The 72,089-nt window shown below is 41.4% G+C and overlaps 1 protein-coding gene, 1 non-coding gene and 1 pseudogene across 3 annotated transcripts; all 3 read right to left on the bottom strand.

Moving 5' to 3' along the window:
* Positions 1–8,732: 8,732 nt before the first annotated feature.
* TRNAL-UAA (transfer RNA leucine (anticodon UAA)) lies at positions 8,733–8,815 on the bottom strand. Its single transcript has one exon. It is a non-coding gene; the product is annotated as a tRNA-Leu (tRNA).
* An 18,892-nt stretch (positions 8,816–27,707) lies between these two features.
* Positions 27,708–60,679, bottom strand: STX11 (syntaxin 11). Of its 2 annotated transcripts, none has more exons than XM_054568968.1 (2): positions 60,546–60,679; positions 27,708–29,288 (listed from the first exon to the last, which is right to left on the bottom strand). In XM_054568968.1, exon 2 carries the CDS (start codon positions 29,281–29,283, stop codon positions 28,420–28,422), a length of 864 nt encoding a protein of 287 aa, XP_054424943.1. In that variant the 5' UTR covers positions 29,284–29,288; positions 60,546–60,679; the 3' UTR covers positions 27,708–28,419. The 2 variants fall into 2 exon arrangements, with proteins under 2 accessions (XP_054424943.1, XP_054424944.1); XM_054568969.1 differs by lacking the exon at positions 60,546–60,679 and adding an exon at positions 42,582–42,630.
* LOC129067241 (nibrin-like) lies at positions 42,306–43,438 on the bottom strand (annotated as a pseudogene).
* Positions 60,680–72,089: the final 11,410 nt, after the last annotated feature.

Genomic DNA, 72,089 nt, shown 5'->3' with positions numbered 1-72,089 from the left:
TTGTGGAGGGGAAAAAAAAAGATATTTGTATGGATAAAATTGATAAACTCATAGGATTCTTTTCAAAGGTGCTCATGCTTGCTCAGCTTCAGGAACAACACAGTAAGAGTGGTCCTCCTGTGCACACAAAAACTCAGGGGCCCACAAACCATTTTCCAGAGAGGTGGTGGGCAGGCGGCTCTTACCCAGAAGTTCTGAGGACCATAAGCAGCCAAATCAGGGTGGGTGGACTTGTCTGAGCTCCTGCCAGCATGGGATTGTTTCCCTACAGAAGTGCCTCTGTTAGCCTGTGCAGTTCATCTCTAAGTATTCCAAGGACGACTCCCACCACTTCTCTCAAGTTTACAGACTCCTCCTTGGGGATTTTTCTCCCCACCAGTCAACTTAAATCTCCCTTTGTTCAGAATCTTTCCTCTTCCTCTGTTTTTACCCCTTCAATGTGACCACAACCTCAAGAATTTGATCTTGGCACACAGAATTCTACCAAATCCAGCAGAACAGTCTCAGTGGACTACTCCTAGTACTTAAGGAGATTTCTGGTTGTTTCTTCTTCTTTATTTACGTCTAGCAAAGCCATCTTCATAGCTTCCATAGCTTTTGTGGTATTTCTAAGCTATAGTGAACCTTAGATAAAAATTGTTAAAAAAGGGGAAAAAAATCAACAATTCATAACTTTCCTAGAACTAAAAAGCTGCATATAAATTTTAAGTTATTAACTTAAAACATTGATATTCTGAGATAAAATAATGTTGGGTAAATATTTCACATGTATAAATTATTTAATTTCATTATTGTGTTTTAGAAATGCTTTGCTTTTAATTAAAGAGAATTTTCTAAGATAGGTTTCAATCTACACATCAAATGAGCCATTCAGTGATACATCCTGGGAATGGGTTCAAGAAACTGTAAAGAACGGCTACCTGTGTACACCCAGGGACCTGAGGCAATGGTAACTCCTGGGCCCTACCAGGTTAACCTTTGGCTTGCACTTGGGTACACCTATATGCCAGAACTTGAACTCTGACAATATCTCATTAAAATAGCACAATGTAAAAGCAGAAAGTTGAAGTCCTTTCCCTGTCTCCACATAAACTGATGGAGGTGTTGTGAAAGAGCAAGACATTAGAGATATACAGGCCTAGGTTCAAATTCCACTACTGCACTTAGTAGTAATACTTTGAGCAAGTTACTTAACCCCTGTGATAAGAAAGCAATGAAGAGTAGAAGCCAGCACGGAGGTCAAACTAACATCATTTTATTATATATTTTATAAGGTCACTTTACTGTGCACAGACAGAATGCATTTTAATTTTGGCACATTATTAGAAAACACATCTCAAGGTATCTTGTGGTAGCAATGAATAAATGCAAACTAGGTAGCCCTTAAAAGTAGGTTTGGAACTGGTTGAACGATGACATATAAAAGGTGTATATTAATCTATCGATTCCACCTATAAAGAACATCTCTAACAACAGGAAGATCTCCCCCATGTTATGTTCAAGATTTTGTCAATAATTTGAATAAAAATGTATGAAATGTTGGGTAGATCAAAAATAGGAGGGACCGTGAATGCATTTGGATGACAAAATCAAAATTCAAAGTGATCTGAATAACTTAAAAGAATAGCTGACATGAAGGCTATTAAAACAGCTAGCTCAGCTTCATCATTTAGATTCATAACTATTTGGGGTATGGATGTGACCCAGAGTTAGGGTTGGCGCTGGGCCAGAGCAAGAGGGTTGGGCCTACGTGGCTGGCACGTATGAAGAGAGTTAGGAAGAGGTGACTCACTTGAAAGGGCTCCCATTGGCCAAGTCCAGGAAAATCTGAACAGCCAAATTTTAGTTAGTAATTATTTGGATTGTAACTAACTGAATAAAATATGAATCCATGAGCCCATACTGATATAATTAAATGAATTAATAAGTGCAGGGGAGATAAAAATCCCTCCTACAGTAGAATACCAACTAAGAATTGTAGAAAAATGGTGCTCATAGAAAAAAATACCATTTGGCAAAAATTATAGTAATAAAATTATTTCAGACAGAATTCATCAATGGAGGCTAATATTATTAGTTGGTGGAAGTACAAAATACTTAGTAATTAACAGTGGAGAAACCTATCTAATATCACCTTTTCTAATTTGTAAAAGTCAACATTACTGGAATAGGATAAGTGATATTACATGCCTCTTGATATGATGTGCTATGAGGAACATGACATCACATTTGTGACATTCCTACCAAAATTTAATAACCTGGATCTAATAATGAGGAAATAGAAGACAAATGTAAATTGAAGGGCATTCTATTAACATAACACATCTGTACCTTCAAAAGGGTCAAGGTCACAAAGGTAAAGAAAAGACTGAGAGACGATTGAAGAGCCTAGACTGGAGGCATGGACCCAAAAGGGAGAGGACACTACTGAAGCTAAGGGATTGGGTGGTAATATTATATTAATATTGATGTCCTAATTTTGATGATTATACCATAGTAATGTAGGAGAATATCCTTGTGTGTTAGGAAACATGGGGGAATAATGGGGCATCATATTTATAACTGACTCTCCAATGATTTAGAAAATTAGAGAGACAACAGGTAAAGAGAGATTAAACAATTGTAGTAAATCTTAACAATTTGGGGATCAGAGTAAAGGATGTACTATTTATCTGCCTTTCAGAAAGTTTTCAATTATTTCAAACACAAGTTTTTAAAAAAAAAAAACAATTACATAAGTTCAAATGGGATACATGAATCATCAGAGTGTTAGAGGAGAAATATAACCCAGAGGGTAGCTCAGGATTCCGCCTACTTCGCTCTCAGCCCTTGAGGAGCTGGTGCAGTGAGAACACCAGCTCAAAGGCCATCTTCTGCGCTGGGGTCGCTCCATCCCAAGAACAAGCAGCGGAGCACTCAGCCAGGCTCCCTGAAGTCTGGAACTTGAATTAGGAAACCCACTGGGGACCAAAACAGCTGCTCACTAGTGTCTTTTTCTCTTTTGGGCCGCATGGCCACTCATCTTTGTTTTTATCCATGTACTTGCTTCACCCTTTTCTCTCTCTGCACATCAGGTTGCCTTGCTTCTCTGTGCCCATAGCAGAAAATGACCTTATGTGTCCTTGCAGTAAGTCTATAATCCAGATTGTTGGGTGAGAGCGTAATTGGCCCTGTTGATTCAGGTGCCCATTACCTAGTTGACGGTGATGCACCTAGTTGACGGTGGCGACTAGGTTGACGGTGGCAAGGAGGCTGGGCGATGTGACCCTGCCCACTTGGCCCCAGCAGGATTTGGGAAGCAGACGTTCCAAGAAGGGGCATGAGCAGGCAGGCTGTGCCTATCTCAGCAGAGGAGCAAGTGAGTCAGTGTTGGGCTGACGGCCTACCTGATGAGTGAGGAGGCTGTGGGTTTCTGGTTCTGCCTCGTATCTCGGTCTGTAAGTGCTTCAGCACAACTATAGAAGACAGAGCCCAGCGAATCATCAGGACGACAACAGCGACAAATACATGCGGAAGCAGGTGTATTGAACCAGCGACTCCAATACCACCAGTGCTTTCAGTGCAAGTGATGTAAGTTTCCCAACCTGTAAACTAACCCGGTGAAATTCTGAATAAAACAAAATACAATTTTCCCTTGATTTACATGGTAGTTGTGTACTTGGAAAATGTACTGCACATTGAAAGCTGGCAAAAACATTTTGTGTTTATATGAAAAAGGAAGTTAGGGTGTGGGTTCAGAGAAACAGGCTTTTAACCTCCAGGAGCAGATTATTCCTACTCCTAAATCTTTCAGGATGAAGGATGACTATTATGTGGGACTCTCATATACTGCAGCATGCCCAGCCTGCCCTCCCTAATGGCGCTAGACCCCACAAATTATTATGGCAAGCTGTAAGTGCCCCACATTTACCCAGAATGCCCCCAGGTCCCAGGCCATCACAACTAAGGACCCCAATTTACTTCTGCCAGGAGTGGTCAGTGGGTTATTTCTGCCTTATCGGAAGCTGTATCTAAGCAAATCCCTCCCAACTCCAACATTTGACAAGCCATGATTAAATCTCATGGTCATTACCTGTTTCCTTCTGAAACATTACAATTGTTTTCTCCATTGATATTCAAGAAGATACTCAACTTTAGGCCAATACTTAAAAGCCACGTTAGCCAGGACACCTGTAGCTTCAAATAACAAGAAGTCAACACAAACTTGTGTCCTTTCACACACAATAGAGGAATTCACTGTCTCAACTTGGGAACACAAGTGCGGCACGGATTCCAAAACAACTGGATGCAAGAATTTGTCAGGTTTTGAAGTCCCCCTCTCAGTCCCTTCCTTTCTTTCTACCTTCCTTCTCTCTTTCTTTCTCTTTTCCCTCCCTCTCTCCCTCTTTCTCTCTTTCTCGGTGCGATGAGTTCAGGCTCTCTCCTGGTGACTGGCAGATGGCTACTGACTGTCCTCCATTCACATCCAACCCACTCTGTGAAAGCTCTCTGCGTCTCCTGGCCTCCCTGAACTGTGCCTGCAGTTGTAGGAGGAAACTACAGCTATGAAAAATGATTAGTTGTTTAACCCCTGTATTCCCTAATAACATGTAAGATCTATGAAGAGGGCACCTTGTCTTTCCTACACATTACTATATCCCAGCAACCAGCATAGCATTGCCCTTTTTGGTCACTTAAAAAAATACTCACTGCATGAATAAATTGCTCAGTTGGAACTAACAGTTGCCCAGCTTTCAGTACTGGTATTCCTCTACAAGACTGTCTTAGACATTTTGAAAAGATGGGCAAAAGGCAGCCATGGCTGTGTATTCTACAAGCAGACATTAGGCTGCCTTATGGTACTGAGATATGGAAGCAGAACAGAGAGATCCAGTGGGAGAATCCTCTCACTCCAGATTCACCCAGGGTCTTCTCCACCTGGAATCACACAAGTTCATTCTCATCTCACTTTAGCCTGAGCACCACTCTTAGAAGACTAAAGTCAGCATTAAAGAACTGGACTCATGGATTCAATTTCAATTCATTCAGGTCATTTCAATTCATTAGGCCACTTTAAAATTTCATTGTGGTTCCATGCACACTTTCACATGTTGTTCTTTGTAATGCCCTAATAGAATGAGGCATCACATTGAATCACAGTTAAAGAGCTCTGCTGCGTAACAGACTTCGATGCCAGTCAATGCTCTATGAACCTCCTTGTCACACTTAAAAGCAGTATAAACCATTTTGCACATCTTCCAAGTGATAGGGGTTTCTTGTTTTTCTTGTGTGTAATAAAAACAATTTAAGTCTGATTGTACCTAAAATTGAAGCTGAACTGGGTGGATCAGAATTGCTAGTGTTTAAAAAATGTGAACAACATCCTTAATATAGTTACTTGGGACTAACCCAGTGGGTGTGGCACTCAAGGGAAAACAGCCAGTTCACTCACCATGAGTTGGACAAGCTAGACTTTAGAACTCTGTGCTATTTTTTAACATAAAAATTATTCAAGGAATTACCCAGAATTTTAAGAAGAGATTTTTTTTCCTGTAATGGAAAATTAGGCATTTAAAGACTTAAGCGTAAGAAAAGTTTAATGGACAAATCAGAAGAATGCAATCTATGCCTCTCTCCCAAATGTCATGTCTTTAAAAGTCTGTACCTTTTGCCAACAATCTCACTTTGTTGCAATTACTATGGTAAGTACAATGTATACCCAACAGTAGAATAAAGGCTCTATTCATTTTACCTTTGTAGCAAATCTGGCCTCATAGTTATACTCCATAGGTATACTTTGTAAGAATCACTAAAGTATGACAAATAGATTAACCTATTGATCATTCTATATACCAGGCACTTTGTAAGCACTTCATCAACATCACACTTAATTCTCACAAGAAACTGTTTGATAGGCATTTTTATCACACCCATTTTAGAGTTGAAAACACAAAGATTTGGAGAAGCTAAGTATCCAGTCCAAAGTCACATAGCTAATAAGGGTTGGAGATGGGATTCAAATTTGTGCTGGCTGACTTCTAATCACAGTTCTGTGCTGCCTCTTAGACCTGTCCTGTGTGTTTCACAGTATATAAAGGAGATTGTAGAGCTGGGACAAATAATTCAACCCTCTTCTTAATAATCCATCTTTTCAATACAATTAAAAAGTTACCCTATTCATTGAGCGCTAACCTCACCACTATAGCAATGAATAAAATGGCTGAAAATACAACCCGAACCCAAAGATAAATTCAAGATGTAATGCATAACCTACCCAGATAGAAATGACCCAGAAACTACTTACATGTTTGCTTCTTTGGGCTTCTGAATCTTGATTCTCCTAATTGGATAAGGTCCAACCTACTTAAGAAAGAGAAGAAGGAGAAGAAAAAGAAGTGTGAGAATGCCTACGTTAACCGTATTTTCTCATTTACCATATTCTTGCTGCTCTGACATCTGGGTCCTTGCTGACTGAGGAGGGACTGCCCGTCCCAGGCTTAGCTAATCTCTAGAGATACCAGACAACTCAGGTACAGTTTCCTTTTTACTTCATCAAGGACCCAGTGCAATTATTGCTTCTCTGCCAGGCACTCTGTGAAGTGGTTCAGGGACATCAAAATCTATTAGATGAAAATGGAACCAGGTGGTTCCCTATGAACCAGCTGGTATACAATAGCCCTCTATCCAGCACTAGAGTAGATATGAGGAACCTGGAATCATGCTCCCTGACTCATACATGGCGTTTTTGCAACTGAACAGACTCATTAAAACTTGGGGCAATATCATTTATCTCATTTGAATAATTAGCAAATGTGTGACGGGTGTTAAGTTGTTCATTAATTAGCTGCAATTGTATCTAAAAGCAAAATGTAAAACAAAGGGAATAATTAAGATTTCCCAATTCTAACTTGTTATTAAGGACAAAAGAAAGCTTCTAGGTCAGGATTTCTCAAATTGTACATGACTTCCATGTTTTAAAGCTGATGGCTAATCCAAATCTCTATTCTTCTTCAATTTAATAGTCAGTTTTGGAATTTGAAAAAATATATTGAAACGAACAAAGATAATGGATATAAAATGAAAGTTTATACAGTTAAAATAACAGCTCATGAAAGTTGTATCAGCGATTTGGGATTCTTTTCAATGGAAGGTTTATCATTAATGATTGGAAAAGAACAAAAGTCAATTTACTGGCTGGATTTAACATAGCCTTAATGTGGTCTTAAACACAGTAACTGTGAAACATTTCCTCTGGATTTTTATACTCAGAATAAGGCAGACAGAATTTAACAAATAATTTGCCTAACACCAACCAGTAGATGTCACTGTTGAAATGTACTGGCAACACTCTTCCTAGAGTTTCAAGAAGTCTAGTAGAAAATTATCAAACAAGTTTGAATAACTTACAACTAATTCTAACCCTCAATAATAATGCTTATAAATTCACCTTCTTAATTTATAATTCAAAGTAGTCACTTAATTTCTTATTGTTAAAATAATCACTGCAAAATCATTGTAGGCTTAGTGGTGGTATACCTAAGATATTCAAATTTAAATACAAAATATTTAAAGAATTTTGAAAAATATAGAGTCTAATATATTAAGTCTCCTTTTCAGGGAAAAGTAAAGATTATATTTTTAATATATCAGTTTTTAAAAATGAATACCTTCTAACTCTATATATGTAATTTTAAGTGAGAAAAAAATATTACTTTTAAAAGTTACTAAGGAAAGTTATGTCTAATTGTACCCACAACCTAGATATAATTGGTATGGGTGCACACTCTCATCTGCCAAGGAGATTGTGATGTAAGTGTTTTGTAAACTGCAAATTGGTCCACAGAAGGTAAGATTTTTTTTTCTACATGCACAGTTTTCTTCTACTTTCCACAAAGAATGCCTCCAAAAAAGGGAAGGAAACTCAGTCAAGAGACACCTACTTTTGTGAGAAGCGTGTTACAGCCTTGTAAACACTCTGTGGGGGTAAATACTGTTTTCCTAATTGCAGAAGACCGGTAACATGGGAAAGCTGGTAAATCTGACCCCAAAGCCTGAGTTCTTTATTCTGAGTCACGTTGTAATTTAAATGATTTAAACTTTTATAAACTGAATAATATTGTTATATGTTGCTACATTTAATTAAATTCATTTAGCGAATCCTGTTAACCAGAGAAAACTGATGAGAACACACTTTGTAGAGAAGGATATAATAAAAGATCTCATCTAAACTAGCTAAAGATTGTAGATAAGTAGGCCCTAAAAGTATTAGCCAAATGCACGTTAGAGTCCATTTTAGAACTATGATGCACACTCTCTTGGCCTTCGAGTTCGTAGAATTGTGTGCATACAATTAATTTTGGAGGGAAAAAAAAAAAAGATGAAAGAAAAGAAAAAGGCTACGCCGCCATATCACAGGCGCCCTCCCCTCCCGGGCCGAGGCTCCAGTCCTGCAGCGAAAGAGGGGAGCCCGGCTGCGTGGGCCGCCGCCCGAGTCCCCGCCACGCCCGGGCCCGTGAGCACCCTAGGCCCGGTGAGTCACCGGACGGGAGCCCGGGCGGCCGCAGGCGCGGCACGCCCAGCCCGCTCGGTGCGCGGCGTAGGGCCCGGAGGAAGCGTAGCCATGCGTTACGAGGGTTCCGCCTCTCCCAGCCTGAAGACGGAGTTCCTCAGTCTGAAGAGTGCTGTGCTGGGTGGAATCTATGTTAAAAAAATAAAATAAAATAAAGCACTTAAAAACAAAAGTTAAGCTCTTCTACCAGGAGTGGGGTTCGAACCCACGCGGACATATGTCCATTGGATCTTAAGTCCAACGCCTTAACCACTCGGCCATCCTGGTGCAGACGAACAGTGTCGCCTTCGCTCTTCCTACAAGCTTTATTCCACGGTCCTCCTCGCTCCCTCCCGCAGGAATGTTTCGCCGCCACTTTTTCGGCTCTCCTAGCCCGAGTTGGGACGGCCTTCCCGCCAGAGCCAGGCTCCCCGCCGCGGCTCGCTGTTGCCCCCGGCCCGCCGCGGCGGCGAGGGCAACCGCAGCCGAACAGGCGCGCTCCTGCCGGTGGCGGCGCTGGGCGTCTCGTTCTGGGCCCAACCGCTGTGCTTCCGGTTTCGAGGTGCGCGGGGGCGGGAAACACCCACTCTAGTAAACTTCTGCATTCCTAGGAGCTCGTTCTGGAAGTGCCCGGGACCTGTGGTTCAGGGACCGAGCCCGCAGAGTGGTGCTTGGTTGGTTTTACTCGAAATAGGACAAACTTCAAGAAACGAGTTGCATGGGCACCAGGAGAGTTCTTGGACCTCTAGGTCGCTTTTCTTCTTCGCGTGTGTCACAAGTCACGCGGGAAGAAAGCTTTTGCAGAAATTTGCGCCACGGCAACTGCAGAATGTTGTGGCCCCATTGGTCCCCTGCTGGCTGCAGCCACCACACCCACTGCACCGCCTCGGGAGCCGTGCGGTGGCCTCCTCTCCGTTCCCACGACCCAGCCGAGCAGAGATGTTTGTTATCTTAACTGTTCTTCCGTGCTCTCCTTCCTCTCTCTGCACAGGAGTCTCAGCTTGCTCTGGCGACTCCTTCTCCAGGGTTTCCAGTCCATTCCTCACCACCGGAGTCTCCAGTCTACCCCGGAGCCAGGGATTCTGTGTTCTGGAGCATCACGGAGCTTGGAGGCTGAGCCGGGATCTGGCAGCCACATCCTCGCCTGTACAGTGCGGGCTCTGTCTTTGACCAAGGCCTTCTATCGTCCTGGATACTGGACACATTCACCTCACTCTGCTGGGACCTCACCACCTGGCTCCGCACCCACTGGGTCACACTGTAATAAAGTCATTGGCCTGCCACTACCTGGAAGTCCTGTGATCCCTGGGAATACTGCCACGACCTGTGGAGGCTGTCACACAGCCTGCTGTCCTGGTTTTCTGAGTTCCAACCAAGAACATTGATTGCCCTCAGGGTAATAACTGATGAAATTGCCCCGACCCACTTTGCCATGTAACATTTTGAGGCATCAGTGGCTTGTGCCTGTGTCTTATCCTCAACAGTAATCTCTCATACTGAGTGGCTTGCCCTGGCACTCCAGAGCACACAGAGAAGCAGATAGAGCAGTTCCTTTAACCTTGTCCTTCCCTGGTGAGAGCAAAAGGGGAACTTGGGCTCTGCTAGGATCTAGAGACATCCATGGGGTGAACAACACCAGGATCGCCATCCACCACCCGGCATCTCCATCTTATTGCACCAAATTGTCAGAGGCCTCAGATTTCACAGAATTGAGCTTCCAAGGTACTTATAATGGTAATAATAAAAATCTGTATTGAGTACTCACTACGTGACTATCATTGCTCTAAGCTCTACATGTACTATCTAATTTAATGTTCTTAATAATCCTATAGTATAAGTTCATATCCCCATTTCGAAGTTTAGGCAGCAAAAGCCCAGTTGCAAACTCACTCAAATACAAGAAGCAGCCTCCTAGATGTGTGCTGCCCACCTGGGGGGCATTATAGAGCCTGACCATCGATCCACCTGTTGAATCTCCATGATCTTCTGGAGCATGGAAATATAATATTTGAGTGATATTTTTATTTATTCTCAGACTTAGCCTCCAACAATCCCCTGGTATATGACCATTCTCAACAACACAACCGCATCATAGGGCACCTCTTAGTAGTGACTCTACTGAAGCCCCAAAATTGTATTAAGCTTCTCTGGCTGCTGTTAAGGATGGGCCTGTAATACAAGTCAGTCTAATCAGAGTAACAGGTGATTCCGAACTAGTGGAGAAAAGAAAATGTCAATCTGCTCTGTGGCAGATTGTATTTTCCCAAAGAGGAGGCCATTACAGTACCTCTCATCCCAATCGCACTTCTTCCACTGTGACTTTGAAACCTCTACCATCAAAAGGTTGTGGAGGGAGGATGTCTGTGTTCTCACTCATTGATATCACAAGGCTTGTCTCTGTGGCAAAATAATGCTATGTGACTTCCAAGTCTAGGTCATAAAAGGTGCTATACTTTACCTTGTTCTCTGGGGATGCTTGATCTGGGAACCCAACCACCATACTGTGAGGAAGCCCAAGTAGCTGTATGTACTTGTTCAAGCTGGCAGCTCCAGCCAACAATCAGTACTGACTGCTACAAGTATAAGCTAATGAGCCTTCAGCTGATTTTGGTTCCTAGACATCAAGTGACACCCCCAAAAGACTCCAATTAAGTCTTTCCAGCTAAGTACCCAGATATCATGGAGCTAGGAACAAGCTGTCCCCACTGTATATTCTTCTAATTCCTAACTCACAGAATCTATGGGCAGAATAAAAATGTTATTGTTTTGTACTGCTAAGTTTTTTTTTAATCAGTAAGTGAAATTTCCGACACTGATAAACTGGGATACAATAATGGATCCCTGGGAGTACTACATAGAGACTGTCTACCTGGGAATAAAGACAAAATGGGGAAAACAGAGTCCTGTGAATAAGAGTCCAATGTCTGGTTCATCAGTGATTGGAGTCTTGTCCTCCAGTTTTACTGGATTCTGGGTCATGCTACTATTTTCCAAATTCGCATCTTACATAGGACTGTCTAACTGAAAGAGTACAAGTTTTAGGTCCTAGCTGAAAGGGAGGCTAGGAAGCAAGCCTCAAAATGGAGGAAATTTCCCAAATATAGGAAGGGTGTTCAAAAGGTGGTGGCAACTGCAAGGCATGACAAATATCCACTCAAGTGTTAGAGCCAAACATGAAAAGTCCTGCACAATGACATTTGTTATAACTGACAATATTAGAGAGAAAATAACAATATTAAGACAGATGTTGTAACACTGGAACAGCTTCATGTTTAGAAATTGCATTTAACATACTTCTTACAAAAAATGTGTCACTCCATCTAAAATATTCTTCACTCTGTATGTGTTTGTTTTAAGCCATGATATTCTTTATTCTGTAGTGGTTTAAAAAATATGTCCATAAATGCTTTGATATTCCTCCCTTAAGAGATGGAGACTAATTCCCTTCCTTTCCACGTGGGTTGGACCTAGTGACTCATTTCTAATGAGTAGTATAAAATGAGAGAGATGGTATGCAACCTTGGAGTCTAGGTCATCAAAAGGCGCTGGTGTTATAACCTGGGAGCCCTCTTTCTTAGATCATGTCCTCTGGAGGAAACCAACTATCATGTCATGAGCAGCTATTTAAGAGGCCCTTGTGGTAAAGGACATCCAGCAAGGAACCACGGTCCCACATGAGTGAGCTTGGGAACAGATCCTCCAGCCCAGTCAAGCCTTCAGATGAGTGTAGCCCTAGCCAACACCTTGAACTCCTTGACTACAACCTCATGAGAGACCCTGAACCAGATCAACCACTGCACCCTGATTTCCTGATGTAAGAAACTATGTGAGATGATAAATACTTGTTTTAAGCTGCTAAGTTTTGTGTTAACTTCATGCAGCAACAGATAACTAATACACATACTGGCCAAAGTTAATTTCTCTAGTTTTGATGATATAGCCACAGGCATATATTTTGTTTCTACACATATATTTTAAAAGAATAATTTTGCTGACGCTTTTGCTAATTTTCCTTGTTTGATTTGCTTTCAAACTCCTCAACGGATCGCTCATACTTTCCCAATCCATTCACTTTAAGTTTTCCCAAGAACTTCTGACATAGGGCTTCTGTACTTAATTTTCCTCTTCTTCATCTTTTCAGAATGAAAATGTCTTTACTAAAAGAGGTTCGAGTTTAAAACTTGTATAAAATTCAAACACTTTAGAAATGAATAAAGTAGAATGTGTAACCCCATAAATTGAGACCCTTTGTCCCTTGAGGATGCTAAGCCATTTTCTGTCCCTCTCCTGCCTTTTCCGTACTGTTTTTCTCTACTGAACTCTCCCCGAAAGCCCAGTATAAAGCCTACCTTCCCACCACACATATAATTGTAAAGTGAAATGAGTGTAAGTTACGCTGACCTGCAGATACGAATATGAGTGTACAAAACTCAGGAAGTGCCCTTCTTACTCTGCATACTCTCATTTATTATGATAAAAATTAAGGTATGTGATATTAAGAATATATTATTCCTGGTGACAGAATTTTCTGTTTAAGTACTTACACAATTTAATTTTTGTATCAGGTCTCATGAACTATAGAACACACATATCCTTTGTAGTAAGCAGAAAACAAATTAGTCTTTTTGTTCTTAATTAAGGGTTGCCATTATGATAGCAACAACTTTTCTAAACTATAGATACAACAAGGGGCAGGAGGACATCAAAGCGTAAAGCTACAGGCATACCTCCTTTTCTTGTGCTTCCTTTATTGCCCTTTACAGATGCTGCATTTTTTTGCAAATTGAAGGCAAGACTCTCCCCCAGCAAAAAGATTAGGACTCGCTTTATAGCTGTGGTCTGGAATGGAAACCGTACATACTCCCTACCTCGGAGGTACGCCTGTATTATTTAGATTGTAGAGTCAATAGACCTAGTTCAAATTCTAATTTTTTCCTAGCTATGTAGGCAATGTGCTCCTCAAGTCTGAGTTTGCTCATCCCTAAAGTGGCAATAATAATACCTACTTCAGAGAAATGTTGTGAGAAGTAAATAAGAGTTGTAAAATATCTAGGAGGATGCCTGGCTCAAGGTAAGTTCTTGTGGTCACCAATATTTGTTGTTCTTCCAACAGCCATTCCCAATTTGATTTCAGGAAAAGTAGTTTCCTCTCCTTTACACAGAGGATTAATTATTATTGGTCTAAACCAATAATTTTCATGCCATCTATTTTGCTAATGATTGGTCTAAGCTGGGGATAAGAAGGAGAGTGGGTGGGGTGTGACCCAGTTCTGGCCAATGAAAGAAAAGCTGAGGTTGGCAGAGGGTTCTGGGAACATTTTTCTTTCTGAATTAAAAAACAGAGACTTGGGAAGTGAAAGCTTGTGCTATTCCTCCCCTCTTTCTTCTTGCGTTCAGTGAGATGGTGTGAAATGCAATTTTCAGAGCTGTTAGCCATCCTGTGACCATGAGGGAACAAGCCTACGGATAAGGAGCTAATCCCCAAAGATGTCAGAATAGTAAACTAGAGACTCTGCCCTTAGTCACCTCAGTGAAGACTTCAGCGAGCCTGACTGAGCTGACCAGAAGTCACCTACCTCTAATGTGCTTATTTTATGAGATAATTAACATGCCTTTAAATATGCACTGGTGATCTAAAAGCATCAGGATCCCCTGGAACTTGAAAATGCAAATCCTTGAGCCCAATTCCAACTTCTTGAATCCTCTCCTCAGAGCCTGTGATTCTGAGGCATACTCAATATTAGAGTCCCTGTAATCACAGTGGGCTTTCTGCATTCCTTATCGAGTGCTCATGCAGTGTGTGTAGAAGGGAAAAAAGGTCCCACAGTATTCCCTAGAAGTTGCTTCCCCAACTCCCTAGGATCTGCTCAGGATGGAGGCTCAGACTAAATTAGCTCAATGTTAAAGGGACAGGGGAACTTAGAAAATGTCCAACAAAGGTACACTTAGATTGTATATCATATATGTTGGATGACCATATACATAATTTATCAGCCATAATTTATCCCCATTATTGGCTTGATTTCTTGCCATTTACCTTTTGTCCTAAATAAGCCTGTCTTCTGAGGTGCACTTGCTCTTTCCATTATGAATAGATACATGAACTATTGTGTGAGACCCCGAAGCTGCCTTCTCCTCAGGCATGACTTGACCTGATAGAATCTTCACTTTCTCTTTACCAGAAATCTCTCACTTCCTAGAATCATTCTAACACCCTTTCATTTCATCGTCAAGCAAGAGTTTCAACCTCCTGACTGTGCTGTTCTGGATTACAAAGGACAGAGCTGGTTGCTGAGGTCAATCAAGCCTGACTTCCTGCTGAAATCTGTGGTGAGGCTCTTTGGGATAGCCCTGAGTCATGGATACCGTAAAGGGATCCAGGGTTGCTGGGGACATGGGACAAGGAGCAGGGGAACAAGGGACAAGGTTTGCATGGCCCTGTGCCTCTTCTTTCCCAGCGATCCAGACCTCATCTATAGAGAAGTGTAAGTGGCAATTTTGCCAAGGACTCTTAGACTGTTTTCAGCTGGGCTCTTAACTCCTCCTCTATTTTTCCCCTCATCCTTTGTTTTCCAACTTTATTTAAGACATATTTTGTTTCATGAAGCAGTGTTTCAGTATCACTTTACATGTGTTACCTCATTTAATGCATTTAATCTAATTATCCCCATTTCTATTTTAGTCGGTTTTTAGTGTTCTGCCTCTATTTTGTTTTCCTTTGTAGCCAGTAAAGAGGCCACATGCTGAAACTGACAGGGTCAGGGGAGGTCTGCATGGTGGCCTTACACACTCAGAAACCTAGGGAACCCGCACAGAGTGGTCTGAAGTTACACCTTCCTCACTGAAAGCTGGTCGTGGCGGGTACTCAGGGCAGGCAGTGATGTCCTGGGTAGGCATCTTCGGGACAGAGGTCAGTCTTTGCCTTAACTGAGCCTGTCCGTTGTCTTTTTGCATCTACAATAGCACACTTTTGGAATGTCAGAGTAATTTCCTTTTTTCTGGACCCGTCACTGCGCAGAACAGACACTAAAAAACGCCTCATTGTTTTGTTACCATGTTAATTGTTAACCGTTAACTCTCCTGTATCCACGAATGTAAAAGAAGCACTTGTCTATTCATTTTACTTTTTATCCAATCCCAGAGAGTTCCCTGCTTTGCTTTCTTCTGCCTCCCTAATCTATCATCAAAGAATTTCATGTAACCCCCTTACGTCTTCCGCTTTGATCCAGTGTATAAAATAAGTGGTAAAACTGCCATTATCCAGAGCATTTTCTCAATCCATGGAGATTTTGCTTCCTAGCAATTGTCATCAGTTTGGCTCAAATAAACTCACACAAATTTTTACAGGTATGGACATCTCTTATGTTGACAACTTACTTTGTCTTCATTTGTATTTTTAAAAATATGATTACTCTTACATCTTATTAAAGTTATATTTATTCTTAGTTTAACTTAGAATTTTTCTTAATCTGTGTTCATGTTTTAATTTTTACATGTTATAGCTTTTTATTTTATAATTAAGTATAATTATATTACCTTGTAATAGTTTACTTTTCGTTACATTTCTATTTTAACCCTATTTTTATTTCAACATTTTAGTTTGTCTTACCTTTCTCTCTTCCTTGTGTTATTTTACTTTAAGTTTTCCCTTTTTTCTCAGGAACATTTATCTTTACTTTGTGTTTTTGGTGAGTAAGAAATACAGCCTCCAGAAGTATCAAAGAAAGAAAGGCCACATCCTCTGTCCCCACAGGCTTCATACCGAGGAGAGAGAGGGACAGCGTGACAGAAGGCAGGGTTTTCCTGGAGCCGCTCAGACTAAATTAGCTCAATGTTAAAGGAACAGGGGAACTTAGAAATGTCAAACAAAGGTACACTTAGATTGTATATCATGTATGTTGGATGACCATATACATAATTTATCAGCCAAACCCAGAATCTTGTGAAAGAAGGAGCTTGCTGTGCTGGGACAACAAGCTGCAAGACTCTGGTCCCAGGCCATTTACATATGTAAAAGAGGTGAGTATGCAAGTTCAGACTAAAATTAATCATCAGTTCTGCACATAACAGACATTTATTGAATGAACAGCCATATTAAACATTAAATAAACTTCAATAGAAATCAAAATACAATCCCTGATGTTTGAAACACTCCCTTAATGGGTGAATTAGGAAAATGGTAGCTGCCTTCACAGCTCAAGTATCTGGTGTGCGTTTTGGATGACAGTAACCACACATTAGTTCACAAGTATTCTTCTATTTTTTTTTTTAAGTATTAGCAGCAATGCTTTCATTTCCTTTGGTGGTACACAGAAAGTATAGGATGCAATGAAGGTCATTCTGATGTTTTGCCTCCAGATCTGGCAGGATAACCACACCCTTAACCAAAGCAGGTCCACAGGAAGAACAGAATCTGCATTTGAGGAAACGGTGGGACGTTCTCAAAGAGAGGTCAAGTAGACAGAATAGAAAAATCTGGAGCTCGAGAGACAAACCCAAGCTAAGAAATAAATGATGGAGTGAGTGACTTGGGCAAATTTCCCAGCTGTCATACCCTGCAGGCCAGAACCACAGGCGAGGGGCCGCCCCAGCCTGATACCTGTGTGATCTCTTGCCATCCCATGGTGTGCGCGGGCAGGACCCAGCTGGGGACAGTATGACCTGATACCCACTACTCAAAAACAATGTTTCCCAAAGGTGAGAATAAGAGCAGGCTGGCAAGCAGAAGGACGAGAGTCCAGCGTGGGTGCCAGCCACTCGGGGAGGTTGTCCGTTCACACCCTTGGCGCCTGAGTGCCTTGGGTAACGTTGAGGTTGTGTGTTTACTTCCTGTCAGGCAAACTAAAGAGAGCTGCTGGGGTCATCCCCCGTCAGTCCTCTCTCCACAAAGGTTTGGAAGCGAAGCCATGGGATGGATGAGACCATCTGCACAGAATGTACGGAAAAGGAAGTGTCAAGGGAAGAGTCTTTGGCCATTTCACATGGCAGTATGTGGCTAAGTTATTTGACCCAATAACCTGAAAAATATATTAGGTAACTTTGTGTTTTTATGCTACCAAGCACTGCAAAGCAGTCATTTTTCTGCTTTTCCTCTACCATATTTTGCCATATATAATGTGCACTTTTTGCTCAAATATCTGAGGGAAAAATAAGGATGCACATTATACCTGGGTATAATAATGGGTACAATAATCCCATGTATAATGAGCACAAAATGTGGGGACACATTATACATGGCAAAATACGGTAAGTTGTTTTAACCACACCTGGTGATTTTTTTTTTATAGCTATGTGTGCAGGTGCAGCTATGGAGAAGGCAAATACTGTCAACCAAGCCCATACCAGGTATGTGGTCTTTGGCAAATTACAGCCTCTTTCTCCTGTCAAATAAATTAGAGGAGATGGTGAAATAAATTATGAATATTTCCTTTCATTTTGTTTTATTTTGTTTTTGCAATATACTTTAAGGAGGTAATTCAGTTGTCCAGTTGCAAGATGCTGTGCCAATAATTCCAGGAGTTTTTATTTGTGGTGTAAACTGTAGCATGTACTATTTTTAAGATGCTGTGAAAATTTTGCATTTTATATATACTTGAATACATATCTTCTGAATAAGAAAGCAGACCAAGCAAAGAAACAGCAGACCAAGAGAAATTAAGAACATCATGCTCTCCATTTTATTTATTGTTGAAAAATAATGCAATAGTAGGATGAAGAGAGAAGTAGAAATCATATTCTATCAAACTGTAAGAACAGGAAGATTTTTGTCATTTTTAGACAAAAAATAAAAGGAAAATAAATTAATATGCAAGTGAATTTAAAGGCTTTGAGTTACCAGAAATCTATAAAGGTCTTTAAGTGTTAGAAGAAACCTCCAAGATTTCCATCCTACTTACCACATTAAGCCCAAACAAAATTATGCCATACAATACTATAATACACAATGTTACCAAATTATACCCAGAGGGCATACACAGAAGGGAAGGGGGAGAGGAAACCTACCACTTGATCTACTTTTAGTATTTGCAGCTTCTGCTTTCTAAGTTTTGGTCCACTTCAGTCAGCTCCCCTAATCTTACTCTGTTCTTCTGGGTGTCCAGGTTTATCTGTTTTCTAACCTATCTCATATCCTTTTTTTTTCACTTTATTTTATTTTTTATTCAACTTATTGGGGTGATATTAGTTAATAGGATCATCTAGGTTTGAAGTGTACATTTCTATGACACATGATCTATATATATTGCATGGTGTGCCCACCACCCCATCAAATAATCTCCTGTCGCCGTATATGTGGTCTTCTTTACCCCTTACCACTCTCCACCCGCTTCCCTCTAGGAAGCACCGTACTGTTGTCTGTGTCTATGACTTTCAGTTTTATATCCCACATATGAGTAAAATCATATGGTTCTTAGAATTTGCTCAGAATGATATTCTCAAGATCCATACATGTTGCAAATAGCAGTGTTTCATCTTTCTTATAGCTGAGTAGTATTCCATTGCTGACATGTACCACATCTCCTTTATCAAATCCTCTATCAAAGGACACTTTGGTTGTCTCCATGTCTTGGCCACCGTGAATAATACTGTAATGAACAAAGGGGTGTCTATATCTTTGCAAATATGTGTTTTCAAGTTTGGGGGGTAGATGCCCAGAAAAGAGATTGCTGGGTCATGTGGTAACTCTATTCTTAATTTTTGAGATCACTCCCAGGACATAGTCTTTCTTTTTATTTCCAGTCTCCATTTCATTCCCACCACTGGGTTATTCCTTTCAAAAATATTAATGTTAAGGCTGTCTCTTATCAAGAAGGAAACCATTTCTCTTCATCATTTTTATGTGCCCTAGTGTGTTCTGCCAGTCTGTTTTCAATGCAGCACTGAAACTCTTTGTGGGAAGAAATGCAACTTTTGCTATTAAAACTGTGGCTTCCTTTCGAAAATGAGGACTTGGTGCAAAGTTATTCAAACATTGAAAATGGTCAATGCACAGTGCCACACCCAAGAAGCTACGCCGGTGGTGAGTTACAGCATTGAGAGAGCAGGCGCCCTCTTTCATTTCCTAGTTTTACTTTCTCCTGGGTAAGTGCATGTCTTAACATCTTGCCACCTAGGAACATTTCTTGTTTGACAGGTTTCTTCCATGAACCAGATTATCAACACAGATTAAGATTACGAAGAGAGCCCACGTTACCTCATCCATGCCCTTTTAAGGGAGCATTAGAACAGGGTAAACCACAGGACAGGGCAAAAGAATAAACTAATTAAACATTCCAAGTCGCAAGAGAAATTCCTGTCTTTGTCACATGGAGTTTAAATAATTTCACTTTATCTAGGGGTAACATTCCTTGTACATCCTCTCTACTCCCTGCAGATTCCCTTCTTGATTTTGCCCACATCCTGTTTTGAAAGAGCTGGAGCACCAGTTCAGCTGCTGGCAGCTGGGAGACACCTGGGGCCAAGCAGCAGGAGATCCACCAAGTCAGCTTCAGCAGGGAGAGAGCCTTGCAGCCCAGCTGAGCTCACAGCTCAATGGAAGGGCAGCCTCAGGTCCCCCAGTCTCTCCCTGGTTTTCAACTCCTGCAGGGGAAGGAATGGTCTTGCAGTTATTTCTCTACACAATACACATGCAACTGAACATATTTGTATTGAATCAGCACGGCAGTCCCTACGGAGTCTGTCTGTATGTGTGTGGGGGGGCGGGGGTGGGGGGGTGGAGGCGTACCCTGGCATACTTAGGAGAATGGACTGAGGCATCTCAGGGCATCCTCATATATAGAGACCTTGGTGACTGAGAATAGTTTAGGACTGATGCCCAAAGCCACCACCCCAAAACACAGTCTTTTATAACTAGGAGCAGGGAGCTAAGAACTTCACACAAATGGCTCTACTAGATGTCATGTTCTAGATAGGTAGATAGATAGATAGATAGATAGATAGATAGATAGATAGATAGATAGATAGATATAGAGATATAGATATCTGAAACCAAAGCCAATACATTTTGTCAAAAAAATAACTTAAAATGATCTTTGCTTTACATAGCTAGAATAAAAAACGTATTCCAGATGAAACTTAGTTTTACAACTTTGTTTGCATCTGCCCTGAGCCTATATCTTTAATAAGGCACAAAGTAGCCATGGCTGGTGTGCCTCAGTTGGTCGGGTGTTGTCCTGCAAATGGAAAGGTTGTGGATTTGATCCGTGGTCAAGGCACATACAAGAATCAACCAATGAATGCATAAAGAAGTGGAACAAAGATCAGTATTTCTCTTTCTCCCTTCATCTCTCTCTCTAAAATCAATAAATAAAAATTGTAAAAAATCAAAAAGGAACATGAAAACAACCGAATGCCCTTAGATATAGGACTGGATAAAAATATGTGGTACATATACACTATGGAAAACTACACAGCCGTAAAAAGATAAAATACTGCCATTTGCAACAATATGGATGGATCTGGAGACTATCATGCAAAGCAAAATAAGTCAAACAGAAAAAGTTAAGAATCATATGATTTCACTCATATGTGGGATATAAAACTGAAATCAACCAATGAACAAACAAGATAAACAAAAACTCATAGACACAGACAGCAGTATGCTGGCTACCAGAGGCAAGAAGGGTGGGGGATAGTAAAAGGGGAAAGGAGATTTAACTTTGGGGTGGTGGGCACACAACGTAATATAAAGATCATGCATGATAGAACTGTACACTTGGAACCCATATAATTTTATTAACCAATGTCACCCTAATAAATCTAATTAAAAATAAATCAAAAAGCAACACAGCCGAGGAAGTGCACATTGCTTAGTGAATAGAGGGATGATGCTGGCCAGGACCATGCACCGCAGTGCTGAGGGGTGGGTGCTGCTCTCGGAGATCCGTCCATTTCCACTGAGGCCACGCCTCCCACAGGCCAGTGACCAGAGCTGCAGGGACACTGAGGCAGCCCTGACCCTGGGAGACGCGAGAGCCTCTGAAGGCCGACTTGCCACACAGTCTTCCTGATGGCTTTGTGAAACCCTTTTAGATTGCACGACGGTCTTCCATCCTTCCTTCTCACTGACCTTCCCAGATGCAACCGCTCTCAGCCTAAGCTGGCTCCCTCCCCGTTTCCTTTCACGAGCTTTACCCCAGTGAAATCTTTGCACTGTTTAATCTCTTCCTGGAGTCAGCTTCTCAGAGGACCCAGCCAAACAAAGGGGACAAGTCCTGGGAAGTGGTCCAGGTAGAGAAAGAGCCTGCAGAGTGGCCAGAACTGAACAAGAACTGAGTATGCAGGAAAGAGGGGGAGGGATGAGGCTGAAGAAGCAGGTGGGGCCTGAATCCCACAGGGCCTTAGAACGACTCACTTAGGAGCTGGGATTAAAAATCAAAGGGTGTTCAGCAACCTTCAAAGGGTGTTCAGCAGATTAATGACATGAATAGATAAATGGATAAACAAAGTGTGGTGTATACATAGACAATGGAGCAGTATTCATCCTTAAAAAAAGATGGCAGTGCTGTCACCAGCCTCAGCATGGATGAACCATGAGGACATTATGCTGAGGGAAATAAGCCAGGCACGAAAAGACAGATACTATACAGGGGTGGGCAAAAGTAGGTTTACAGTTATAATACAAATAAGTAATACAAGAATTAATACATAATAATATAAGAATAAGCTCTGTTTCGTGTACTCACTTTTGTCCACCCCTGTATGATTCCACTTATATGAGGTAGGTAGAGTGGTCAGACTCAGAGAGATGGAAGGTGTGATGGTTGCCAGGGGCTGCAGAGGGGGAGGAATGGGGAGAGTTTTAATTTTGCACCCTGAATGGAGCTCTGGAGATGGGTTGCACATCAATGTGAATATACTTAGCACAGTTGAACTACATGTGTTAAAATGACTAACATGGTAACTTATGTTATGTATACTTACCACAACTTAAACAAATTGTAGTGACAAAATGAAAAGAAAGAAAAAGGACTATGACTGTAGCATAGAGATTGGATTCAAGGGGACGAGACGAGAGGCAAGAGACCAGTTAGAAGAAGCTGTTGAAGTCACGGAGGCAAGAAAGGGGGACTATCTGAGCTGGGAGGTGGCATCAGGGGCAAGAGAGATGCACACATTCAGGAGAGGGGAGGTGGAAGGGAGGCAGGGATCTGCAGCGAGGGAGCTGGTCGGGGCAGGCGGGTAGAGAGCGGGGGATGATGCCATTTGCAAGGTAGGTAAACGGGACTTGTGAGTGGGTGAAGGTGGCGGGTTCTGTGGCATTGAAAGCGCTGGGGGGACATCTAATTGCAGATGTTTGACAGGCAGTGGGAGGTATAGACCCAGCTCTCAGCTGAGAAGTCCAGGCTGGGGATTACAGATCAGGAGACCATCAGCATTTAGGATGGTGGTATTTGAAACTCGGAGTGAGAGAAATAGCATGGGGAGATTCGGTAAACTACGAGAAAAAGGCCATGAATGCAAAATGAGCAATGATGACTGGGAAGAAGGAGAGAAGCCTGCAAAAAAGACTGAGGAGGAGGGACCGAAAGCAGGGGGGAAATGTGGAGTCAGACAGCCAAGGGAAGACCATGTTTCATTAATGTTACAGAGATTAGTCAACGAAAATACACATTCTCTCTCTTTTCATGTGATTCATGCTTCTAGATTGATATTGATGTGAACGTTCCTAGAGAGAAAGCTTAGTAATATGAGAGTAAGAAATAGACACATGGAAGCATATAATTATTGTTAAATATTAAAGGACTGAATTCTTAGTTTCTACCTCTTATAAAAAAGTGAGATGGCAATATTATGTCACAGGATTTTCATGGAAAAAAAATGAGATCAAAGCACTCTGTAAACTGAGAAGTGTTATACGAGTGGGTACTATGTTAGTTGAATGACATGTCTATCTGCTGTGGGATGGGACAACTATTGAGCAAAGTGTGGTCAGACCCAGATCAGTGACCAAAGTGTACACAGGTTGAAGGTTAGGGGGAAAGACAGCCGTGAAAACTTGCAGAGGTACAGCAGTCAGCATGCAGGGTCAGAGTGAGCAGCTGACCAGAAACTAGACAAACAGGAACATGCATATAGTGAAAAGTCCACACACAAAGCAAGCAAAACAAAGAAATCAAGGGGGTGGGGAATGAGTATAGAATAGATATGAGATATCATCCATGTCCAGGTAAATTTAGAAAGCAGAGGCACTGCTCAGCTTCAGCCAGTGGGTGTGGTATGTGCGGATACTTAGGCCTTCTTTTCTTCTTTCCCTACCTTGTTCCATAATAAATTTATGGTGGCTTAGAACAAACCCCCAAGAGTGGGTGACCTAGGATCTGCAGTATGTATCAGGCTAAAGGGGCACATAACTGGAGGCCACATTGATAAAAAAATATATAAAGATCCTGGCATAGAAACATTGAAACACATGTATTAAATGTATGTTCCTATCATACAGTCTCAAGAGTATTCTGTTTGGGATAGCTAGACTGGACCTAGGCAAATAGCTGGGCCTATTTGCAAACAGAAACAAGAACACACACACACACACACACACACACACACACTGCTCTGTTATTTTTACTCACTGTAAAATATTATGGGATCCTGGGATATAGATGAAGAAATATGCCTAAAGAGTTGGCTGTAGGACCATGAAAATGTAGATATATACAGATTCCATTCAGCAGAAATAGCACCCCTTTTATTACTAAATCTTTTATTACAAAATCATAAGCAAGTAATTCGGTAACATAACAATATCACAGTCAAGCTGATCATATGACAGTGTAGATGAACTGTTCAAATTAAAACTATAAATTATTACACCCATATTATTACCCTACAAACCACACTAAAGCAGGCATTACTTCTGCTGAACCCTGTATATTAGGAAAAATGGAAGAGGTCCAACTAGCTAAGGATGCTTGTGATTAAAATAGAGTATAAAGAATACTTTTTAAATAAACACCAAAAGTTAAACAGTGATAGTGATGGGACTCGTCTCTCACTCCTCATTTGTCAGGATATCACTGATTTTAAAGCTTCCTATGAAGTATTACACAGATCGTCAGTTCAGAAAGCCCTCTTTCTTACAAGTAAATAAATAATCTTTACAACAAAAACTTCCAGTATATCAGGATACCTTGTCTATTCTTTATAACACATGTTGATAGTAAAGATGCTCACTAGTTTTTTGATGGTGAAGTTACATTCCAGAGTCTATTCATTTTCCATTTCTAATGGCCCCATTTTATTAATTGCCATGATTTTCAATTCTGCTATCAGAAACAAGTCAGCTGTTACTCTGATTACAACTGGCTGTTTCAAACTATCATCTTGATTACAATGAGTGAATAGCATGCTGCAGATAGAAATACTTGGCATATTTCAAAGAGAGGGGTGGAAATTATTTCTGATGGTAGAAAATAGAATGATAGGATTTATACATAAAATCTAAGACTCCAGTTATCCTATTTATTATTTTTAAGCTATACACAATCTTCAGGAGTTTCCTCTCCAGGTAGGAACTTTATAGTGCAGAGCCTAAAAAATTTTGCATATGACATTGAACTATAAAACATTGGGACGGTTTTTAAATAAAGTATTGGTACAAGAAGACTATTCTCTTTCCAAGTCATTATCTTGAAAGGACATAAACTTCCTCTCGTGATGTCACAGTTCAAACATGTTTAAATTATTGATCAGCTTTTAAAAAGCTGGAATTGAGATTATGCTGGGTCCTAATGCCTCCTAGCTGAGCCTCTTTCCTGTTTCTGATATTCCTGGAGTTGTCACTACCTATAATCCTTTGGTTGTGGCTGTAAGGTGTGGCATTTGGCTAGCTGGAAGTAGTCACCACCTATGTTAAAATAGCTTTAAAAGATTTCCACATTCAGCCTCTGAAGGCTGTATTGTTCTTTGTGGTGGGTTCTTTCATTTCATACACAAAACGACATTAGTGTATGAATTTTGAAGATTGATCATGAAGTCTTCGTTTTGCCCAAAGTCACTCTTCAGAGTTTGCCAAGTTCAAAGCATCACAGGATTAGGTAAACCAATACTACAGCATCTCTTGGTGGCGCTGGAGCACTCTTTCCTATGGAAAAGAACAGCATTTTACCCACTGCTCAGAGTGGCAGTCAGAGCCAAGCACAGCTCGGTGGTGGTGGGTTGGCGGGGGGACAGGGCAGGATATGGGAAAGGCCACCTGATCCCTTCCCTTCAGTCTATTGTGCCCTGGCCTCCACAGCTGAACTCCTTCTGGGGCTTTGTGATCCACAGCTTGGGAAGAATCAGGGGAAAGCACTTGCCAAATTGTGCAGAACAGCTGCTTCCTGTTTAACTTTTTGAATGGAACATTTAATTTCTTTTTCAGAACATGTTGGGATGTAAGAAGGAATAGAAATGCCACCGTGAAAAATAGTTTTTTCATTATGGGAAAAAAAGCCTACATATTCAAAGGAGATAGGGTCTTGGTTTCTTATTCTATGTTATCTAAGATCATTAACAAAAGAATAAGTATTTTTTTCCGCAGAAGTTAATAACTATTCATTGACAAGTCAATAGCAGCTCTCTCAGTCTACGAGAAAGTTACTTAATAACAATAATGAACATAGTAGCACTTAGTATATGTCACACACTTCTTGCTTTTACATATTTAGTCACTTCTTAACTTTATGAGGTAGGTCCTATTATATCCATTTAACAGAAGAGAAAACTGAGGCACAGAGAGGTTAAGAAGCGTGCCAAGCCATACAGCTAGCATGAGGAAGAGACAGGATTTAAACCAAGAAAGTGGGGTCTGAAATCTGTGCTCCTAACCACCCTGTTGCACCCAGATGGTTGCTAAAAAGCAGGAAGAAAAATCCTTGCCTTTTCCTAGGTAAGAGTTCACTAATCTTTTAGTACAGTAAAGTGCAATTTTTACCTAATTCTTCAATATGAAGTGTGAGGAATTCAAAAATATGAAGAGCCTACAAACTCATTTACTTTTATGAATGGTTCTAAGCAAGCAAAATGCTTTATGGTTTTAAACAAGTCAAATGCATGAATTATCCTCTCTTGTGAAAACTCACATGTCATCTGTATTTACAATATCTCTTCTCTTCCATGACAGACAACACTGGAGCTAAATGAAGATTTTTTCTTTTAGGGAAAGGGAATTAGGTCAAATTAGGTCAAAGGTGAAATAACACTGGAGTTAGCTGAGAAAGAAATCAGGAGAAATCTGAGAAGAGCCCACTGGGACTTGGTTTCCACAATTCTCATATTTAACCATGAAATTAAAATTAGATGCAGGGCTGGATTTTCATGGTCGTAAGCAGTTCAGTCAGTGAGTTGCAGAGTTTACACTCTTCTTTCTATTCCTTTCCAAATTTCATTGTCTGAAGGACCTGAGAATTATGACCACTGAATGAATTCTCTCATTTTTATTAAAAATGAGTAGAAAGAGTTCAGAATTGACTCAGGAGAAAGACAGGAAACATGGTAAATGCAGGTAAGGGCACTCCAGAGTTTGCAAATGAAACCAAATCTCTAAAACATGATGATTTTGCTAAACTATTGTAGGTGACTCTGGAGAGAAAAAAAGACACCCCCATGTGAATTCTTTTTTATTTTTTTCTTCTCTAGTCAGAGTTCCATCCAGATGTTTCAGCTTTAAGCAGCCAGAAGAATTTTTAACATAGTAATTGAAACAGTAAACTAAGGCACTAACACATAAAAGGGATATTTATAATGTGATGTTTATTCAACTAACTTAAAATAATTATTTTAATTTAAATCATGAAAGGAATGGTCCACAGTAAAACAACGGTAATATTTCCAAGAATGTATTTTATTATCTCTAGTTCTGTATGCATTTTCAGCTGTTGACATCTGTTTTTATCACTATAACCACACAGAGTTGTTCAAAATAAAAGTTTTGACGCAACTAGACTGCATATGCCGATGAGAGTGAGATAAACTCAAAACAAGAAAACCAACACCAACAACCAGTAAAAGTGTTTTCCTTGATATTTATAGTCTATGTTTACAAAAGTAAAGTGAAAACCAATTAGTCACTATGTACATGTATTAATGAATATTAGTACTTCACATTTACATAAGTATGTGCATTTGTAATAATCAAATGAAAAAGATAAATTTTAAATTATTTTTATTTATGAAAAAATATAAAACTGATAACACTCATCAATTTGAGTGCTTGTTCAAAACCCAGTGCTTAAAAATGTTTGGGGGGGATCCCAAACTATAGCCTCATGAAAGATAATAAAAGTGAAGAGATAAGAAAATAGTGAGTGTTAAAATGTGATTTTTGTAAGTACGGAGGTGAGCCCTGGCTGGTGCGGCTTGAGTTCTGGCCTTCGAATGAGTACGGAGGTGAGCAGAAAGAAGATACACTTGTAGGCCCGAGTCACACGGCATTAATCAGATAAAGAATCTGAAACGAAAGGCGTGAAAACTGAACAGAACCAAGGTCCTTTCCAGACAGGGTACATGAAATTTATTTTGATAAGTTTGTACTGTTAGCCAATGTGGAATTGACTTCCTCCTAGAGTTTCGTTAGAACGTGTGTCTGGGACAACGACCCTACAATACGCTACAACGTCAGTTCTTTATTTGGCTTCAGTGACGAGGGCAAGGGTGCAATTTGCCATATAATGACTTCGCACAACTTCAGTGGGTATCTCTGTACTTACTGAAGAAACATCGGACGGCATCAACCATCGTCCCAGGCATGGGCTGGGTTGGAATTTTTAGATCTCGAGTTTCTTCTTTCTCTGAAGACTGAGGTCCCACAAGGGTTGAGACAACTCACCCCCCTAAAGGGAGCCCCCAGATCTTTCCCAGTGCTCATTCCCAGCCCATTCGTGTTGGGATGGGGCGCGGTGTTGCAAGCCAGCCTGCTAGTTGAGGCAGGGGCAGCAGAAGCAGCAGATGGTCCGGCAGGGGTTCTTCTTCTTGTACTGCACGGCCTTGCGCACCTGCGCCTTGGCCTGGCCGGTATAGTCGACGGTCTTCTTCACGTTGAGCTCAATGACGTTGAGGGTGTCGGCCTGCTCCTCCACCAGCACCGCCATCTGCAGGAAGAGCTCATGCACATCACGGATGCGGCTCTCCAGCCTCAGCAGCTCGCGGTGGCGGCTCTCGATCTCATTGAGGGCCGCCCGCGCGCCCTTCACGTCGGCCAGCAGGTTCTCGGAGAACACGTCCCACTTGCCCTGCTCGAACATGTCCTCGATCTGCTCACCCGAGACGTCCTTGCCCATGATCTCCAGCTGGCGCTGGATGCGGATCTTGCAGTTGTCGCGCTGCTTCATCTCGGCCTGGTTGTACTCGTACATGGCGCGCTGGAAGTTGCGGGTGAGCGCGCTGTACTGCGCGTGCGAGATGCGCGCCACGGCCGAGTTGGGTCCGTGCTGGGCCTCGGCCTCCTCGCTCAGCGCTTTCATGGCGCGCAGCTTGCGGTGAATGTTTTCGCCCCGGGTCTTGATGTCCTTGGCAATGGAGTTGGTGTCGCGCTTGATGCTGCTGAGACGCCGCATGGACGTCAGGAAGCGGGCATTTTGCTTTCCCAGCCGCTTCACGTCCGCCGAGAGCTGCTGGTTTTCACTCTGAAGGTCCTGGATATCTCGGTACAAGGACTCCAGGATGTGGTCCGTCTCGAACACGATGTCCTCGTGGAGCGAATCAAATTCATCATCTCCGTCTGGGAACTGCTGGTCATACTGCTTGGTTAACTCCAGAAGTTCTGATAGCCGGTCCTTCATTTTGCCTAAAAGTAGAGATATCGGGGTTAAGTTCTTCTAGTGAGAGTCAAATATTTGCAGTAAGGGAAGCTTAAAATAAAGAAACATTCTGCTCAGCACTCCCAATTCTTTATTCCTGGGTGTAATAAAGGCACTGAATGGAGCCAAATGTTCTATGACATTTTGCTTACAAGTAAAGGACAAATGTGACTTAAAGTCATGACCATGGTTGCATTTTATAGCCTGTAGGCCTCTGCAGTTCAGTATTACAGTATTCAATCAGCAATTTAAAAATTTAGGTTTCATTGGGAACAAATCTTTTTCTTGCTTTTAAGTTCTCCAATAATCACAAATCAAAACAGACAAAGGAAAAATAGGAAGAAAATACTTGCAAAAATCATTATTTTTTAATAAAAAGAGTCCATTTCCAAGGCTTTGGGGTCAAGTCTAAATGTCTATTTTGTGTTCATTTCAGCAGTGGTGAGCATCTCAGTCCTGTACATCGTAACAGTTCTTCAAATAGTGACCATATAAATCACGGTTTAATTTTTTTTTTCTTTTATAAATGTTGTGACCTGGCCAGGTGGCTCAGCTGGTTGGAGCATTGTCCCGTACCCCAAAGGGTTGCAGGTTCAACCCCTGGTTGGGGGGTGTACAGGAGGCAATCGATACATGCCTCTCTCCCCCCCCCACCCCGTCCTTTGCTCCCTCTCTAAAAATCAATAAACATATCCTTGGGTGAGGTTTTAAAAAAATGTTATAAAAGTAAAACATGCTTAAAGTAAAACAGCAAACTACTCAAAGACAAAAATCTAATAAGGAAGTATAAAATTTGGAAGTTGAAATTTCCTTGTTCATCTGCCCAATATATTTCAGTTTGAGTGCTTGTTCAATACTCAGTGCTTATAAATGTTTGGGGAGTGGGGGGAACAAGATATATTCTAATGGAAGATACTAAAAGTAAAGGATATATGGAAATAGTTAAGTGTTTAACGTGATTTTAATAAGTAGGAGAGGTGAGCAGAAATAAGGTATACATTTACGCAAGAATCACACAGCACAAGCCAGATTAAGGATCACTACTGAAAGATGAAAGGCATACAGTGTTTCCCAGGGTCTGTAGTGGTAAGCATCAGTAACAAAGCCGCTTTAAAAAAATTTTTTTTTACATGGAAAATTTCAATCATGCACAAGCTTAGTAGCAATACTAAAACACACTCCCATTTATCCATCACACAGCAGCAATATTTGCCTACTTTTAATGGCTTTTTGAAACAAGTTGGCAGCTCAAGGAGAATTTCCATGTTTTTATAAGGGTGGTTGTGATCATTTCCCTCCTTAGCAAGGCAAAATGCTGTTCTCTATATCCATATATTTTCCATAAGAGTAGCTAATATGTACCGGGTGCTTACATAGTGCCAGTAACCAATTTCTAGGCATTTTGCACATGATACCCTCTTTAATCTTTATACAGACTCCATGAAGGAGGCTTTATCATTATCAGAGTTGGCAAGTTGAACATCGGAAGATTAAAGAATTTAGCCAAGGCCACCAGTAAGTGAACGTTTAGGCTCCAGAGTACCCCACTTAACCACCATACTCAATTATCTTCAGCAAATGTACACCAGTGAGGCATGAAAACTATACCAGTAGACAAGGAAATGTCAGATCTGGAGCCTACTGGGAGGCGCCCCACTGCAGGCTGAAGCTGGTGCCCCTTGGGCTGGGCTTGGAGCCACCTGGTGGGAGCTATGAAGCCGGCTGAGGCCAGCCGCTGCATGTGCCAGGCGTGTGGCCACTTGGGAAAGGCCAGGTTTCGCGCTGAGACTGGCCACCCCTTGTGCCGGCCTTGGGGCTGCTACCACGCAGCTCCAATGTGAGCCCAGGCTGATTGCCACTTGTGCTAGCTCAGGAGGGCCTGGGAAAGACTGCGCTGTGTGCCCAGGCTGGCCTCCCCCCATTTGGAGGGTCAGGAGCAGGTTTGGGATTAACTCCAGCCAGGGCAAGGAGGCCGAGCAATGCTGCACCGGGGTGAAGGCCTTAGCCAGGTTCACCGAGAGGGACAGATCTGGTGCCTGCCTGCACTGGGGAAGCCAGGTGGAAGGAGAGCGCAACGATGGAACAATGGCATATGCCAACACTTCCATCCCCAGAGAGAGTTACCTCCATCCCTTCCCTCCAGCCCTCACCCGAACATTAGTCAGTTAAGTTCCTCCCTGTACAACCCAGGAGCTTCTCCGACTGCGGCCTCTGCCCTGGAGCGCGGAGTGAGTGAGTTTGTGGGTGAGTCCCCTAAGAATAGCATCCTGGTCTTCCACGGCCCTCCATTTGTCTCTGAGGTAATCCTCACTGGTTTTTAAAGCCAGGTGATATGGGGACCCCTCTTCCTGGCACAGGTACCCTGACTGGGGAGCCTCATGTGGGGCTCATATGCATCACAACCAGATTACCCTCTTATGTGTCCTGGGGAAAGTACTCAGTTAGCTACTATGGAGTTGAGCTGTATCCTCCTGATTTAGTATCCAATTTATTCTACTGTGCAAGAGTTAGATGGGAGAGAAAATGGATGCATTTTGATGAACAAGGCAAGAATAGGTGACACATGAGTTCCCTGCATCTTGGCCAAGACTCAGGAGGTACTACAATGGAAGGAAAGGGGTGGTTAAGGGACAGTGCCACACACCAGAACCTTAGGGATCTGCCTGTTGATCTCCCACCAGCCTGGACAGTTCCCATGCTCTCTACTGTTCTCCTAGTCATGCATCATCTCATTCATAATGTGAAGAGCAAAGCACACTTCAATCATACAGAAAATGGCCTTGGATGCATTCAGAGATGGTCATTCTTTCTCAAGCCCTAACAACAATAAAGTCATTGGTCCTAAATTAGGTGAGGACCTAGGCTTATTTGAAGGCTTATACCATAATCTGGTTAGCAGCATGTGGAATGAAGGATTCTCTATGGAAGGAGACCAGAAGGTGGCTTTCACCTTGCCTTCCAGCCCACCTTTCCTGGCGCAGTCTAGCCCCGCATGAGTTGGTCCCATTGAACTAGAAAGTCTCCTGGTTGCCAGAGAGCAAGCATTAGAAAAACTACAACAGAAAGTCAACCAAAAAGGCTGCTATTTCAAAGAATGTCTCCCAAGAGTTTCAGTTATATTCCCTCCTGCAGTTATATCAAAATACAGAAGTAGGCACAGAAAGAACATCAAACTGAGCCACACACCCAGAAGCCTGATTCTGAACTGTGATGTTCTAAAAAGGGAACTATGGTGAATTAGAAAGAATAATCAATTATATTGACCTTCCTGTCTGTGATAAAGAATATAATAAACTTTAGTAAATTGTATTCATAAAATTGCTAACATAAATCCTTCTTTGAATCACACAGAGATGAAGAATTCAAAAGAAAATTTAGAACCAACTATAACTATCAAAATCTGCTTCTGCTTTCCAATTCTCTTTTCAGGCATGCATAACATCTGTCCTGAGAGCTAGTTCTGTTAGGGAAGGAAGGGGAAATTATACAACCCATCTTTCATTGGGCAATCAGGCTTCATGTAAGAGAAAATAAAGAAACAGTCAAATGATGGTAGCTCAGAGGCTCTCAGACTTTAGGAAGCAACAGAATCTTCTGGGTAGCTGCAAACATTACTGATGCCTGGGCCCTTTAGAGTTTCTGATTCATTAGGTCTCGGGTGATCTGCAGGTGATTCAAGTGCACACCAAAATTTGTGACCCATTCCACTGACACTTATTTTGGCAGCTTTTTATTAGCAAATGCCATGCAGTTCCAAACAACTTACAACAGCCCTCAGGTTGGGGTCAGCTTGAACAAACAATTGACAGGGAAAGATTCAAAAAGACAGGGAAAGAAAGGTTCAGAAAACAGGTTTGTACCTAGTTCAAAAGCCTGATGAGTCGGGGTGATTACTGCATAAATACACTGTACCCTTGGTGCTACAAGGAACAGCCATAAAAGTCATGGTTCCCTACATGCTTCCAAGGGAACCAGTTGTAAACACATCACATAGTCACTATCTCTGATCGTAAAATGGAGGCTTTGTACCTACTTACCCTAAAGAGAAGGAAAAAAATGTCAATATGTAGTTATGAGCTGAATTGTAATATGCCCCCCCACCCCGCCAAGATTCATATGTTGAAACCCTAAGCCCAGAAACTCAGAATGTAACCGTGCTTGGAGATTAGGTCTTTGAAGAGAGAATGAAGTTAAAAGGAGGTCTTTATATAATGCATACATTATTATTCATTAAGCAATACATGCATTAAGCCAATTTTTCTTATTACCAGGGAACAAAGTCTTTCCCTTGATTCACAGCAATATATTAAGGTATTTTTACAAGTCATGAGAAACTTCAGACATGGGAAACACGATGCAGAGTGAGGCAATGTACAAACTGTGTGATGTTTATTATGAAGATGAACTTGTAGATTATAGGAGGGTAACAAATCCAAAAGCATGGACGGGCCTTCTTTTTGTAGTTATGACAAAGAACTGTATTAGAGACTATTCTTCTGTATGTGAATTCAGAAAGTTTAAGGCCTTTTTCATGTAAGAATTAACATATACATTTAGAAACACACACACAACAGTAATTTACTAGTGAAACTAAAAAGATCTTGCCCCAAAATATATATTCCCAATGAGGACTTTTGAGCAATGCTATTTACAAGCAATAATGAAGTTACCATATTCTGATTTTCAGATTTTATCATCTGTCTCTCCTATGTCCTGATTTTATAATAATTTTTAAAGTCTTGGTAAAAGAAAATGGTGATTACAAATCAGAATGTCTTTATGCCTGAGTTCACCACTGGTCTATATGGCGCCTTCATGAGCCTTTGTGAGGGACCATATGACATCTCTGTAAAGGCTAGAAGAGTGCCCCTTTCTCTGGCTGGATGCACCCCTGCAGCAGGGCACAGAGCCTGGGGTGCCCTGGGCACAGAGGGCTCTCCCCACCCTCATCCACGCGGCCAGGCACCCTTGTGCGGGGCAAAACATACACAGTCCCGTGTGGTCACCCTGAATCCTACTTTTCTCTGCCACCTCATCCAGTCCCTCCAGCGCATCCACCACAAAGATCTTGTAGGAGCCGTGAAATCCCACAGGTCCTGTGTCCTCATCACCTTGGGGGTTAGGATTTCAATGAAATTTGGGGGGCACAAACAGACCACAGCATTCTCCAATCAAGGTTTTACATATGGAACAATTATTAGCAGCTAATAACCTACATGATGAACACATGGAAATCCTTTTTTTTTTTTTAGGGCCATTATCTTCTTTCCCACAATAATTTCTTCATGCCAGAGTTTCCCCACATACAGTGATGTTTAGGTTTTAGGGCATTCGACCAGGCAGTAACTCATTCCGAAGTCCACAGAATTATTAAGGCTCAAAGGTAATTATCTTACAACAAAGATTCACTGTGGTTGTGACTGACCCAAGACTGAAATAACCAAGCGCTGATACTTGAAGGTAGAAGTTTCACAGTCAGGAGGATAGAAGTGAAAAGTGAGAAGATGCCTGCAGATGAGCTTGCTAAGGGAGAGGAGCGCTCCAGGGTCAGGGGTCAAATCACCTCCACAAGTTTGTCCACTCTTACCTTTATTAGCATTTACAAATGAAAACAGTCATTGCCTATCTTACACCTGATCTGGATTTGGCCCTAGAATGTGAACCAAGCTTTTGGCTGGATAATATGGAAGAAATTTATATAAAAGGAGAAAATAATGAATTAATTTTGAGTCCAATTTGAAAATGTGCACATCTTTGATCAAACTTTGTATTTCATAACTATTCCATGGAGTACTTTTTAAAAAGAGAAATCAATAGACTTTCCAGAATCATTAATGACTTTTTTCCAATTCATAATACCAGCTAAGGACAATCCCACAGAATTTTTACATTCCTCTTTCTTCTCCTCTCTCTCTTAGACAAAGTGCTTTGAGCCACTGATTCATTGGCTGGTTACTCCTCATCAATTTTCCAAGGAAATAAATTATTACTATTTTTGGCTGCAGAAAAATCTGTTACCCAACATCATCAATGCATGAGGTTTTTCCATGTAAGGGACTTTTACCTAACTGAAGTTCCTCCCTTCAAAAAAGGTGAAAGGTGTTCACTCATTTTTTACTGAAAACCCTCTTCTAAAATGCAGTAATATACCTCATTGCTTCCTGAAAGAGAGGTCACTGGACCCAATTTATTGATGACTCATATTGTCATTATTAACCTCTTTGAACTGCAGGTCAACACATTTTTGTTTGTTTTTAAATGTTTCTTTCCTTGGCATTAAACTGTCAGACCCTAACTCAGTCATGTCCATATATTGATGCTGACCTTCCTTTTACTCCTCTTACAGGTTTTAGCAGACTAAGAAATTAGATTAAAACCAAGCATTTGATAATGGTATGTGATAGGTGGGTTGGCAACCTTCTAGAATCAAACCTACTAAGCAAAGCAAGAAAGAAAAAAAACGTAATGTCAATGACAAACTGAGTGCCCAATAGTTCACTTTTTGTATTGAACATTTGATATACAATCCACCAACAATGTTCACAATAACCTTGTGATAAGGATAACATAATTTTCAATCGACTGATGAATGGATTCCAGAAAAGTTAAGTTCTCATCCAATCCATCCCGTTAGTAAGAGAGCAGACTGGGACTTAAGCTTACATCTGTCCAGATCCTCTGTTGATGTTCTCTCCGCTCAATCCTGCACTGAAGCTGTGGGAAGTGTTGGAGGTAAGTGGGGTTAGAGTTGATAAGGAGAAACATCCTTTCCCACTCTCAGATTTCCTTCCCTGTAGGTGGCTCTCTCCACCTCCGCTTGCCAAGGGGCACGGATTCCTTATCTGACAGGTGAATCTGGAAGGAGAAATTGTCCGTGGTAGCCCAGCTTCTTCTTCTCTTTTCTAGGAAGTGGGTTTACTACAGAGAACATGTATTCTCCTCTTCTCTTCTGTCCTTCATTTCCATTGGTAGCAATAACATTCTAATATATGTACAGTGTTTTCATGAACCTGGCATATATTGGGGCCTCATTAAATGATTGCTATTAACTTTACTATTTTAGTACCAGATAGTATCTGAAGTATGAAAGCATCAAATTGTTCAATTATTTCCCTGATGTGATGACCATCAACTCACATCCAACTTTATTATTATTTTTATTGATTTTAGAGAGAGAGTAAGAGAGGGAGAAAGAGAGGGAGAGAAACATCGATGGGAGAGAGAAGCATCCATCAGTTGCCTCTTGCATATGCCCTGACTAGGGACCAGATCTGAAACCCAGTCATGTGCCCTGACTGGGAATTGAAAGCTCAACTTCTCAGTCTACAGGACAACACCCAATCAACTGAGCCACACCAGCCAGGGCCACATCCAAATTTCTTAATCTGACCTCCTGAGTGCCCTATTCTACCCCCCACCCTCCACCCCCGCCAAATTTGTACATACTCTTTGTGGAAGGTTGAAAAAAATTTTTACCACACATTCTTTGCAGTGCCTCCAAATCGAGAAGTATAGACTTTATCAAAACCTCAAATTTGAGTGTGCCGTAAGACTGGGACTTGCTTTGGCAAATGGTAGTAAATATGATGCAACAAGAGGCTTGAAAAGCCCTTGTACACAAGGGCTTGCTACTGGGAACCCTGATACCACCACATGAGGAAGCCTTGGGCTTCCCTGCAAAATGATGAGGCCCCGAGCCAATCCATCAACTGGCTGTAGGCACCTGAATGAGCCCAGGAGACATCAACAGAAGACGGCTCGGCCAATCCACAGAATGGTCAGAAATCAGAAATCATTGCTGTTTAAGCCACTAAGATTTGTAGCAGTTTCGCAGACTGTAAAAACCAGCTGATACAGAAATTGGTACCTAGAAGTAGCACACTGCTATAACAAACACCCAAAACATTCAACATTGCCTTTGGGACCAGATAGCAGGTAAAAAGCAGGGAGGTGACTATTAGCAAAAACTAGGAAAGTGGCATGCCAACAGTTAGCGGAGACTGCAAAAGTGATGAGAAAATTGTACAGCAGTCAAGAAAAAAAGCAACCGCTATTATGTAGTAGCAACATAACTGCTGTTTGTAGTAGTAGCAAACTTGCTGCCGTGGCAGCATGATATTAAAATGTACACAATGAATTTTGGATCTAGTTGCACAGATCACAAAACAGAACACTGAAAGTGTTCATGGAGTGCTCCTAGCTGCATATAAAGTTCTGCAAGAGAGATGAGCTGAAAATGAATTATCTAGTCAGGAAGCATTGTTAGGAGAAAATAGAGAAGAACCAGAACTCACGACACTGGAAAATAAAATTGTTCGCCTCTTCAGCTGGAAGAAAAGATTCTGATAGTAAGAAATGGCCTCCGAGTAAAAACCTCTGCCTCGGGGGCCACCTCAGCTAGACAAAGGGACTCGGGGACTCCTAACAGCATTACCTCACAGCAGCCTGATGCTCAGCCCAAAGAAGAGAGTGTGGATATGGGTTTTAGGGTTAGGGATCCAATGAATTCTTAGGAAATCTGCCAAGTGTTAAAAAGAGTTTTGCTGACAAGCACAAAAGCTTGACCTGAAGGACAGAGACCATTAAAAAAAAAAAAAGAGGCCTCTGTGTATCTGACTTTCTATGAGCAGGAATGAGGCCAAGGAAGCTATTTAGAAGCAACAATAAACCATTTCTTATGAGAAAGGAGGAATGTTTCAAAGGGTAAAGCCAAGGGCAGTGGAGAACTTTAAACCAGTGAGCCACCCCTAAGGAGGAGAACTGGGTCCTAATCAAGGGACATCCTCTGTCTCAGGAGCTGAGGGACCTAGAAGTGCTGTGGACAAGAAATTGCTGTTTGCAGCCTGTCTGTGTGCCTGTTCTGAAAGGATTACATATTTTGGTGATCCTTCCCCTATGTCACCATCTATGTGGGGTACCTACGAGGAGGTAACTTACTTCTAGTCCACTGTCTCTGGATCAAGAGGCTCTACTCCTGAACAGCTGTATCTGAGGTGTCCCATCTGTACCCAGAATTGATGCAAATCATGGATAAGCCTGTGGACTCAGAGGCTGATGCCACAATGGGATGAGAGTTCTGGGAACCCCAGGGTGAGGGTAAGCACATTTTTCTTTCTTTCTTTTTCTTTTTTAAAGGTTTTATTTATTTATAGAGAGAGGGGAAGGGAGGGAGAAAGAGAGGGAGAGAAACATCAATGTGTGGTTGCCTCTCAAGTGTCCCCCATCAGGGACCTGGCCTGCAACCCAGGCATGTGCCCTGACTGGGAATCGAACCAGCGACCCTTTGCTTCACAGTCTGGTACTCAGTCCACTGAACCACACCAGCCAGGGCTGCGCACATTCTTCTTATAGGAAAAATGTGAGTACACTTTACCAGAGGCAGACTATACCTGATTACCAAAAATAAATAAATAAATAAATTTAAAAATGGCCACAAATTCTTAGCAGTACCTTTGATCACGAAGTTGTGTCAATTTCCCTACCCTCTGAATCTGGGCTTGGCCAAGAGGCTTTCTTTGACCAAGAGGACAGTAGCAGATGTGATGCGAGCAGAGGCTTGAACAGCATTAGCACATCTGGGCTTGCCCTGTCTGACCAGCGGAAACACTGACACGACTTTGTGAGGAAGCCTGAGCTACCCTCCTGGAGGATGAGGACCACCAGGAGAGAGAGGCCGGCGCCCAGGTGACACCGGGGCGGCTGTATGACTGCGTCCAGGTGAGCTGAGGAACAGAACCACCCTGTGCTTACTCTCTGCCACCTACTGGTATAGAAGCTTTCTATGAATTATCTCATTTAATCCTCACAACCATGAGAAATAACAATATGATTTGGCGATGCTTTGTTATACTGACAAAGCTAACTCATACACCCCTTTTCAGGTTTCTCTATTCCTCAAAATGTGTGTTCTTCTTTAAGGGCAACCTAGGAGAATGGCATGGATTATGGATAAGTCATAATTTTGGGAAGCACATGCTCGTACATTTAAAACAAAAGTTCATTGCTACAATTTTAAAACACAAACACAAGCAGCACGTACCAAATAACTGTCCTGGTGATATGGGTTCATCACCCTCTTGATGATTCTGGACTAATTACGTACCTTGATTGTAATGCAGTATATGTTTACAATATTCTATTCATGTCGTATACAAATGTTACAATAAAGCATACACATAAAAGGACCATGCGCTTCTTAGCATGTCTGAGGGCAGCCTTCCTTTCCTTTTGAGGATTGTGGTCACAACCAAAGTAAGAAGAAAAAAAAGACAATGCTAAAAAAAGATTATCTCACACACAAGCCTGCTGTGCAGCAGGGCTCTGCAAACACTTTGATAATGCAGCGTGCGGAGCGGGAGACCTTGCGCGCTGCGGGCAGGATGGCGCAGCGACGCGGGCAGCTCTAATCCTGGCTGAGTTTCAGTCTGATAAGAGCTTCTGAAAACTCGAAGAGCCGGTTTTGAAATGGAGGTGAGTAGCTCTAAGTGTATCTCAAGTCATTCAGATCTCCAAAATGAAGAGCCTGGGCAGGCAACATGCCACCTGCAAACACGACTCCACTGTCCTATTCCGAACCTTCCTTCGCCTTCCAAGACTGGACCACAGTTGCTTCTTGCTATTCTACTAAAGACAGTAAAAATTAGCGGGGTGTGAACTAGGTTGCTAAGAACAACACATGTTGATAATCGCCCTATTCATCTTTCAGAAGGTGAAAGGCAATCTGGATACTGCTTTTCAAAGGTGCAGAATCTGCTTAGATTTCCCCCATCAACGTAGGGAATTGTAAAAGAGTGGCCAAGTGTTGAGCCTGGGGATTTATTCACATCCCAGCTCTGCCACCACTGGGCCCAGCCTGGGCTACCTCATTGGTTTCAGGGGTCCCGACAGCAAGAGAGGTCAGTTCCTAATGGACGAGTGCTCTTCGGGTTTCTCCTTGTCACTTTTTTTGTAGTCGCCTTCTCTACACCTTATCTTCCCCGGGCAGGCTACCTGGTGCTCAGGACGGCGGGATCCGCGTAAAGCTCTGAGGGCAGTGCCTGGCAGCGCAGGCACTCTGTACAAGACTCCCCATTACTGTCTATTCTGGGATTTTAATTTACTTAAAAAACTAATGTACGGTCAGTGACTATTGTACAAATAGTGCCCTTGCTAACACACTACTAACAGCTTATTAGCCATTTCATTTACAATCATACGTGAACACTAACACCTGTGTGTTACTGTATTATTCGGGGTTTTAAACTACTTCTGTTTCAATTCTGTTGTTGTAAAATCTCTCTTTTTTCTAGGTATAAAAGTAACCCATGATCTCTGTGGGAAGAAAAGGGTGGAGGAGAAGAAATCAAATGATACAAAACTGTTTTACACATAGAGTACAACTTTCTCAGCATCTAATACTACTATGTTAACTATATAAATTAGCAGCCAAGGACCAAGTCTATCGTATATTCTTCCATACTCTCTCCTACCCTCAAGTTTGGGAATAATTAAGAGACAGCCTTCAGAAGAACTGATCCATGTCATAATGTGACATGGAGAGCGATTCCCTGGCAAGCCACGCGAGTTTCCGGGGTTTCACTGTTCAGGGGCACCTCTCGGGGACGCAGGGCCATGGGCGGGTTTCGCTGTACTTTCCCGCCACCACCATTTCCGTGCAGGTGAAACCAGGGAAAAAGGAACACCAAAGGCAACCTGGAATGGGAAAGGGATTTTAAACCAGAAGAGAATCTTCATGTTTTACTTTTACCATGAAGGATCTCAAGGTGGTGTCCCCGGTTCCACACACCCCAGAGACCGTGAAAGAGTCTGGAAGTCCCTCAGCAGCCTGAGGACGGCTACCTTGAAGGCTTAATGTTTATAAGGGCAGTGTCCGGGTTTTATTTTGGGAGCAGGTCAACCATTTTAATCCAAGAAACACGCATCGAACATTTCCCTCATCAGCGCCTCCCAAAGGTAAGCCCCATTCCCCGCCGCACGCCATTAGCTCGGTTTTGCTGTTCGTGGTGGTGGGGTTTGTCCTGTTTTCTACTCAGATACAGGAAGATGTAGGGACGAAGCCTTGCTCCTGTTAACTGACTTGATTCCTAAAAGCGAATGTGCTATAGGAGGAGGTGCTGTGACTCCTGCAGATCACATGATCTATATCGATCCTCAAAACCAAACAACTCTTTCAGTACCAGTTTCTATATTGTTCCTATAACTCAAGGGACAGAGTATTAATGTGATATATTCACTCAGAATCTCAGCAAAGCATAAGTTGTTAGGTGCTTTCAACTTACTGTATTAAAAGAGGGCCGAGGAAACACACTCACTTATCATAAGGAAAATTATTTCAAAGTGAGTATCTCATGAAGACCATCCAAGATTGTGGTGCGAAAAGATCCTAAATTCACCTCCTCCCCTGGTCACACCAAATCTACAACTGCATACGATCAATTCCATCTGAAAAAGACCTGAAAGCTATCTGAGGAGTTCACTACAGCAAAGGATAAAGAAAGAGACCACACTGATGTGTGTAGGTGAGTCAGAGATGGGGTCCTGCCCAACGCCCTCTCTCCCACACACACCCCACGTGATGGCCCACACTCAGGAGGAATTTAAGGAACACAGAGCATCTCCCTGAGGAGCATGGGAGTCATGCCCCACATCAGGCACTCCAACCTTTGGGACCTGCACGAAAGAGAGGGGCCCTCAAAACCTCTGGCTTTAAACACCAATGGGGCTTATAGCCAGGAGACCCCAAATGTGGAGGGGGGGCCATGAGGAGTGGAAAGTTGGCACTCAGACTCACTCACCCAGAGACCCAGTGCCTAGACCATATGTGGAGGAAATTCATTAATCTTTTTTTTTTTTTTGAGGTTTGTGCATTTTATTTAACCACTTCAGGCCACAGAATGTTTGTAACTTAAGTCCTTTGTATAAACAATATGCATGCATCCCAAAGGAAACAAGAAGTAATGCTTGACAGTACATGTTTTCTGGAGGCTTCGGTATAAAATCCTGAGTTACCTTCTCCATTTTACATGAGGATTGTATCTAAAGAGATCATCAGCAAGGGACTCTTCTTTTGCATGTTGATTTTGCACCTCCATTTCCTGCCTTAACCACTCTTCTAACTCTGTATTCTTTTGAGTATGAAGAGCTATTAGATCTGATCTTCTAATGATCTGTGGAAGTTTCCCAGATCCAGGAAATGCAACCTTTCTGAATTTCTCAAAATTCTTTAGTTGATCATAATCATCATTTGCACTGGGTGCGTTTCTGGAGGCAGAGTTACTCACCACTGGTGGTCTGCACTCAGTCACTGACCCCTTCCTTGGAGGCGGCTCGCCGTCATTCTGGCGCCTGCAGTCCATAGATGGTTCTTTTGTAGTTGGCCACGGTAATTCTTTCTCGATCACACATTTCTTTCCAATTTCATTTTCTTGAACTATTTTGTTACTTTCTGGTGTCATTTCATCATTAAAACAGCCATTTGTTTTTGTGCCTGATCTTGGCATTTTTCTAATTTTGACATCTCCCTCTTGTTTTTGAACTTTCTAACTCTAGTTCTGTGTTCGTAAATAACTCTTCCAATACTTCATTTTCTATGGCTAAATCATCAATTTTCCTTTTTTTTTCTGATCTTAGTTTTTCTGTAGAAAGAGATTTATTGGCAGAATTTTCCACAGTGGATTTTGAATCTGTATCCGTGTATAAGTTACTTATTTCTTTCCCCCACTGGCTCATTCTCAGATAGATGCTGCTTCTTATTTGTCCATAATGAGGGTGTAGCAGGGTGTGTTTTTCCTAGAAGAGAACAAGACATTTCCATTCTTGCTAATTTAGATGAAGAAATTTCTTGACTTTCTTCATCCCTTTCCGCTTCCTCAGTGGGTGGCTAGGAGGAATTTTGGGTGGAGTTGGTCTGCAGTTGCTGGGAAGCTCGATCTCCACCTCTGTTTATGCCTGGGAGCTTCACTGGTGAAAGCTGATAGTTTGGGATTTTTCATCCCCACCAGAATACTTGATACTATAGTATTGTTATCAGAGCTTATTTGGGGGGTTCCTTTACAGTGGATGTTTATTGCGAAGGCATCCTGAATTTTTGTTCTGTTCTGAGGATTTTGATTTCTTTTGGCCTTTCACTCAAATCCATATTGTATTGGGCTGGCATACAGGAAAGCCTTGATAAATATTTGTTGAATAACTATGTTTACCGGAATGATTATTTTTTTCAATCATTGTTGATGATTGAACACAATCATCTCTTGAACACAAAATTGAAAAAGATGGTCCTGGCCCTCAAGGTGCTCACAGGCTGGCAGGGAGAATAATGATAATAAGTGTAACAATAGAGAGAGATATGAGAGTGCTTTCTGAGTTTGGTGGAGGGTAGTGAATTCAATCTGGGTGAGGGGAGGGAAGGCTTCTTAGAGAACATACTGTGTGAGCTTATTCCAAATAGTTTAACAGGAGTTAGATGAGCAAGGAAAAGAGGGAAGGAAATCAAGCAGAGACAACCTGAGCAAAGGGAATAAACACTGCAGGTATAGGAACCATAGCAATCTGATGTTGCAGGAGTGAACAAAACACATCAAGATGTCCTAAGAGTTTATCAGATTATTCTGTAGGTGACTAGCATTTCCTGCAATGACTTGACTCAAAATCAGTAAGTTTAAAAGTGCTCTCCTTTTGAAAAAAATTATTCTCCTAGAAAATGTACTGATTCCTCATCCATCTATCTCCTCCCATCTACAACTATTCAAGGAATTTGGCATCTCTCTCCCAGGTATCTAAGTTATTAAAGGGCCCAGCCAGAGATACCACCCCTCTCTCTCCAGCAATCTTGGTCAGAAGCCAGCCATGGAGTTCAGGCCAGGCTCTCTGTTGACCACAGCAGAACAGTGCTGTGAAAGATAAAGACGAATGTCAGTGTATCAAGCCTGCTGGGATGAAGGCTGAGGTACTCCTCTGCTGAACCATTACGCCCATGGTTCCCCTGGCTGCTTGCTCATTTGAAAATCCCAGCAGGCTTAGTCACCACCTAGGGCGTAATGGTTTAGGGCAATGGGTCTTGAACTCTAGCATGTATCAAAATCATCTAGGAAAATTTGTAAAAATGTTCATTCATGGGTTCTACTAAGGATTCCGTTCCAGTAGATCCTGAATGTGGGTCAGGACTTCCCTTTCTGTTTTCTTTGTTGTTGTTGTTTGGGGAGGGTGGCGTTCTTAAATATCCCAAGTAATTCTGTTGTTTATAATCTACAGGCGTCAGATTCAATGGACTGATTTGGGCCTTTCAAAGGCATAAAAAGAAGAGAGGAGGAAGGAGAGAAGAGAGGAAAAAAAAATGTAGCCTAATACCACAAAACTGTTTACCATTTACAATGGTAAAGCCCAGAATTACAGTGAAGACCAGTATGCATTACACTTCAATTACATGGACAGCCGAGGGTTTTTGCTAGTCTCGTCTATTATGCACCACTTCTCCACTTGTCCTGGTCTACCTTCTCCTTTCTCTTCTTCTCTGCTCCTAGTCTTCCTAGGATTAAGATTACTGTCTCCTTGCTGTCTGGTTGGCTATTCTAAATCCTTAAGGACCTTAAACAAAATGCCAACTTTCTGGTTCCGTTCAGCAGGGGGATGGTCTCAGTCAGAAAGACACGAACAAGTCCATGCAGATGAGAATGCTCTCTTCCACACAAATGTTGTGGACGATGTGAGTCTCAGATCCCCTTCAGGACCAAGACCCCTGTTCCCCCAGTTGCCAGAAATATTGGCTGCCAAGGGCTCACAGCTCCAGGAACTGCCCTTGATTGCAGTAGTAGCTCAAGACTATGCCCTCAGTCTGGGCGCAGCCACATCCTAGTTGATGTAAGGGGTACAATGTCCTTGCTTCGAGGTAGCAGGACAATTCTAAAGGGCCATCCCAGCTCCAAAGTTGTCTTCTGTTGAGGTCACTGTTTTTTGTGTACTGTGGTCTAATTTCCCCCTCTGTGTAAATCTGCTGACTTCTCTCCATGCCAAGTGTTGTTCCCAGAGGACCTACCAATAAACCTATACATAAACCTCAGAGTCTATTTCCAGGGAATGTCATTAACATAAGGTACCAAACTTGCCTCCTTCAGTCAAGTACTGACAGCACAGTGTAGTGGGCCTCTGCACGTTCCTTCTAGGGTAACGTTAGGTGGTCACTCAATCTCTCCAAGTATCTTCTTCTTTATATGTAGAATTTGAATACAGACAACAACAATAACAGTATTTATTACTTTTGTTTTACAAGGCTTTTATGGGAATTAATAGAGAAAATATGATGAGATCCAAGATGGCAGGGCAGTTGGTGGAGCTGACTCACCTCTGCCCAGGACCAAACTGGAATTACAATTAAAATATAGAGCAACCTGGATAACCAACTGAGACTTGCTGAACTGAAGTCTTATAACCAAGCATTTACAGAGAAGAAACCACATCAAGACTAGTAGGAAGGGCAAAGATGCAAAATGGGCTGGCCCTACACATACATGCAACGGCGAGAATCTAGAGGGATATTTCAGTGCAAAGGTTCCCCCTGAAAAGCATGGGATCTCAACCCCACACCAGGCTCTCTGGTCCAGGGCACCAGAACTGGGAAGAGGAGCCCGCATAACACAGACTGTGAAAATTGGCAGGGATTCTGTCCACCAGAGAGAGATAGGAGTCAGCTAGAAATCCAGGTGCCCTCTTAGAGGTGCAGGACACAAAATCTCATTCAGAGCTATTTACCCTGGGCTCTGGCAGAGGGAAGATGGCTCAGAGCAGACTAGAGTCATGAGAGGAGGGATTGGGTTGTGTGCCTCTAGGAAGAGAGCTGATGGGACAGCTGCCAGGATCCCTGTGCTGAGCCCTCTCCCACACCACAGATGCCATCTTTCCTGGGTAGAGCACTTCTCTCCATATGGCATCACCCTGGGGAAATGCAATAGCCCCACCCTCTCGACTCCCTGTCATCATGCCCAGTGGCGCTCACACCATGCAATAAGTCAGCTGCCTGGGTCCGGGGTTTAGAGGTCCAGGTGGACTCAGGGGTTTTCAGAGACCGAGTTGTGTGCCTCTGGGATGGGGGCCATTCTCTCCAAATTCCCAGGAGAGTGACCGGCTCTGACCCCCTACAAAAGATTTACTAGCCCCACCCTTGTGACTCCTAGCTCTCCAGGAGGTCCTGGCAGAATCCAGAACAGATTAAGTTGTATGGCTCTAGGGTGGGAGCCACTTTTCCCTTGCATGCCTGACCAACACCATCATTCCTGTGCAGAACCCTCCCTTCACATGTCAAATCTTTGTCTGTTTGGGCCTGATGAACCCTGCTGGCTTCACCTTAATGACTCCCTGTGACCCAGCCCCACTAAAAAAGTCTGTGGGCATCCGGCACTGTCACTGAGTATGAATCTATGTCAGTCTAGTGAAAACCTCTCACCCCTACCTGGTGAATCACTGAGAACCTACCTCATGCAATTCATGTACCGACAGAGGCTCTTTTCAGTGAGTGAGTCTGCCATGCAGTTGGCAGGCTGAGGCAGGAAGAGGCAGGCATCAGCATGCTTTGGGCCTTTTGCTGACGTGCCCCCAGGCTTGTTGCTGGTGGAATCTGGCCGTGATGTGCAGTTTGGCCCTTCCCACACACACACAGGCCAAGTAAAATCAGCCAAAAACTGGATCACTTTGTTGCTCCAAACAGGTTGCTCAGAGCAAGTCATAGGCAGTGCCTGATATTGATATGCACACTGGAGCACCTCCCAAAAGGCCCCAGCACCAACATGCCCAGTGGCCAGCTTCAGACAACTTCAGAGCACGATCCAATTAGCTCTACAACTGGCACATCCAAAGGGAGATCTTGGCAGGCACCAGGCCCAATACAAAAGAAATTCTGTTTTGTATTGTTAGTGCCCACAGAGCAGCTCATACACTGTGGTCAGAGTTGACCCTCACAGCCAGCCAGCCTGAGGCACAACCCCATGCACAGACAGGCCAAGAACAATTAAAACTCAACTGCAACAGGGGGGCTCACATAACCCACACAAGGGACATTGCTGAAGCACCCTTCTCTGCTGATCAAGAAGACTATGCCACCGTTCCCATAGGACACCTACAATATAACACCACCCTACCAAGACTGGAAGACATAGCAGATTCACATAATACATAAAACTAAACACAAAGAGGCAGCCAAAATGGGGAAGCAAAGAAATATGTCCCAAGTGAAAGAACAGGAGAAATCTTCAGAAAAAGAACTAAATGAGGGAGGCAAAATAAATCTACCAGATATAGAGTTAAAAACAATAGCTATAAGGATGCTCAAGGAACTTACTGAGAACTTCAATAGTATGAAAAAGGACATAGAAACCATAGAAACAACCAGTCAGAAATGAAGAATACAATATCTGAAATGAAGAATACACTAGAAGGAATATACAGTAGGTTAGATGAAGCAGAAGATGAAATCAATAATTTGAAAGTCAAGGTAGGATAAAACACCCAATCAGAACAGCAAAAAGAAAAAATAATTTTAAAAAATGAGGATACTTTAAAGGACCTTCGGGACAATATGAAGCATAACGACATCCACATCGTAGGGGTACCAGAACAAGACAGAGAGCAAAAGATTGAGAACCTATTTGAAGAAATAACTAAAAATTTCACTAATCTGGTAAAGGAAAAAGACACACAAGTCCAGAAAGCACAGAGAGTCCCAAACAAGATGAAACCAAAGAGGCCTGCATGAAGACACATCATAATTAAAATGCCAAAGGTTAAAGACAAAGAGAGAATCTTAAAAACAGCAAGAGAAAGACAGTCATCTACAAAGGAGCTCCCATAAGACTTCCTGCTGATTTCTGTACAGAAACATTTCAGGCCAGAAGCAATTGGCAACAAAGTGATAAAAGAAAGGTCTTACAACCAAGACAACTCTACCAGCAAGGCTATCATTCAAAATTGAAGGAAAAATAAAGAGCTTCCCATGCAAGAAAAAGCTAAAGGAGTTCATTACAACCAAACCAGTATTAGAAGGAATGTTAAAGGGGCTTCTTTAAAGGAAAGAAAAAAGAATAAAACATGGACATAAAGAATAAAATGAAAATAAATACATAACTATCAATAATCACTTTAAATGTAAATGTCTTAAATGCTCCAGTCAAAAGACAGAGGAGAGGTGAATAGATAAGTACATAAGACCCATATGTATGCTGTCTATAAGAGGCCCACCTCAGAAGACACACAGAAGACACATAGAGGCTAAAAGTAAAGGGATGGAAAAAGATATTTCATGAAAATTGATAGGGAAAAAAATGGGGGTAGCAATACTTATATCAGGCAAAATAGACTTTAAATCAAAGGATATAAGAGACAAAGACACTCTGTGATAAATGGATCAATCAAACAAAAGGTTGTAACCCTTGTAAACATTTATGTACCTAAAATAGGAGGACCTAAATATATAAATCAAATCTTGATGCACATAAAGGGAGATATCAACACTACTACAGTGATAGTAGAGGATTTTAAAACCACATTGACCTCAATGGATATATCGTCCAGACAGAAAAATCAACAAGAAAATGGTGGGCTTAAATGACACACTAGATTGGATGGATTTAATTGATATATTCAGAGCATTTCACCCCAGAGCAGCAAAATACGCATTTTTTTCAAATGCACATGGAACATTTTCAAGGATAGACTACCTGTTAGGAAACAAAACAAGCCTCAATAAATTTAAGAAGACTAAAATCATATGAAGCATCTTCTCTGACCACAATGGTATGAAACCAGAAGTCAATTACAAGAAAAAACTAAAAAACATGGAGACTATATAACACATTATTAAACAATGAATGGGTTAACAATAAGGTCAATGAAGAAATTAAGATATCTTGAAGTAAATGAAAATGAAAACACAACATCCCAGCACAGAATTTTTGGACACTGGCCTTTGTACAGGACCTGATGAAGACAAGGTTGGATTTTTCCCACAGCAAGATGGACGAAGATGAGACATTGGGAACCTGGGGGCAGCCTTCCAATTATATCCCAATAAATCTTACCACTAACCTCAAAAAAAACCCCAAAAACCCAACACAACAACCCAAAAATCTATGGGCCACAGTGAAAGCAGTCCTAAGAGGGAAATTCATAGCATCACAGGCCTCCCTCAAGAATCAAGAAAAATCTAAATCTAACCTCACAGCTAAAGGGACTACAAAAAGAACAACAAACAAAGCCAAAATAAGTCAAAGAAAGGAAATAATAAAGATCAAATCAGAAATAAACAAAATAGAGTCAAAAAAACAATACAAAAGATCAATGAAACCAATAGCTGGTTCTTTGAAAAGACAAACAAGAATGATAAACCTTTAACTAGACTCATGAAAAAAAGAGAGAACCAAAATAAAAGAAGAAAAGTAACAACTGACACCACAGAAATACAAAAGATTATAAGAAAACATTAAGAGCAACTATATGCCAACAAATTGGACAATCTGGAAGAAATGGATAAATCCTAAAAACATAATATCAACAAAACTGAATCAAGAAGAAACAGATATTCTGAACAGATTGATTATAACTAATGAAATTCAGGCAGTAATCAAAAAACTGTCAACAAACAAAAGTGCTAGACTGGATGGTTTCACAGGTGAATTTTACCAAACATTCAAAGAAATACTAACACCTAAACTTCTCAAACTATTCCAAAAAATACAAGAGAAGAAAAACTCCCAAGTTCATTTCACAAGGCCAGTATTATCCTAATTTCAAAACCAGATAAAGACATTAAAAAGAAAAAATTATAGGACAATATCCCTCATAAACATACATGCAAAAATCCTCAACAAAACATTAGCAAAGTGAATCCAGCAATACATTAAGCAGATCATACACCATGATCAAGTGGGATTTATTTCTGGGATGCAAGGTTGGTACAATATCTGCAAATTGATTAACGTGATATACCACACATACAAAATAAAAGATTAAAACATGATCACATCAATAGGTACAGAAAAAAACATTTCACAAAATCCAGCACCCATCTATGATAAAACCTCTCAGCAAAGTGGGAATAGAGAGAACATACCTAAACATAATAAAGGCCGTATATGACAAACACACAGCTAACAACATACTTAATGGTGAAAAACTAAAAGCATTTCCTGTAATATCAAGAATAAGACAGAAATATCCACTTTTACCATTCTTATTCAACGTAGTACTGGAAGTCCTAGCCACTGCAACCAGACAAGAAGAAATAAAAGCCAACCAAATTGGAAAAGAAATACGAACATCATTATTTGCAGATGACATATTGTATATACAGAACCTGAAAGATTCCACTAAAAAATCTACTAAAATTGATAAATTCAGCAAAGTAGCAAAATAAAAAATAAATATCCAGAAATTGATTGCATTTTTATACACTAAAGGTGAGCTATCAGAAAGGGAAACTAAGAAAACAATTCTATTTACAATTGCATTAAAAAATACTTAGGTGATTTGGGTTGGTGAACACACAATACACCATACAGATGATGTATATAGAATTGTAACCCTGAAACCTATATAATTTTATTAACCAATATCACCCCAATAAATTCAATTTAAAAACACATAGGAATAAATTTAACCAAAGAGGTAAAACACCTGCACTCAGAAAGTTATAAGACACTGAAGAAAAAATTAGAGAAGATACAAATAAATAGAAGCATAACTCATGCTCATGGATAAGAAGAATTAACATTGTTAAAATGTCCATACTACCCAAAGCATATATAGATTCAATGCACTTCTATCGAAATCAAAATACCAATGGTGTGTTTCACAGAATGAGAACAAATAATTCAAAATTTTATAAAGAATCAAAAAGGACCCCAAGTAGCCACAGGAATCTTGAGAAAGAAGAACGAAGTTGGAGGAATCATGCTACCTGATATCAGGCTATACTACAAGGCCATAGTAATCAAAACAGCCCGGTACTGGCATAAAAACAGACACGTAGAGAATGGAATAGAATTAGAGAGCCCAGAAATAAATCTATGCTTGCATAGTCAAGTAATATTTGACAAAGGAGGCAAGAACATACAATGGGGTAAGAACAGTCTATTCAATAAATGATGCTGGGAAATTCAGAAAGACACATGCAAAAAATAAAACTAGACCACCTCTTGTATCACATACAAGAATAAACTCTAGGACTCCCAGTCAAGATGGCAGCAAAGGTAAGTATGGCTCACCTCCTCGCACAATCACATCAACATTACAACTCAAATATAGAATAGCCATCACTCAGAAGCATTAGAAATCAAATTGATCTGACAACTACGGAATTAAAGAAACCACACCCATCAAGACTGGTAGGAGGGACAGAGATGTAAAATGGGCTGGTCCAACAGCTACGTGTGGTGGATAAAAATCCAGGAGGGATATCTCAGGAGTGAAGAGCCCCAGCCCCACACCAGGTCCCCCAGCCCAGGATACCACTGCCAGAAAGATAAGTCACCATAACTTCTGGTTGCAAAAAACCAGCAGGGATTGAGCTGTTGGAAGAAACTTCTAGAATCCCAAGTAGTTCCTTTTAAAGAACCTACACATGGACTTATTCAGACTCACTCTCTATGAGCTCTAGCACCAGTGTATCAGCTTAAAAGGCATCAGTGGTATATAGGAAAAAACTAAAGTGTCTGGCATCAGGGCAAGAGCTGGGGACAGCTTTCTCCAAGACAGAAAGGCAGGCAGAGGCCATTGTCCATTTTCTGAACCATCCCCCAGGGAGCCAAAGAGCCGGCAGGCTGGTGCCATATCTGAGACTCCAACAATCTGGCTAACACTATTTGCTTTGCCCTGGAGATCCCCAGAGATTCCATCTCATCCAACTTACAGGCCCACCCAAACTTTTAATTGTACTTTTCCATATGAATGGCCAGTCTTGCCTCATGCTTCACAACTTCCTAAATCTTCTCAAACAAGCAACAGGCAGCCACATTGGGCCCCCAGCCATGCATATCTCTTGCTAAGTGGCCCCAGACCTGGCATTAGCAGCAGCCAGCCTAGATACACAGCTTGGCTTTGCCTGGAAAACTCCAAGCCTAGCACAAATAGCAGCCATCCTATATTACTATACAGCTCAGGCAGGGTGGCCCTGGATGAAACGCAGGTGGGGGCTGACCTTGGTCTGCACTACCTGGGGAAAATCCCAGGGCATGCGCACCCAGTGGACAGCTTTAGACCACATCGAAGCACCACCACCCTGCCTCTGCACAGCTGATGCTTCAAAGAAGTCAGAGGTTGGTGATCAGTGGTCAGAGTCAGTCCTTGCAGCTGACTGGCCTGGGTAAAACCCTCCTATTGACCTGCCAACAGTAATCAAGGCTCAACTACAAAAGGATGTATTCAGTTCACATAAAGGGTGCACCTTGAGTTCCTGGCTTGGGTAAAAGGGGAAGCTGTGCCACTGAACCCTACAGGACACCTACTACATTAGTCCACACCACCAAGACATGGAGCCAGAACAGCTCTATATAATACATAGAAACAAACACAGGGAGGCTGCCAAAATAAGGAGACAAAGAAACATGGCCCAAATGAAAGAACAGATCAAAACTCCAGATAAAGAACTAAACAACACAGAGATAAGCAATCTATCAGATGCAGAGTTCAAAACTGGTTATAAGGATGCTCAAGGAACTTAGTGAGAACATCAACAACATAAAAAAGATCCAATCAGAAACACAGGATACACTAACTGAAATAAGGAACAACTTACAGGGAAACAACAGTAGAGTAGATGAAGCCGAGAATCAAATCAATGATTTGGAAAACAACCAATCAGAACAACAAAAAGAAAAAAGAAACCCCACACCCCAAAAATGAGGATACTGTAAGCAGCCTCTGGGACAACTTCAAACATTCCAATATTTACATCATAGAATAAGAGAAAGAGCACAAAATTGGAAATCTATTTGAAAAAATAATGAAAGAAAACTTCCCTAATCTAGCAAAGGAAATAGACATGCAAGTCCAGGAAACATAGAGCGTCCCAAAGAAGATGCATACAAAGAAGCCCACTCCAATACACATCATAATTAAAATTTAAAAGGATAAAGACAAACAGAGAATCTTGAAAGCAGCAACAGAAAAGTAGTTAGTTACCTACAGGGGAATTCCTGTAAGATTGTCAGCTGATTTTTCAAAGGAAACTTTGTAGGCTAGAAGGAATTGGCAAGAAATATTCAAAGTTATAAAAAAGCGGTGACCTACAGCCAAGATTGTGCTACCCAGCAAAGATACCACTTAGAGTTGAAGGGCAGATAAAGAGCTTCCCAGAAGAAAAAAAAACAAACTAAACTAAAGGAGTTCATCATCACCAAACCATTATTACATGAAATGTAATATATTTCATTTCAAATCTATTACATGAAAGGGACTTATTTTAAAAAAAGACAAAGATCAAAAATATGAACAATAAAATGGCAGTCAATACATATCTATCAACAATTGAATCCAAAAAACAAACTAAGCAAACTAGAAGAAGAGAGACAAAATCATGGACACAGAGAACGTTTTGATTATTGCCAGATGGGAGGAGATGACGGAGGATGGGTGAAGAGGTTAGTGGATTAAGAAGTACCAATAAGATAGTTACAGAATAGCCATGGGGATGTAAAATATGGTATAGGAAATAGAGTAGCCACAGAACCTATACACATGGCCCATGGACATCAACAATGGTGTGGTGATGGCCTGAGGGAGTGTGGGGTGGTGGGTGGAGGGGGGTAAAGGGGGGAAAATTGGGACAACTGTAATAGCATAATCAGTAAAATGTAATTTAAAAAAGAATACACTGAAAATGGAATAAAGACTTAAATGTAAGACTCAAAACCATAGAACTCTTAGAAGAAAATATAGGTGATAAAATTTTGAACATTTCTCTTAGTAATATTTTTTTCTGAAATATCTCTCTGGCAAGGGAAACAAAAGAAAAAATAAACAAATGGGACTAAATCAAGCTAAAAAGTTTTTGCACAGCAAAGAAAACCATCAACAAAATGAAAAGACAACCCACTGAATGGTAGAACATATTCGTCAATGATACATCTGATAAGGAGTTAATACCCAAAATTTATAAAGAACTCTTGCAACTCATCAAACACAAAAAAGAACACCAAACAATCCAAGTAAAAAATGGGCAGAAGGCCCGAATAGATATTTCTCCAAAAAATAAATGAAAGAAGATGCCCAACATCACTAATCATCAGAAAAATGCAAATTAAAACCACAACAAGATGATATCTCACACCTGACAGAATGGCTATCACCAATAAATCGACAAATATGCTGGTAATATATTTGCCAACATGTTGGCAATAACATGAAGAAAAGGGAACACTTTTGCACTATTGATGGAAATGTAGGTTGGTGCAGCCACTGTAGAAAACAGCTTGAAGGATCCTCGAAAATTAAAAATGGAACTGCCTTATGACCCAGCGATTCCACTTCTGAGTATATATCTGAAAAAAAAAAGCCCAAAACAATAATTCAAAAGAATACATGCACCACTATGTGCATTGCAGCATTATTTCCAATAGCCGAACTATAGGAGCAACAAAGTGCCCATCAATAGGTGAGTGGATAATAAAGTTGTGGAACATGTATTCAATGGAATATTATGTGGTCATAAAAAAGAACAAAATCTTACCATTTGTGACAGCATGGACGGACCAGAAGGGTACTATGCTAAGTGAAAGAAGTCAGTCAGAGGAAGACAAATCCCATATGATTTCTCTTATGTGTGGAATCTAAAGATCAATATAAACGAACAAAACAGAAACAGATTCTCATAGATAGAGAATAGACTGATAATTCCTAGAGGGGAGGAGGCATGGGGGCTGAGTGAAAAAACGTGAAGGGATTGAGAAGTACAGATTAGTAGTTATGAACGTCATGGGGATCAAAAGTACAGCATAGGAAATGTAGTCAATAATATTGTCATAAGTACATACAGCACCAGGAGGGTACTAGAAATATCAGGTAGTGGAACATTTTGTTAAGTAATTGATTTTCTAACCATGATGCTGTATACCTGAAACTAATACAAAATAATAGTGAATGTAAACTATAATTGAAAAAAACTATTAAAAATTTAAAAAGAGAAAATATACATGAGTTCTTTGAAAATAATGAAGAGCTATATCATATTGTCAGCTAACCTCACTATATTTTTGTTTATCATGCAGTAATCAGGGAAGAGGGGGAGGAAGTGGGACACCTACTGATATGATACAATTTGGCTCACAGATGATCTAATTTATCTCAAGTAACAGATTTGGGTGACTAATGAAGACACCACACTCATAATAGAAAATTAGAAATAAAACCAGGAAATGAGATGTGCATTGCTACAATCCTGAAACTGAAACAGAACAATACGTGTTCACTGTTTCCATCTAAAGAGAGCAACAGGGCAATTTCCACTACTGGAGAAAGTCAGAATTCACATTATTACCCAATAAGTTATGCAGTGAGTAATGGAAGGTCATTTTGAAAGAGAAAGAAATAAAATATTTGGGTATATAAAATGAGGACTGCTTTTCTAGGCAAGTTAATATTTTGGGGATTACCCTGATTCTGTATCCACTGAAAATAAAAATGTAATAGCACACAAAATAAGTTGAAAATATTTGATTAGATCAAGATGGATACTTGGAAATTACCAATTCTAAAACTCAGTTTCACATTAAAATTACCAAACTGTTAAGCCTTACCAAGAACTTGCATGCGATACGCAAATAACGTCTGATGCCCATAGACCCAGAAGGGGTGACCAACAGATGACTTACTCTGACAGATGGTTTCTTTATCAGTAAATGTCACAGTTGTTTAGAGCTGTGAGGACCTTAGAGACCTACCAGACCCCTCAACTTTGCTCTCTGCTCTCAAGGAAACCACAGTCGAAACAAAGAGGCAAGACCAACCCATGTAAAATATTAACACAAACCTTTCCCTTGTTATGTAAGCAGTGAATGAATCACAGGCAGGAATATAGGAATTCAGACCAAGAGGTTGAGACGTGGGCTGCATCATCCCAGAAGGCTGTCAGTCTCAAATAATGGGAAGCTATAAATAAATATCTTGATTTCCTAATAAATCTGAAGAAATGCTGAATGAAATATTTTCTTCATGTGTGGAGAAAACATGTAAGAACTTCAAACTTAAAATGAGGTTGCTGATTCGGTTTAGGCACCTTAGTTCAGTGTTTAGAATCCTTAAGTGGCCCAATATAGAGGCCTCTCAGAAAAAAATAACTAGACACTGCCTGCTGATCAAAAATCAGAGTTAAGGTGGGCTGAATCATGAAACAATGCAAATAGTGAAGAGTTGGGGACAGTTTAGAGGGGAAGGGGGGTGGGGTTGTTAGTCCAAAATATCTTTACTGGACCAAAGGAATCTTCCCGTACGCAGCAAATGGAGAGCAGGGCCTGAGCCCAGGGAACTTGAGCCATTTTGCCCGGCCAAAATCAAGAAGACAGGGGACACAACAGACCAGCTTCTGGATTAATAAAATTCTGGAAGTTAAAGGCAGGAGGGGGTAGGTAAGCACCTGCTTTGGGGTAAACCCAGAATAAAATAGGCTCCAGAAGGCAGATCACAAACCAGGAGTGTGATGGAGTTGTTATGGACCTGCCTGCATTTGTGAGTGAGTCTTCCACCATCTGACCATGCTCTGCAGATGAATACCCCCAGACTAGCTTTTTTTGCTTCCCCTTTGGAGGGATATTACAGGTCTTAGCCACAGAACTTTGTATGCATCCAAGAAACACAAAGCACTCACTTTTAATGCTTGGGAAGCAAGGTAACCAAGGCAGTTCTGAGGACACAACTGTTGAAGCTCTGGGAACCTCCAGTCGCTGTGAGTCTCCATTACAATGCTTAAAATTCCCAATTATTATAGGCTCGTTCCTAGATCAACCAGGTATACTTTGGGGTGTAGCTAGGGGCCGGGTTGCCATGGAGCACAGGAGGGCCACATGGGGCCCATCCAATGTATTAGGCTTTTCCTGGATGAAAAAGAACTGTTGGGATCAGAACAATGACCCCAACCTGAGTTTACCACAGTGCCCAAGACTTAATTCATTCATTCATTCACTCATTCATGGAGACAGCATATCATAGCAGTATGGTTCAGAATGCAGGTTATGGAGCCAAATGCTTGGGATCCCTTTCTGGCTTTATCCATTACTAACATTGCGCTTCCTTCACCTGCCAAAAGCAGTCATTTATAGTACTTACTTCACAAGGTTGCAGTGAGTAATAAAAGACTGAATTCACATAATGAACCTAGAATAGTGCCTGGCACTAATAAGCACTCACTAAATTTTAGCTATTATTATTTATTCATTCATTCAAAAATGTTTAATGAATGCTGACTATGCATCAAGGACTGTATGAGGTCTTCATTATCCTTCAGTTCATTTTCCTCTTCTTCAACTTCTGTCCCTATCTCAGTCATCAGCTAGGAATGTGGGAGTCATCGTAAATTCCCCCCTCTCCTCACTACCACTGCCCACTTCTAAAGAGGGCCAGGTTTCACCTATTAAACAACGGTCGCCCCTTCTCCCTTTTCTATTCCTCACTATCACTGCCTGACTCAAACCTTCTTTAATTTCTCTTCTCAAACATTGTGTAACCTCCTCTGCGTCTCCCGATGGCTAGTGTCCCTCTCACGATCTACTCTCCATCTTGATTCTAAATTGTCTTTTGAAAACACCTATCTGGCAATATCATGCACTTGCTTCAAGCCCTTTATAAGATAAACGCGCAGCTCCTACCCGGCACACAGGCCTGTGTGATGTGGGCCAGCCTGTCTCTCCGGCCCTCTCCCCAGCCTTCACCGTGTGCCCACACTAAACAGGCTGCAGTTCCCTGGCTGTATGACACCGATCCCGCTGCTGAGCCGCCTCCTATCCTTCCATCTTCCTGACAGACCCCCACCGCTTACATTAAAGTTTGTTATTTAATCAATAAACACTTCCTAACACTTGTCAGCAGTGGACTCTGTGCCACGTTCAGGGAGTGTGATGAGGAACACACTCAACCCTTTCTTTGTCAAGGAAAGAGTGCATCTGAGGCTCCTGAGGGAGAAATGAACTATGAAAATTCAGGTAAACTTGTCTCAGATTTAGCACTATTACTCTCACTGGTTGGGTATCTTACAGAATTAGAGAAATTGCATATATTTTGGCATCAAGTCCAAAAATACTTCAGCTGATTTCAGTCCTAACAATAAGCTCTGACACAGTGGCTTTACTTGTTTTGACTCATACAGCTACAATGTGTTAGAAAAGGTTGATTTGAACTATAAAAACAGTGATCAGAATGTTGCTTCACTACAGTGTTATGAAGTTATAAGCCATGAATTAGTCACTATTTTGTAAAAGGTGAGTAACCAAGAGTTTCTGTGATTGTCTAGGGGTAATAACAGGTGGGGTTTATTTTTACATGGTTATGAAATAATACAAAATACAGTTAATTGAAACAACTTTAAAAAACACGTCTTTCTAATTAATATATTTTACATCATTTACTGAATAAACATGTATTGAATAAGCACAACGGGCCGCTTACAAAGACAAGTGGATGATTAAAGGCAAACCTTCCTTATTTTCCCAGCAATGATGACCCAGTTCATTCAAATCCCGGACTTGCACAACCCTCAGTCACGTTGGAACAGAAGCCAGGCTCTGGGCATGGATTTGTCATAGTGCTCATCTCCTTCCACTGGACTTTCCAGCGGGTGTCTGACCTCCCACACTAGAGTTCAGCCCCCTTGCGGGCAGGGCCCTGTCTTACTCATGAATGAACAGAGCTCCGTGAAGAAGCTGGCAGAGACCGGGCGTCCAATGGCTGTGCGCGGGGCTGCCTGGGCTCAGCTCGGCCCCAGCAGGGATGCTGCGCCCTTTTCTCTTCGAAGTTCCTACCTAAGCAGCCTAAGGGCTGCTGCCCAACTGCAATAAGACCTATCAGTGTAAACATTTTAATTTCTCAGTTGCAACTGGTATCCACCTTCCTCAAAAATTTTCATGTGGTTCTAGCACTACTTTACTGAAGACAAACGACCCGAAAGATTTTGATTCAGAGAGAGTGATACACAATCACTACGTAAAATGACGTCTCCACCAGACCATGCCAGTGAAAGTAATAACAAATCATCTATTGAATTATGAAATTAATGTTCTCTTGGGCCTCTGTGGCAAACCATGTGATTTCAATGGTTATCTAACATCAGCCTAGTGACCCTAGCTGGTATGTTGTACCAACCAGCAGGCGGGCGCTTTAGGAAACTGAGAACCTGACCGGTTACTTCCTATACCCCCCACGCCAGGGCAGCAGCGTACCCATTTCACAGCTTAGTCTTATTTTAAAACACGGCGAGAGCAAACCTCACTTTTCAAAAGTTCATTAACAAAGTCTCACAATTAAAAGAGCGGCCTGTGACTCATTTTTGGATACCCACGTGGAAATAACAACTCCTCCCTTTGCTGAGAAACGGCTTAAACAAGCGCATGAGAACCACAGGAAGTAATCATACTGAGCTCGGCTGGTGTCCGTGGACTCCACAGTTCCCTCTCGGGCAGTGGGGTACACAAAGGTGCTGCCACTACTTCTTGTTTTCAGTGTCCTAAAAAGAAAAAGTCTCCTGTGGGCTTATAAGGAGCTGTTTCAAAGCTGCGTCAGTTTCTCGGTATTTCCTAGCTCCTTGCTCATACTGTGAAGTCAACAAGTAACCACTCCGGTGGTATTTTTGAAAAAGTGTAACCTAATAGGAAGTGAAGAGGTGATCCAAGCGAAGTAATGCCCCCTACTAATTACAAAAACAAAACTCCAACCTTTTGACTTAAAGTAAAATTAGTCCTAAGCGAATACTTAAGGGAAGCCTATCAACAAGTATCTAAAATAATTTCTGGAAGCCCTATATGCGCAGTCCCTTCCCTGCCCCATGGGAGAAAGAATCACGCCTCTCTACAGGAGAAACCCACGGCCGTGTTCCCAGAGGTGCCACGAGCCGGCGCGAGCACCGGGCCAGACCCGAAAGGCCCCCGAGGGCATCCCTCGCGTCCCGGAGCCAGCCAGCCCCCCCTCCTCGGAGGAGCCCCGATCCCGCAGCTCTGAGCGCACAGTTTCGCGGAGCGCGTCATCGCGCCTGGAGCGGTTAAGGAGAGAAAAAGAGAAAAACGAACCGGGAACGGGCCGGAGCGTGCGAACCCAGACGCCCTGTCCTGCGCGGGCGCCCCTCCCGCGCTGGGCGCAGAGTCAGGAAACCTGCTGCGCGACTCCCCACGCCTCTGGCGGCTCTTCCAGCGCCGCCAGACCTCCGCGCCGCCGCCGTCGCCGCATCTGGGCGCCGCCGGCCCGGCCCCCTGGGCGTCGGAAGCGCTCACAGCTGGGCACCAGGCCCCGCCCCGGGAGGACAGTGCTGGGTCCCAGCGTCTGTCCCCGCCCCGCCTCGAGTGGGTGCGCTCCTGACCGCGGGGAGCGGGGCGGACCCACACCTGCCTCCTCCCCTCCTCGGCCCGCCCCTTCGCTCCAGGTGCTGCCCCCGGCATGATACCCTCCTCCCCACCACCCTTTTTCGTGCCCACCCCTCCGCCGGCACGGAGAGGTGGACAGGATTTTCCCCGGGAATCCCCGCGGCGCCTGTGACGTTTGTCCGTCGGTTGATTTTCCGCGGCGCGGACACTTGCTTCAGGGTCGCAGCGTGGGTGTGACCGCGCGAGGCTGCGGTCCGCCCTGCACCTGCCGCGGCTCCTGAGCTGCCCGGAAGGCTGAGCGTCACGGCGAAGCTGAGCAGGGGCTTGGTCTTCCCAGAACCGACCCGGCCTCACCTCTCTCGAGCCAGCCTAACACCAGTCGGGGTCATTCATTCGTTTGCTATCAAGTGAGCGTCCACTCCAGCACTGAGGCTACAACTGTGGTCAAAAATGCCGCAAGACTTTATGCCCTCAAGGGCCTGGCATTCCAGTGGCGAAAGATAAACAGATAAGCGTGTGTTATGTGAGCTATTATATGTGGGTACAGTATGTGGTAAGTATCTTGAAAAGTAAGGCTGAGGGTGAAAAATTACAAGAAGTGCTCAAGGAAGGAACAGGCCTGCACTAATGTCAAGGACATGCAGGAGCTCCCAATGGCCACAACTGAACAATTTGATACAAAATAAAGCACTATTGGATTACAACCGTAAACAAAGAAATCCATGAGCCCATAATGATATAAATAAATGGTTGAATAAATAAATGGTGGAGAAGGGATAAATCTCCCCTGCAGAAGATTTCCTATATGGTTTGCTCACAGTGACTTTTTCCCCAAAAGCATGGAATGGAGAAAAGGAGTAACTCTACATTGGGGATACCTGAAAACCACTACCTCAAGCCAGGCAATCAAGGTCAACAACATTAACAGTCATGATCATATCAATAGCATGTACTCTTCATATGATGCGATGAAAATGTCACTTTTCCTCTGTGGTCTTCCTCCCCAAAAACACACAACCCTGGTCTTACCATTAGAAAAAAAAACATCAGATTCCAATAGTGGGACATTCTACAAAACACCAGACAAATATTCCTCAGAGCCGTCAACGTCATCCAAAACAAGGCAAATCTGAAAAACTGCTCTAGCCTGGGGAAGCCTAAGGAAACTCACAATTACATGTGATGTGGTTATATAGGATGGGGTCCCGGGACAGAAGGATATTAGGTAAAAACTAAGGAAACCTGAATTAAGTGTGGACTTTTATTACTACTGAAATGTCAGGATGGGTTCCTTAGTTGGGATGATTTATCATACTGATGTAAGATGGTAATAATAAAGAAAAATGGGAATGAGGTTTATGGAACCAGGGACAGCCAACCTTTTGGCATCTCTGCACCATACCAGAAGAAGAAGAATTGTCTTGGGCCACACATTAAATATGCTGCAATACATAATCACACACACACACACACAAAAGGAATCTCATAACGTTTTAAGTAAATTTACGATTTTGAGTTTGGCCACATTCATGGCCATCCTGGGCTGCGTGTGGCCCATGAGCCACAGTTTGGGCACCCCTGCTTTGCAATTTTTATGTAAATCTAAAACTATTTCAAAAAAATAAAGTTTATTTTAAAAATAAAGCAAAATAAAAAGGGTGAGGGGATAGAATATATACCAAGTCTTTCAAGATAGGTAAACTGTCGAGAGGGGAAACAATGAAATGGGGTAAGACCATTTCAAGCTGGAGGGGTCTGTAAAGGTAAAGGCAAGAGCAAGCTTGGCTTCTTGGTATAATCTTGTGTGGGAGGAACAAAATGAGAGGGGACAGAGTGAGAAGTGGTGGGGTGAGGGCTAGGGAACGAAACATGTAGGGCCTTGGTGGTCATGATAGTTTTTAAATCTTACTTTGCTTGATAAGGGAAACTATTGAAGAATTTTTAGCGAAGGAGCCACATGATGTGCTTTCCCCCCACCCCTACTGTTGTGTTGAGTATAGATGGGGGGGGGGGGACAAGGGTGTAAGCAAGCCAATCGGTTAGGAAGCTGTGACAGTTAATTTTATGTGTCACTTGACTGGGCCACAGGGTTTCCAGGTAGTATATTAAACATTATTCTAGGTGTATCTGTAAAGGTGTTTCTGGATGACAATACCTTTGAATTGGTAGACTGAGTAAATCAGATTGATTGCCCTTCTCAGTGTGGGTGGGACTCATCTATCTGCTTAAAACCTGAATAGAACAAAAGGCAAGGGAGGGGAGAGTTTTTCTCTCTTGGCTTGACTGTCTTTAACCTGGGGCATCAGCTTTCTCCTGCCTTTGACTTGCCTTCAGTCTGGACACCATTTGCTCTCCAGCTTCGCAGGCCTTCAAACTCAAACTGGAATTAGGTCACCAACTTTCCTGGGGGCCCAGCCTGCATCTGCAGATATTGGGACGTCTAGGCCTCAGCAACTGAATGAGCCAGCCCCTTTCTCTCTCTCTCTCTCTCTCTCTTTTCTCTCTTCAGTTTCTCCTGCCCGCCCTCCACAGGTGGCTAAGATTTGCATAGAAGAAAAGGAGGGAATCTGGCCTCAAGGTGCAGGGGTTCTTAAATTGCTAAAAGAACAGAAAAGATTCCTAAGGAAAAAGTAGACTATATATGCCACCATTGAGTCACCAGGTCACCTCTAGGCTCCTACCCATGATCCCTTTACTATCCTCAAGTCCAGATCCAAGTTACAGGCTACAGGAGAAGAACCTCTGAGTGTGAGAGGCTTCCAAAGAAGGCCACTGCTATGCAATCTAAACACCGACGTTCTTCCTCTAGCATTTCATTTTCATTCTGATTTCCCTGAAAATTCAATAACTCTATTAACCCAGAAAAAATTCTAAGTAAGCTTAGAAAAACCACTTTAAAACATGCAACAAATAACTCATAGAAAAGCAAATTTTTTGTTGTTCTGTAAGCTTATTTTGCTGTGCCAGGTACAGAAGGAGGGTAGAAATCAAGTGGTGAAAACTGCTATTTTGATTTAATTAAATGTTTTCTCTGCCTATAGTTCCTTAAAAGACACTGTTGTATTCTTATTTTAACCCAAATTGCAACTAAGTGAAAATTTACATCTTACATATTGGCATACTTCTAAGAGGCCTGAAGTTTAACATGCACTGCCTGTTGTATGCGTACAAATAGAATATTTTCCGTGAAAGAGAATGATCTTTAAAAATCTGATCTAGGGATAGGCGAACTGATCTGCTTAATAGTTCTTAAGGGACACTAATTTTTCTGCAAATGCTCTTAGGCATAACAAGTTGCAAAACTATTTTAAGATGAGACCGTTACTCAATACTCATTTCTGGTAAAACCCCTTTTGCACCATGACCCTGTCCTGCGGAACTGATAAAAGTGAAACAAAAGTATAAGCAGAACATAACAAGCCATGCCTTTTACAGACAACAGTTTAGTCATAAACCTTCAAATATTGGTTTTGAATCTGAATGATTCAGTTACTTATCAACAAGTGTAATTTTCACAAATAGGCTAAACAATTTTTACATCCATATTTTGTACATTGATGTAAATTTGTGCTATCGATTTAGAAACTATATATTTCTACATCAAAAAGCCTTACTTTGGGGCCAAGATGTGGTATTCTCTTTTTCCTCCTCTTCCTCCATTTCATCCCCTTCCTGCAGCTTCATATCTTTATCCGTCTTCAGTTTCTTTTAACACGCTCCTCAGATGGACTGATCCCTTCCTTCGGTATGGTTTATAATTTCTGTGAGTTCATGGACCATAACCAGCATCCTTTCATGACCCTAAAGAAAATTTAAAAGTATAATATTGGCACCACAAAAAACAAACGTTATTCAAAGGAGGAATGTTTTTAAAATAAATTTACTGAAAGTAATAGGGAAAATAGATTGAAATCTGAACAGTGAACTCACAAATTCAATGAGCAGTCTTCCCCTGAGAATACCTGCCGTAGGGGTGATGATTGTGGGGAGACCTTGGAGAAGCTGACAGGTGCTCCTCAGTCCACAGCTCCTTACCTTGCTGTGTACACCAAGGGTGAGGAGGAATCTTTGGTAGGAACTGACATGGCCTTGCATAACTAGCCCTGGGTGTTGAAAGCAAGCCACTCCAGCTGATTTCTTTAAACCCTATTTTCTGCACTTTGGTGATGAGCAAAAGTAATTTATGTAACAGGAACTTTTGCCACAACTCTACATCCCTACTTGGTGGGCGAGAAGAAACATTGACAAAGCAAATGCCCCCATGCAAATCAGAATTGATTAAAATGCACATGTAAGGGGCATAGACTATGTGGGGGGCATAGTCTATTCAAGTCTATTTCTCTCATGGTCCTGTTACATCACCTCTCCAACTTAAGTAATGAGTAGAGCCCGCTTCAAGGAAAAGAAATATATGGCATCCAGTGTTGACACATTATTTCACGATAATGCTATTCAAATATTAATAATATAAATACAGTGTTACTTACATAAATAAGGTATAAATTCCTATGGTTACAAAATATAACATCCAAACCAATCTACATATTAAAAGTACAAAATTAATAATATTAAAAGAAACATTGATTTAATGTTTTGGTGAAGTGAAATAAAAATATATATGTTCTAAAAGTAGAAAAATGCATTGGTGTATTTTGTAAGATTCTCTCTATTTTTAAGACAATAGACACTCATTTGAATGATCCTCATAATCATTGCTATGATTTTTCCTTCAAAATTATACTTTCATCTTGACTCATCAATTCATAAATTTTTCCAGCTTTATTGAGGTATGATTGACATATAAAATTGTAAGATATTTAAAATATGCAAAGTGTGCAAGCAGGATATGTATATATTGTGAAAAGATTCCCACCACCTACAACACATCCATCACTTCCCCTATTTATCTTTTTTCATGTGAGAACATTTAAGTTTTGCTCTCTTAGCAAATTTAATTGTATTATACAGTGTTAATTATAGTCACTGTGTTTATATTAGATCCTCAGACTTTATCTATCTTATAGCTGAGCATTTGTACTCCTTCACTTAGCTCTTCCTATTTCCCCCACCCCAGCTCCTGGCAATCAGTTTTCAACTCTGATTTTATGAGTTTGACCTTTTTTTTTTTTTTAGTCCTCACATAAATGATGCAATGAAGTATTTGTCTTTCTCTGTCTGGCTTATTTCACTTAATGTAATATCCTCAGGTTTGATCTATGATTCTTTCTTTCTAATGCTGAATACTATTCATTCATATATATATATATATATACCACATGTTCTTTATTCATTTGTTGATGGACATTTAGGTTGTTTCCATATTTCAGCTATGGTAGATAATGCTGCAATGAACACGTGAGAGTATATACAGGGTCCAGCAGAAGTAAGGCCCGCTTGAGTGTGGTTGGTAGGGTATATGAATGTCTCACACAAGACGGCCAGCAGCTTGAACATTTCACCTAAAATGTTATACAGTGTACTTGAGTGTGATATTGTTATGTTACAGAATCACATGCTCATGATTTTGTAATTAAAACAAGGTGTGTGCTGGACCCGGTCTGTTTTTTAGGTTTTTTTGTTTGTTCGTTTCCTTCAGATAAATATCCAGTAGTGGAATTGCTACATCATGTGGTAATTCTTGTTTGACCTTTTTAAGGAACTTCTATACTATATTCCACAGTTGCTCTACCAGTTTATATTTCCAGCAACAGCGCACAAAGTTTCCCTTTCTCCACATTCATGGCCAACATTTGTCATGTCTTGTCTTTTTGATGATAGCCATTCTAACAGGTGTGAAGTGATATATCATTGTTTGTTTATATAGCCTGATGATTTGTGATGTTGCATACCTTTTTATGTACCTGTTGGCCATTTTATGGCTTCCTTAGGAAATGTCTATTCAGGTCATCTGCCCATGTTTTAATCAGATTGGTTGTTTTTGCTATTGAGTTGTATGAATTCTTCATATTTTTTGGATGTTAACCTCTTATTAGATATATGGTTTGCAAATATTTTCTGCCATTCTGTAGGTTACCTTTTCCTTTGAGGTGCAAAAACTTTTTAGTTTCATGTAGTCTCACTCGTTTGCTTTTGTTTTTGTTTTTGTTTTTTGCCTTTGCTTTTGGTATCAACCACCCCAAAAATATTGCAAAGACCAGTGTCAAGGAACTTACCCCCTGTTTTCTTCAAGGAGTTTTGTGGTTTCAGGTCTTATGTTTAAGTCTTTAATCTATTAGAGTTGATTTGGGGGCATAGTGTAACATAGAGGTTCAGTTTTATTATTTTGCACGTGGCTGTCCGTTTCTTTCAATACCATTTATTGAAGAGACTCTCCTTTCCTTATCGTATATTCTTGACTCCTTTGCCCTAAATTAATTGACCACAGATGTGTGTGTATGTTTCTCTGCTCTCCATTCTGCTGCATTAATGTATGTGTCTGTTTGTATTCCTATACCATATGTTTTGATTACTACAGCTTTGTAAAATAGCCTCAAATTAGAAAATATGATACCTCAAGCTTTGTTCTATCTCAAGATTTCTTTAGCTATTTGGGGTCCTATGTGGTTCCATACAAATTTTAGAATTATTTGTTCTAGTTCTGTGAAAAATGCCATGAGAATTTGGATAGAGATTGCATGGAACCTTAGATTGCTTGGGTAATAGGGACATTTGTAACCAAACCCAGGTTCAGCTTTGCAATGAAAACCAAACTTATGAGACAGATGTTGGTGAGAAGGAAGGTGATTTATTCAAGTATCAGCATCTTGAGAAGACGGGCAAACTCCTGTCCTCAAAAACCCATCTTAACATCCCTGGTCAAGCCAGTGATTCTTCTAGGGAGTTGATGGGGATTTGGAAGGGGGAAAATTCCTAGGGGAAGTGAGGACATGCTGTTTCTCTTGGCAGTAAGGGGAAGTGGGACTGAAAGGGGAGCCACATAGCTTCTTCCCAAGCTTACTCCCTTCGTGAGGTGTTATCTCTCTGTTTGCATTAGCATTTCATAAACCCACCCATGTATCTCACCACGGCATCTCATAACTGCAAAGAGAACTGAAGTACAGGGTTGATTCAATGCTTCAATTGGTTACAAAATACATAACTTTGATTATTAGCTGGGAGATACTAAATTATGGTTACAACTTAACATCTTAGTGCAGGCAGAGGTTTTTACAAAGAGGAAGGAGAGGGAAAGCAGAACAAAGAGCAGGGGAGGGGTTGCAGACATGCAGGCAGTGAGTGTCCTTGCTGGTGCTGATATGGACCTTTATCATCAGTGACCTCGAGTCAGGACTCTTGAAGTTAGACTGTTTCTTAGGTTTACACAGGAACTGAAACTATTGATTCTAGTAAAGTATCCTGAGAAAAAAAACTTTTAATGTGTAAACTCTAGCTTTAAGAGAAAAATCAGGTTAGAGTAACAAGCTGGGTTTAATATTTACTAACACTAATACAGATAGATTTATATAAGTATAGTGTATTCTTTCCCTATTATAAGTTTAACAATATTAATTCTTCCAATCCATGAACATAGATATCTTTCCAACAATTTTTGTCTTCTTTATTTTCCTTAATCCATGTGTTACAGTTTTCAGTGTACAAATCTTTCTCCTCTGTGGTCAAATTTATTCTTAGGTATATTATTCTTTTTGATGAAATTGTAAATGGTATTATTTTCTTAATCTCTCTTTTGATAGTTTATTATTAGTGTATAGATACACAACTGATTTTTATATACTAATTTTGTGCCCTACAACTATACTGAATTTGTTCATTAGTTCTAACAGTTTTTTGGTGGAGTCCTTAGGATTTTCTACCTATAATATCATGTCATCTGAAAATAGTGACAATTTTACTTGTTCCTTTCCAATTTGGATCTTTTATTTATTTAACTTGCCTAGTTGCTTTGGCTCCTATTTCTACTATTATGTTGAATAAAAGTGATGCTAGTAAGTATCCTCATCTGATTTCAGAGGAAAAGCTTTAAGCTTTTCATTACTGAGTATGATATTAGCTATGGGTTTGTCTTACATAGTCTTTATTATATGGAAGTACATTCCCTCTATACTCACATTGTTGAGAGTTTTCATCATGAATTGATGTTGAATTTTCTCAAATGCTTTTTCTGCATAATTAAAATGACCACATGACTTTCATCTTTCATTTTGTTACTGTGGTGTGTCACATTGATTGATTTGTGTATATTGAAATATCCTTGCACACTGGTATAAATTCCACTTAATTGTGGTGTAATGTATTGTTGAATTTGTTTTACTAACTTTTTTTGATAATTTTTATTTATGTTCATCAAGGATGTTGTCCTGTCATTTTCTTTTCTTGTTTTCTTTTTTGTCTGGTTTTCATATCAGAATAATGCTGGCCTCATTTTAAATGAGTTTAAAAGTGTTCATTCTTTCATTTTTTTGAAAGAGTTTGGAAAGGATATTTATTCTCTCAAAATATTTTGTAGAATTCACCCATGAAGCAATCTGGTCCTGGACTCTGGTTTGTTAGGTTTTCTTTACTGATTCAATCTTTTTAGTAGTAATTAGTGTGTTCAAATTTTCTAATTTTTTAATTATTCAGTCTGGTAAGTTACGTTTATAGGAGTATGTCTCTTTTTTTAGTTGTTTAATTTTGACATATAATTGTTCATAGTAGTCTCTTACAATCTTTTGTATTTATGTAGTATCAGTTGTAATATTTTCTCATTTCTGATTTCATTTATTTGAGTCCTCTCCTTTTTTGGCTGTTGTTTAGTCTAGCTAAAGATTTGTCAGTAACATAGTATATGCGTAGGTTCATTTTCCTTTATATTTAGTGTACCTATTATAGGTTTTTGCTTTGTGGTGGCAATGAGGCTTATATAAAGCATCTTATATTTATAACAGTCTATTTTTAAGCTGATTTCAACTTAAGTTCCTGTGCTAAAGCTCTATATTTTTACTCTTCCCCCTTGCACATTTTGTTTTTATTGCTGTAATTTATATTTTTACCTAATGTATCCATTAATAAATTGTTATTTTTCCTACTTTGTCTTTTAACCTTCATACTAGCTTTATAAGTAATTTATCTACCACCATTACAACATTAGAGTGGTCTGAATTTTCATATTTACCTTTACTGGAGAGATTTATACTTTTACTTGTTTTTCTGTTACTACTTAGCATCCTTTCATTTCAGCTTGAAGAACTTCCTCTAACAATTTTTTATAAGAACAATTTAATGGTGATCAAATCCTTTAGCTTTTGCTCGTTTGAAAACTCTGGTTCTGAAGAAAAACGGCTAGGTAGAGTATTCTTCCCCATGTTTCCCATAGCCTTGTGGGTCTCATGGACAAAAACCCCATTGACTTTCAGAGGTAGGCATTTGTGTGCATGGGGGCATCTCTATGCTGGAAGTCTTAAAAACTGAGACACTAGATTGGGTGCAAAGTCATTGTTCGTCAGGGAGAAGCTGGGAGCTATGAGTTTTCTCCCCATTGTAGGTCACTGCTAAGTGCGGAGTTTATAGTGAGAGTGGGTCTCAGTTTTTCCCATTTTTGGGTTTGGGTTTTTGTCTTGTTCATCCAATGTGTAGGAGTCACTCAGCTATTTTTTTAATTTTTTTCTGAGGGAATTTTTCTGTATGTAGCTGTAGAATTGTTACTGGTTAACAGCACAGCAAAGGAATCTCCGGTTTGTAGCAGCACTGGCAGGGGAGATGGTGGGAAACGAAGGGGCTGCTGAGGGTATAGAGCTGGGCCATGGGAATGTGTCCTGGGAGCTGCTTGAACACCCACCCATGTTCCTCAGGGACAGAGATTAGAGGTTTGAGTCCTGAGGGCATGTAGCCCGTCAAAGAAAGCCTTGGCCAACCACCTAGGATCACGGCAAGGACATTTAATTTCACGGCTGCAGCACCAGACCACTTCCACAAAGCATGAGGCCGTGTTGCCTGGGTCACTGAGTGTGTGCCTTGTAGATGCTCTGCCCCAGCATGGATGCTCGACACTCCATGCAAAAGCCTAGCCTCTGGCTGTCGATGCCCCGCCCCTACCACTGAGGCCACCCTCCGCACTGTCTGAGAGGCCTTGAGGGGTTTCAAGAGTTCCTTTAGTTCTGACACTCTCTGTCAGTAGGTCCTGAGTATGGGAAACTCACTGCATGCAGGGACTAGGGCACGCGAGGCATGGAGTTGGTGGAACACCGGGGGAGTCTCCCCCACCGGCCAAGATGGTTTCGGGCAGTTTCTTACACTGAGTATCTGGAAAGCTAGCAAGATAATTGGATAAAGGAAAAAGGCCTCCATTCCCTTCCAGTACTACATGAGGTGATGCGTGGGACCAGAGGAAAATAGTCACATGTGCCAAAGAACTCAAAATGGCAGCAAGGGAGGTGCTGGGCCAAAAAGGTCTGTGAGTCTAGCCAAGGGAAAGAAGGGGTTGCTTGGGAGGGGGAGCCCCCTAAAATATGAGAAAGCACCTGATCCGTCCAATACCCAAGTTAATATAGTTTCAAAGGAACAAAGAAATGCTCTCTCGCCCACCAGTGATACACTGGCTGGTGCGTTCATGCAGCTTGTAGCCCTCGCAGCTGCATGGCCCACAGCTGTGCGGGCTCCACATGCAGGCTCCAGGAGGAAACCTGAAATGAACAGCAGCTGAGGACACACTAAACTACAAGGATGACCACTGGGTAGCCGCCTGCACGCTTCAAAGGACTGTATTTTAAATTGGAACAGGAACTCTGGGCACTGAGTTTTGTCTTGCTCTTGTTGAGGAGATGGGCTTTGAGACAAGAATCTGCCATTCTCCCAGATGACACAGCACCTGAATAAAACGCCTTTGCTTTTTACACCAGGATCTCTCTCATGAGTTTGGCTTCTGTGGCGACAGACGGCTGAACCTCCACTTATGTTTACTAAAAGATTCAGTGTGTCCCTGAGAGGAGGAAGTTGAGGAGCCATCTTGGACTGGAAATCTCATCACTCTGCACTTTTCAAAAAAGTATTTATTTATTTACTTTTAGAGTGAGGGGAAGGGAGGGAAAGAAATATCGATGTGTGAGAGAAACATCCATTGGTCGCCTCTCACAGCCCCCCAACCAGGAACCTGGCCTGCAACCCAGGCGTGTGCCCTGTCTGGGAATCAAACATGTTACCTTTTGGTTTGCAGGGTGACACCTGACCCACTGAGCCACACCAGTCAGGGCATCAAGCTATGCTTTTAATGGGTCCATAATTTTTAAACTCTCCCTAAAATCAAATGCCAAAACA

The sequence above is a fragment of the Pteronotus mesoamericanus genome, unplaced genomic scaffold, assembly GCF_021234165.1.
Source record: "Pteronotus mesoamericanus isolate MK-2021 breed Mesoamerican mustached bat unplaced genomic scaffold, CSHL_Meso_final contig_20, whole genome shotgun sequence".
Lineage (NCBI taxonomy): Eukaryota > Metazoa > Chordata > Mammalia > Chiroptera > Mormoopidae > Pteronotus > Pteronotus mesoamericanus.
The sequence above is the reverse complement of the archived record's forward strand: the minus strand, read 5'-3'. Positions and strand labels throughout refer to the sequence as shown.

What these genes read in the sequence shown, in the direction of transcription:
- STX11 (XM_054568968.1), bottom strand. Translation starts at nt 29,283, where the DNA reads ATGAAGGACCGGCTATCAGAACTTCTGGAGTTAACCAAGCAGTATGAC.